At 35.0% G+C, this 60,948-nt stretch overlaps 1 protein-coding gene and 1 long non-coding RNA gene across 3 annotated transcripts; one reads left to right on the top strand and one right to left on the bottom strand.

Moving 5' to 3' along the window:
• The first annotated feature begins 1,849 nt into the window (after positions 1 to 1,849).
• Positions 1,850 to 56,244, top strand: LOC135074378 (guanine nucleotide-binding protein subunit gamma-e). 2 transcript variants are annotated; one of them, XM_063968647.1, is made up of 4 exons: positions 1,850 to 1,941; positions 4,162 to 4,215; positions 9,512 to 9,634; positions 53,383 to 56,244. In XM_063968647.1, exons 3-4 carry the CDS (start codon positions 9,522 to 9,524, stop codon positions 53,486 to 53,488), a joined length of 219 nt encoding a protein of 72 aa, XP_063824717.1. In that variant the 5' UTR covers positions 1,850 to 1,941; positions 4,162 to 4,215; positions 9,512 to 9,521; the 3' UTR covers positions 53,489 to 56,244. The 2 variants fall into 2 exon arrangements, with proteins under 2 accessions (XP_063824717.1, XP_063824716.1); XM_063968646.1 differs by lacking the exon at positions 1,850 to 1,941 and adding an exon at positions 2,181 to 2,278.
• On the bottom strand, positions 16,709 to 19,820 carry LOC135074897 (uncharacterized). The gene is made up of 2 exons (XR_010257903.1): positions 19,047 to 19,820; positions 16,709 to 16,911 (listed from the first exon to the last, which is right to left on the bottom strand). It is a non-coding gene; the product is annotated as an uncharacterized LOC135074897 (long non-coding RNA).
• Positions 56,245 to 60,948: the final 4,704 nt, after the last annotated feature.

Below are 60,948 nucleotides of genomic sequence, written 5' to 3'. Positions count from 1 at the left end.
TTTACTTCAAACAATTCCGTAGTAATAACACATATTATTCACATCATAGTTCTTTAACCCGATGTTGTCCCGAAGTGTTGGTAGGGCAAGCTATATTTGGGACGTGTATAAATGCCCTGGAAAGGGCATATGTACTGAATAAACTATTTGAATTTGATTAATTTAAAAAGAATGAAAACTTTATTGCAGAAAATATGTCAATTTCGCAATGACAAAAAATTTAAATGCAATAAAAAAAGAAGTTCCACAACTTGGACCACACACCCGTGCGCCTGATAGTAGCCGATAGCTATAACTGTGTCATGCATAAGTATGAAAACATCGTTTTGCACCTGTGAACTACATACTCAATTCTGTGCCGTGCCGTTGTGCATGGTGCGTGTTTCCATTGTAGTGTTATTTCTTTTAAAAGATTTATTACCTTCATTGAAATTATTTCCTCATTAGATAATGAAATGGAATAAAGAATGCTACGGTTTGAGCTTGCGCTAAAAAAAATTGATACCACTTGCGTGTTCTGAAACAAACCTAAAAACGAGTTCGATGGACTATTATCGCCTGTAGATTACTTTTTACCACAATGAGGAAGTCCTTGGTCTATATCTCACCAGATGGAAATATTTTATAACATTAAGGCTGAGTGTGTTATTGAGACACATTTGTTAAAGCTAAAGTAAGATGGTGCAACCCAGCCTAAAAGCAGTTTGGTCTTGTGTGTGGTATAGAATCGGACCTAACACTCTCATTCTTCCCGTGGATGTTGTAAGAGGCGGTTTAGAGAGAAATAATATTGTCTGAAACTCACACCTTCCCAATCCGTATACCTAGCGTGGTGAGTGAAAACAAAATCCTCGCATTTGCCTCGGGTAAATTAGAGCAGGTCTACTATGACCTGATGATTATGACGAGTTTTCTTTGAGCGCGGTTTGAGAAAAAAATCGTGGTACAGTGAAGATGCGCACGCTCACCTAACTCATAACATTAAACGGTCAATATGCATCCGCGGGCGAGTGTGCGCGACTGCACAGTGTGCACACGCCTTTATGTCGTCGCTCTGAGCACAGAACGGTGTACTTGACACTTTTGCTTTTTCTATTTTGCTTTTCGTATCATGAAAGGGTGAAGCGACCCTTATAGGGGCGTTTGGTTCGTTTTTCTGACCATAATATGTTTTCCTCAAGAATGTTCTATAATATAATTTGTGCTTACTGTGATCAATAAATTCTATTTTTCTTCTATTCTATTCTACCTATGTCACAACAACAATATCTCAAGAACTGAATCGAACATCTAAAACTATAACTTCGAGTTGTAAAAATTTTATGACGATAAAATTTGTCGATCTAGAGGAGAGTGCGCATTTTCACTGTAACCCTTATTAAATACCATCAACAGCAAAATCATCAAATTATTAAAGGATTAACTTCATCGACAAATTATTTTGTATTTCCCACTAGTACACAATTAATCGTAACGGTATAATAAATACATTTATGGAAATTATCGATTGTTTGTTTTCTGTAGAGATGCATTCTTAATTCAATGCTAAAAATAATATTATACTAATACTTAGCATAAAATAATAAGTAACGCATTTCGATATAAAATTACAATATCAAAATAATTATGATGATAGGCAATGCATGTTAATGGTAATTAATGTATTCATTAGAAGTAAGTTTACGATTACAATCGATATGCAAACGAATCGCCGCGAAGATTTCTAAATGCCATTCTAAACTCACGCTAAACGACCAAAAGGTATTTTTTTGTAAATTTTAGCGGCCATTAATTATCATTATCACCGTTGCATGATACATTCTTACTCAATTGGAGCGTAGACGAGCAGCGAGGCCGTACTAGGTCTCTATTATAGTGGAACTGGCACTCAAGACAGGCGGCTGCTTTTCCATTGGCCCAGGAATCCACATTATTAAAAAAGTAAGGCCAAAGTGCTCCCGTCCGATCGACGAAAAAGTTTACGCGCGCTCTTTTTCTTTTTTTTTCGGCCGTAGACAAGTTTGAGAGAAAAGTTTTTAAAAATGGCGCGCGTTTTTTGTTCGTGTGCTTAGCTCGTGTAGTGAGGGCAGCAGGGGCTTATGCAGTAATCGAATTAGCCGTAATTAAATTAGTTTAGCGGCGGGCTCTGTGGCATGTTACCGTTTTACAAATAGGTTAATATTTGTCGACATTATAATATTGTGCTTCTGTTTTCTGCCTCGTAATTTGCGGGCTTGTGTACGTGTGAGTGTTTTTGTTTATGTCGGCGTAAAAACCTGTAAGTGATGTGATAATTTACCTACTAATTTCCTAAAATTAACTCAAAGACCTCAGGTAGATAAAAGAATTACATATCGTAGAGATTTAGTAAGTAATTATAACTTTTTATTAGGTTCACTTGAAATGATAAGTTAAGTTGTAATTGAAAGCCTTTCTGAAGTTAATATTAAATTATAAAGATTGTTTTAATATTAATCATACATGAGTAATCCACCATCAGTAGCTAATTAATTTGACATTGGCTGTTACTTAATAAGTATGATATTTCTGCGGTCAATCAAAGAGTCCTTCTTAGACCGTATCCAGTATCATTTGCTTTCATTTTTAAGTCGGTCATATTCTTAGACGTTCAAAAGTTTAATGTTTGGTTTTTGATTAGAGATTACATCGAGTCTTCATGTCCAACCGTGGGATCATTTATTCATTTATTTACGTTGCTGTGTGGTTGTGATGAATGTTATATTTATCACTGCCCGAAAAAGGACAATGATTCCCACACTAATTGAAGACAATTAAATGGCAGTTTGAGTTTACTCAATTTGTTGCTATATCATATTCACTATTATAAACATAAACTGCCTCTTCCTTAATGAAATTGTCACTAGTTATTAATTATATAAAGTAATATATTTTAAGGTTTTAATTATCAGTAGACTTAAAGATCTATTGACGTTATTTTAAAAGGGTCTTCTTGACAAATCCGATATACAAACAACGTGCCAATTTAGGTACCACCTAAAATATTTTTAATTTAAATTCGCCTGTTGACTTTTTGCCACCCTGCATATTTTAAAGTATATAATTTTATCGCCCATAAAATTTTCCATAATAACATAGATTCTATTAAAAAGGAGTAAGGTAGTCAATAACCTAGAATCCTAGATAATGAAGCTAAATAATGCCCAATCGATGCTCAGGGTGACTTCATCATGTATTCTCAAGGGTGGGACAAACTACTAACTTAATTATTAACTGTACGGCTAATAATTAGTAGATCAATGCTTCCAGATATAAAATCCATAATATACGCTAATTGGGACAATGTATTTAAAAGAAATGAAATAATAGGTGGTACGAGAAAAAATAACTTACGTGTGCCGCTAGTTGAGTGTTATCTGAAAATAATGAAACTTTTTAATTATTATTATTTTTAATGAAAATGAAAACGAGTACATTGAGATTGTCAAATTGAGAACCTCCTCCCTCTTGAAAGCCATATAACTTATAAATAAACGTGTTTTTGTTTAAGTCTTTCACTGGCCTAATAAATGAAAGGGGCCATGCTACTGCAGGGGTGTCTAAACGAACTGATAATGATGATTTTAACCTGACCAGCAACTCAGCCTTAGTTTTTAAACTGAACGTAAAAACTAAGGCTGAGTTGCACCACCTAACTTTGACCGTAACTTTAACGACAAACGGTGTTTTTGTATGGAGTTTGACAGATTTTTTACTTTTGTCAAAGTTAGATGTAGATGGTAAATGGTGGTAGATGTAAAGTAAGATGGTGCAACCCAGCCTATATGTTTATATCTCGTTAATGAGGGCTATTATTTTAGCGCTCACCAGTTAGCGCCACTGTAGAGTAAGGTCCTGTCACTTGCTAGTAGCGAAGACAGTGGCACCAACTGGTGAGCGCGAAAGTGGTAGGAGGACTATCGCAATTGCACTCATCAAGATGGCGCCACTGTAGAGTAAGGTCCTGTCAATCGCCAGGGGTGCCAACTATTAAGTATAAAAACGATAGCCCTCATTCATTGTTTTTCTGTTCAAGAAATGGAAAATTTATTCTACTATCGAATAATAGAATATATTTTTGTGTTATCTAAAAATTAACTCAAAATGTTATATACATTTTCAAAATAATCTCTTTTTTTTCAGGCCCACCTAGCTTAAAAGCTAAACAACATTCGAGTCTACAAGAAAGCAATTAAGGTAAGCGTACTTATCTACTTACATTTGAGTCTGACAGGTGAGGTTTTGTCCGGAAGGCTTAAGCCTTTTTGCCCTGTTCGGTTTTAATGGAAATTGTTTGGGAATTCCGAATTATTTTGGAGTTTAGGTAATTTATTGTCGTTAATAGGTACTTTAATGTACAAATAAATAACAGGCACGTGCCGTACCTTTTGAAAATGTTATACAGGCCGTCATATTTCTAAATGTGTTTTTATAAAAAAAAAAACTACTGAGCTAATGGTGTATAACAATGTCATAAAGATTTATTTTACTTCTAACTGTCAATTTAAAAGGTCGCTAGTTTCAATCCACTTTGACCACTGGGCTATACCTAAATACGAGAAATAATACTGATCGTTTAGGTGAAATATGAGAAAAATTACTGATCATAGATCATGGTTTGCATCCAAGACCAACAGATTGACCAAATCAAACTACCTACTGAGGAAAATAATTTAACAATTACACACAGTATTATTACTCACCCTTCAGACATAAACCAAAAACTCCCAGCAACAAAAAAAAACCTGTTTGATCAACTCAGATAACCGACAAAATAATCTAGAATTAAGCTAATCCTAAACACAAGCGTAGTTAATCAAAAGTCGCACGGTAGCGCGGAGCCAAGAAGCGGCAAAAGCAATTTGTCTGCTGCATATTAAGCCAATTAAAACTTTTCTCTGACCTCTCTTTAATTGAGGACCAACTTTTGCCGCTGATAATTACTGCATATCAACAAGTCACGGTGATTTTATGAGGTTTGATATACAGGATTTTAATAATTATTTTTCTCACTAGAAAAACCTTTTTGCTTCAACTCTAATGCCATCTGCGCTCACTGCTGGACAGAAACAAAAAAAATATTCTCTCCACTTCTTTGGCAAAACAGAATCAATCAATCAATAAAATATTATCAATTTTAATAATGATCCTATTTCATATTTTATGATAATCATATTTCATACTTCATAGGACTTGCGTGCTAGCCCTTTAAGTACCAGCGAATCGAGACACAATGTTACCGCGGTCTCATGCGACCGCTTAGGGTTCCACGACTCCACGAGCCAGTCTGTGTTTCCAGCCTGTATATCTACTATATAAAAATAAGTCGGGTTTTCCTCCCTGACGCTATAACTCCAGAACGCACGAACCGATTTCCACGGTTTTGCATTCGTTGGAAAGGTCTAGGGCTCCGTGAGGTTTATAGCAAAGAAAATTCGGGAAAAGGGGGTAAAACGGGATCCACGCGTACGAAGTCGCGGGCGGCCGCTAGTTATGTATATTAAGTCTGATATTAGTTCCACGATCTCACGATTATCTTCTTCAAAAGACCCAAAGTGCCGTTATCACCTAACAGAACTCTAAAACCAACAAAGGGGCCTTGAGAAAATAATTAATTAAAAAGTACAATGAGCCCAGAACACTGATTCCCAAGAACAATGGAACTATTTAGCGATAACAAAAGCGTGAAAAGCTTACCTTCGGATCCGGGTTTAGATTTAAATGATTGGATTAATATCGGTGGGAAATTACAATTTAATATGGTAATAAGATATTTGTAGGCAATAGGATCACTGAAAACCAGCGTCGTGGCCTTCCCCACCGTTGGCCACGGCATATGCTGAGTGGAGTCCCATTGCGATGGGCATCGCTGTTGCGACAGGTTGGCACTGCTCAGTTCACTTTTTATTTCCTTGCAATACTTATGTGCTATTTCTGTTTTTCCGTATACATTCTCTTTCCTTAACTAAGTGATGTTCATCGTAATAAATGTTACTTTCTTTCTAAAAGTTCGACCAAACCAACGCGTGCAGACCGCGTGCGCGATGGCGATGGCGATCCTACTGATTTACTGATCGCGTCGCGGTTGCGATTTATTTATTTATTTTTTTATTAATGCAAAACACTTGTAAGCTTACAGAGCAGGTCCAAAGCGCTTACAAGCTTAAAAATAAAATAAACATATCATACACTTAGGTCACAAATAAAATACATGCAGTTTATAAATTAAATGGCCCATAGTGTTCTAATTTTAAGAACATAATGGATGCAATAAAATATTGAGTATTGAACATTAAATAATTTAAAGAAACACTGAACAAGAGAAGAGAATTGCATTTCACGCGTTGGTTTCATCGAACCTTTACAGGCAACTGATATAAGTTTGTCGTAATCTTTTAAATTCGATTTGTAAATTGATACTCAAATAAAATAGCCTACACATATACCAAAACTAAACTAAATCTAAAAATAAAATCATCAAAACGTCCAAATGAATGCCTTCAAAATTTTGTCGTTAGCTTTTGGTGTAACCGCATTTTTGGATGTTTCGTTTAGCTATTTGTGTATAAAATCTTAAAAGTTATTGCAAAAAAAAATCAGGAGCGAACTGTACCAGTAAATTTTCTAGTTTGTGACCTTAAAATGTCCGAAACTTTCTTTTATTTTTCCCTCCAGACCTAAACGAAGGGAACTTTCTACATTTCCTGGCCTTTCGGGATTCGGAGCTCAATTGCATTATTTAAGATAGAAACTAGAACTTGGAACAGAATGTGTATTTCTACCGTAAACTAAAAAGTTTTTACAGATATTTCTAGAAACAGTTGGTAATTAATTGGTTTGGGATCGAGAAAAGAGCACATTATGAGTACTTCATCATCATTTATTCAACTAAAGTCGCTGACATAGCCCGACAGATTAGCAAGCTGAAGTTGCAATGGGCAGGGCACATAGTACGAATACTTAGGTACCTATGTATAATGTTTATAAATGCCCGCGACTTAGTAAGCATGATTATTGCTTATGTTGCTTATGTTTAAAAATAGCATTCTAAAATATTTTTAGCGTTTAGTTCAGAATATCAACAAAAGTTAACAGTTGTTATTTTTTTATTTACATACAAACCAATATTTTTTTTCTTATTTTTTTATTCACGTAGATTCTATTGCTTATGTTGTCAAAAAGTTATTTGAAAGTCATTATTTGAACAATAGAAACAAAACATTGTACACGCTAGTCTAAAAATAGAAACAATTTCAAGGCAATAGCTTCCAAAATACACTCGCAAAGTTATGACTGTTGGAATCTAATCAAAATTCGTTTAGTGCTTTTTAAGTGGTTTAGCTAGAGCAATGGTTCTTAACCGGTGGTCCGCGGACCAATGCAGGTGGCATTCCAAGTGGTCCACGAAGATATCGTAATAAACAAGTGACGTGACGTGATGAGTCAAAAAATCTGTCCATAACCACTTTCTCCAAATGATATCATCTTAATGAATGGTTTCTGTTTAACTTATCGTCATCTATCATTATATCTATCATCTAAGTATGTATTTATTAATTATATATTTTATATAATTATTTATGTATGTGTATATGTAGCATATTTATTTTGCCGTTGCTTTATTTTATTTAATTTTTTTTTGTTATACCTACCGCCAAACTAATTTTTCTGCATAACCCGAAGGTAAACTGGATGAGAATGCCTTATGGCATTAAGTTCGCCTAATGTTAATATTTTTGGCATTGAAGTATAAATAATTAAATAAATAAACGGCGCACAGTGGGCGAGAAATCGACCTCCCCTTTCATAGGATTTTGAAAAAAAAAGTGGTCCTTGACAAGACAAAAATTTGGTAAAATGGTCCCTCGTTACTTAAAGGTTAAGAACCACTGAGCTAAGTGTACTTTGTAATCCACTCCTAAGAAAAAGTGATGACTTTTATTCATGTTTTTGTTTTTATGCTTACCACATTACACGTTCGTATATTTTAACCATGACAAACTCAGAATTTACTGGTTTTGCACTGTCTAGTCTAGAAGAAATATGAGTCTCCATAGGTTTTGTGAATAATCCACATAAAAAGGAAATTTATTCTATTATTTGACCTAGGGTCATGAATACTTTAACTGCTGTAATGGGTTTTTTTATTCAGTCATCATCATCACTAATATTTTAAAGAGGAAAAATTTGATTGTTTCTTTGTATTGAATAAGCTCTGAAACTACTGGACAGTCATAAATCTTTCACCATTAAAATCCTACATTATTTCTGATGAATATATGCGGTACGAAGTTCGCCAGGTCAGCTAGTTCAGTCATACATAACAAATAACCTTTTATCTTCAGTTAACTCTTTTTAATTAAGGATCGCTTGTAACCAGCCAGCTCAAAAAGAAAAGCAGGATTAATTATAATTTTACTTAGCGGTCAAAGTGCAACAAGTGTCATTAAATCAAATTTAGAATTTAAGGACCCATTCACCATCCCCCTCCCTACCCAAATGGCTAACGAAAAGATAAAGGCAAGAAAATTCACCTGACAAACCAGGGGCCGCATTCACAGATCTGTCAAGCGCAGTCTAATTGACACGACAAGCGTTAATTTTTTGACAGGCCTTAATTTACGTCATAAATTCAAACGCCGAACACCGCCCTCTATACGAAGAAGCGGGAAAACAAAGAATAATGTAATGCAAAGCGACGAGAACTACCGGCCATTACGCCTTAATTCATTAATTTTATGCGATATCGGAAAACCAATACGCATCCTTAACAAATTAGTAATAAAGCTCAAAATTGTAAAACGTCAGTTTAACCAACTTTGCGCAAGCTAGCTTGTGTGTTCCTAAAGGGGTTGTCATAGAAACTGTAAAATACTGCGCGCGCATCACGCACACTTATGCAAATCTAACACACACGCTGGAGCAGTCTCCCCTTGGTGTGGGAGGGAGACGGGAATATAGTGGACAGTCGGGAAGAAAAGCGTTGTTTAAAAGTGAATTTTCTTGAAGAAAAAATATGATTTTCTTTATTTTTAATTCACTGTAATAATTTTATTTAGTTAGAACAGTGTGAGATTGATGATAATGGAAAACTCATTAACATAATTGTGAAGAAAAACATGGACTCTAATTTAGGTTTCACGTATGTAATTTCTTAATGTGACGTTAAAAATTAAGCTGCAATTTTCTGATACAATCAAAATGTAAAAACATCAATCATATTTTTTGTGGAAACTTTTATTGGTATTTAAAAAAAGTAAAAATAACAAAATCCTGAATCTGAATGTCAAATCAATCTCAAAACGACTTATCCTTAAAAATCTTCGACGTAAATTCCCATAATATTCATTCCCTTTCCTTACAACGCTTTCCCCCAATCCCAAACCGCGCGTTCCTTTTTCCTCCCAACTGTACTCCGCTCAGCGACCCACACCGACTCACCCGCCACACTATCCATACACGACTAACCATGTGTGCGTGTTTTATACCACAGATTCTGCGCGATGGACCCCAGTATTCTCGCAGCCATGGACAAAGAGGCATTGAAAAAGCAGATCGAAAACATGAAGTACCAGGCTTCCATGGAGCGCTGGCCACTATCTAAGAGCATCGCGGCGTGAGTACCTTTAATTTTAAAAAGAAAACGCGGGTGACGTCATCGTGAAGTGTGTCTAGTGGAGTTTCAATTATGGTGCTTTTTATTGGAGCCCGTATATTGCGTGAAGGGAACGACACGGGCGTATCACGGATAATGTGGTTTTCAGTTTCAATGCGAATGGAGGCGCAAGTCTAGTTTTTATTTCATATTTAGTCGGTATTCGAGGTGTTACACCCATTTTGTGTTATACTTTCCCCCCATGGACGTAAATTTTCATTTCCATTTGTCAAGTCTCAAAGTCAGTCTCTCTTTCGATCAATACGTGCAGTTTTGTTCCCTTATTTGCTGTGCTTTGTTTTTTTTATTTCTAATTTCATTTTAACATCATTTTTATTACATTTATGTCATTGTAATTATGTTTGTCAATCCCATATCTTAAGTTACTGTTATTTGGATTAATTAACCTTTTTGTTGTCATTATTGCATTAATATCGTTTAATTTACACAATTGTTTGAACACAGTGCATGTAATGTAATAATAATCGTCGCGTTATTATTAGTTTTATCGGTTGAATGGGCTTAATTTATTATTAATAGTTCACGGATGAGCGCCATTATCAACTAACCAATATTATTTCCACTTTTGGGTGTATTTAACCTATTTACGTTAACTTTATTAATGACACTGACCTGTCACACAAAAAATAATGTGACAATGTTAACAATCATGGCGATTCGGTTGTTCCTGTAACCATAACCAATAGAAATTATCCATTTTAAGAATTCTTTGCCAAAATCAATCGGTCTAAATGTATTCGAAAGGACTTCCACATAATTTGAGGGCTCTTAATGATTGTATTGATGACTCTCATGCAAAGTATTAAGTAGTTAGGTACGTTAAAATCATATGAATTCATATTATTATGTTCTGAAGATATCTTTCATTTGCATTGAAAAATAAAATATCTGAGCAAAGATAAAGTACGTAACAAACAACATGAAAAGCTTAAATTCAAGCTCTTAATTCATTTTTATACAAAAGCAGATTTGAGCTCCTGCTATTAAAATTTTTTATATTTCTAATAATATACATACAAGTAATTTTTCCAAACTACTACATCCAATAACTAACTTTGACCTAAACAAACTTGTACATGTACACAGACAAAACACATCAACTTACTACCAATTGGTCAATTTCCTCAATGTATTTTGAACTTTTTATCTTTCATGATAAGGTTCAATTGAATCGACGAAGCATCATTTTGTGCTTATCTGTTATGAAAAGGTTCCAATCAATCGAGGAAACTCCATTCTATGTTATATTGATGTGCTATCGACTGTACCTACTAGATAACGACACAAACATTTTAATTCACTAACATTCGTGATTATCAGTATAAATGGTATAAATGTGCATCTCATTATCACTTGCCCCCATTGGGAACCAAAGCCGCGACAACAGCTGGTGTAGCCCGGCACGCGAACAACTAGACCGGGATCTCATTGATGAGTTAATTAATAACAAACTTCTTTAAAATTTCGTAATTATTCGTTTCAAAACTTACGTTTTAACCTAGGCGCAGACCATCGATTTTTCGTCGGCCGATAGTTTAGTCGGGCAGTTGATCAGTATGGGCATGTATGGAAGTGCACACATTACACCGATACGATTTGGCCGATTCTTCATACAATTTAAAATCGGGCACAACCGCACAACTATCGGTCAACTAAAAATCGGTGGTCTGCGCCCAGTCTTAGAATTATTGTTTTCGTAAAATAAGTTAAAAACACAAGTTTTTAAATACAGTTATCTTGAAAAAAAAAAAGCTTTAAAGCTATTAAGGCAGGCTTTTTTGCAACTTTTTAAAGATTTATTTAAAACATCGATTCATTTGAAACAAAAAATATTTTCCTGTTTCGTCCTGAAAATAATAAAATTATTACAATGTTTCACAATGAAAGTTTATTCTTTGATTCGTTATCAATATCTACGGAATCCATCTTTAAAACCCAGCTCACCCTTGACCAGTGTAATCATCTGTTATCCCAGAGGCAGATTTAATAGGTATTTACGCCAAGTGACGACATGAACTGAACATCTGCCCTTACAAGCAGTTCAGTATAAAAATAACATGCTTCGAGTTCACGAAAATGAAACTAATGACCTGCTATTAGGATTTTAATTTGCTTAGCTTTTGGAGTTAGGTATAGTTATTAAAACTGTTGAGGATATAGAGTGACGCCCGTACTCACAAACATTACTATAAGGTCTCACAGTGCGCGTGGACGCACAGGGTGACACAAGAACCAATCACAGAGCTCTATTGAACACTATGTGTTCGATTTGCTGCTTCACTTAAGCAAGCATTGTTTATGAATAGGTAAATGGGCTTTGGTAATGTGACTGCGTTGTAAAATTTCCACCTTAAAGTCACCAGATACTATCAGTGACAATGTCATAAATAGTACTGTAATTCCTTCCATAAAAATATTATTGATGCACCATAACCGTTTATTTTACTCCATCTGAGGTGGAATTGTGTAAAGCAATCGTTATCATTTAATTTTGACAGTTCATAACGTACGATTATTCTGTCAAACGCTTTGTTTAACCCTTACACGCTTATAACTAATCCAAACCATAAAATTATTTTTTCTTTAGTTATATCTATTTATTTTAGTCTAATTTAACATAAAAGTAGTACAGAAAATATAAGTGCTATGTATTTCAGTGTTTTTCAGTAGGGGACACATATGTCCCTATATGCGTTAAGGTATACATTGCCTCATATATTGGAAATAAAATTCTTCGACGCTTTTGTTGCAAAATAAATACAAATCACACTAAAAATACAAATGAAATTTAATCAATAAGCAATATATTAATATTTATAATAAGAAATTTAAAATAGATAGCGTCTTATCTTACGTATTTTTATGTTTGATCCCTATCTCATCATAGATCTGTTTCTTGAAGTTAGACCTACCTAACTTGACTGTTTGTTCCAAGAACAACTTTGAGTGTACGGTCTCCAATCTTCAAAGGAGTGAGGACACGGATATTTGACATAATTTTTTCGTCTTGTCCATATTCATTTTGAATCCCATTTATTGAGAACCTCTACTGTGGCCATAGAGCATTGATTCTAGGTCTTCCAAGGTCTCAGCCGTGACTACAATCGTTGAATCTTACTCGGGGGGACAACATCCGAGAAGCTTCGCGACATCTTCTTATCAAAAATACCGCAGTGTATCAAGACCTTTGATAGAAAGTCTTGGACCAATGTGTGTTGGCAGTGATGGCGTACGGAACGGAGACGTGTTCCTTCACTATGGGCCTCATGAGAAGGCTCAAACTCACCCAAAGTAGATGAGATGATGAGAGATGAGGAGATCCACAGGAGAGCCAAAGCAACAGACATAGCCCGCAGAATTGTCAAACTTTCGCGGCAGTGGGTAGGGCACATAGCTCGCAGAAGTGAGGGCAGAAAATTTCTCAAGTGGCGCCCACTGATAGGAACTTATAGGATGACGCAGTGTGGCTGGCCACATGTTCCTGTGCTTCTCGTATACATTCATGTATACGAGCAGCACAGAAACCATCGTTGTGGAAGTCCTCAGGGGAGGCCTCTGTCCAGCAGTAGACGCCCTTTTATCCAGGAGGAAACCATCCTCATTGACACTATCAGCAGTCATCATGACTTCATGACTTCCAAAATTTCGTCTTTCCTGAGCGAATTTTTTTATGTCGATTTGAAGACATATGACTTACAAAAAAATGTATGAATATTATAATAAAACATCGATATAAACATACAAATTATAACGACGCAAACAATATCCTTAGTAAGAACCAAGTTTCCCTTGACGCATATAGGGACACCCGTGTCCCAATTAGATTTTTACATAATATTCCTAACTCGTACGAAAATAAACGAAAATATGCAATGAAACGATAATTATACTTACCATTGAATGTAAAATTGGAAGAAACACATTGGCAGAAAGCCGATAAGTAATAAAAAAATAATTTTCAATTTTGACGTCTAACGAATTTTTTTTTCACATGTTGTGCCAGTATTTTTTTACACATGTAATCGAGTTTTTTATTATTTCTAGCGCATAATCATAAAAGGTAATAATAAAATTTAAGAATATTAAACTACAAATGGTTTAACTTAACCAGTATTACTGTAAATCGTGAAAACTATGTGGGGACAAATGTGTCCCATATGCGTGAAAGGGCTGACTATATCGTACGTTATGAACTATCAAATGATTACGATTGCTTTACACAATTCCACCTCTGATCCCTTTTAGAATGAAGAGGGCTGACCCCAAATGAAATGGGAAAAGGCACAGAAGAAGACATAAATTGATCTATTCAATCATGATAATTGATGAATGGTCTAAATATGTATACCTAATAATGATACACGTGGTAGTCCTTAAAATAAGCATAATACAAAATCTAAATACCTATCTAATGAAGAGTTTTTTCACTTGTCAACCATAACAGCGTCCTGTTCTGGGTCTACCTCAGAGCAGGACACAATGCTGAGCGGATGCCATTTTGGTCCACAAATGTGCAAGTATTGTAAACTGTATACTGTAATAATTTAATATGTTGGGCCAAATAAAATATTTTCTTTCTTTCTTTCTTTCTTTCATAATGCCACAAACTATGCGTTATTTTCCTCTATCATACTACGACACGATTTATGCTTATCATGGAAATTTAACGATATTAGGCGGAAATTGTATGCTCTAAAATCACGACATTAGAATAGTACCTATTTGTCTTGCAAGAGAACCAACGTGCTCAAAGTGGCAAGGAACTGATATAAATCTACACTAATATTATCTACACTAATATTATAAAGAGGAAAACTTTGTTTGTTTGTTTGGTTGTAATGAATAGGCTCAAAAACTACTGGACCGTTTTTAAAAATTCTTTCATCATTCGAAAGCTACATTATCCACGAGTAACATAGGCTACATTTTATTTTGGAAAAAAATATGTAGTCCACGCGGGCGAAGCCGCGGGCGAAAAGCTAGTAAACAATATAAACGTTGTTGTAGTTCCTGTGATGATTTTTTGTAAACGTTGTTGTTTGTTCCGGCGTTTCTTCTCAGCACTTGCCATATGTTTGTCTCGAAGCGCTGGTAGGGCCCAAAAGATAAGGAGACATGTAAAGTGCCCCATAAGGGCTACCTTTTATTTTTTTATTTTTTTGACGTTCATAAGTGCCACTTGTGGTCTAAACTGAATAAATGATTTTGATTTTGATTTTGAATTAGATTTTTTGATTTTGATTCTTATCAAAAAGTTTATCATCTTATCTTGTAGCTATGTTTATATTTAAGATATACCGTCAGCTTTAGTCGTGCGGATATAAAACGCAATATCGCGGGATCCTTTGAGCAATATTTCACGAGGCTTGTTATTATGTAGATATTAAACCTCCTGTTGTTAAGCCTCGTATACACTTTACGTCCACAGTCACCGCAGGAGTGAATTTTGCCGTATCCTTGTTTGAAATATGGATCTATTACATCCTTAGCCAGTAACCGCCTCTGTGGTCTAGTGTTAAGACCACCTGTTTCAGACGCAGAGGTTCCGGGTTCGATTCCCAGTGGGGGCAGATTTTTCTGTTCGGTTTGGTTGGCGGTAGGGCTTGTTCTAAGTCCGCCTGGCTAGCTACCACCATCTTACCTAAGTCTGTCGCCATAACAACAATATTAACAGCAGTGTTGTGTTCCGGCAGTTAGAGGTAAGATAGCCAGTTCCTCCGTGGTTGAGGATTCCGGGTGAAGCTCGCTTCCACCTTCGGCCTGATCGTCACTTACCATCAGGTGAGTGAGATACAGGCCAAGAGCTTCCTCGTTGTGGATAAAAAAAGGATCTATTACATCCTTAGCTGGTAACTAGCTTAACTTAACTAAGTACCTACCTACTACCGTCATAATCATTTTCATCAATGATTACATTTTAAAGATTTAAATACACTCTAGGCCGGTGTAACTACGGAAGACTACCTGTAGACAATGTGGCATTCGATTTCGTATCGATATCATAATCACTTTGCTACGTACGTTCTCAAGTTTTATAAAAAACTGTACTAGTTGCAACTTTGTCGAATAAAAATCGAGGTATTTATTTATGTAGTATTGCATTGTTTGAAAACAATATTTTTGTTAGTGGATATCTAACTGATTAAGACTATTTTCAATTTCGATACTAAAATTCCATGTTCCATGAAATAACAGATAAGGCCAGTCAAGAAATCCTCAATAATTAACGTTAATTTTACAATTTGCAACCAAAAATACAATTTAAATTGCAATTTCACGACCAAATCAATATTTCAAACCATTCCAGCATTTTACGTACGCAAGTATTAAAGTATATTTAGAGTCCCGCTTATAGAACAATACTTCATACTATTATTAAACTGAAACACTCAAGAGTTATTTTAGGAAACTATTTTATTGTTTGAACGGAGTTCATCTTGATAGCGCTATAAAACACGGAATGGAAGTGGACACTTGAAATAGTCAAGCTTTTAAAATAAATAAAGCATTTTATTGCATATTTATTTATAATCGCTGTTTTAAATCGTAGACGTCTTTTATGCTTCAATTTATGGTTTATTGGAGAATATGCTAGGCATTTGCCTATTTTCGTTAGACTGTTATTTACCTTTGCGGTACATATAAAATTAGATGATAAATGACACCGAACTCCAAATTAAAACACTTATGCCCGTTTTCACCATCAATCCCTAATTTTTAAGTGACCCCTATGGTAACACTTAATAAGAATTTTGTTTTCATAGGGGTCACTTAAGAGCCATTTCACAAAAATATTCCGCGCGAATTTAGGTAAAAGCTGTCAACGCAACGTCAAAAGAGTAAAAATTACGCTGAAATGGACAAAAAAATCTTGAGCCGTGACCGTATTAAGACTTGATTTAAGTTATTAATTTTAAGGTACAATGAGGTATTCAAACTTGATAAATTAATTTAAAATTTTAATAGAGTTTAATATGTCTTTTATATTTCGATTCATAATGAAACATAAATAGGTATAATATGTAAAATATATATTAAGTACAAAATAAAGACAGTCACATAGTGAAAAAAAATCTGCCCCTTTACAGCTCCATCATCGGACCCTGGATACGAAATATTCGTCAAGGCGAATCACACAAGCCCAAACTCCATAGGGTTCTATTTTTTTGTTACGGAGGTGGCCATTGCATTTCCTCCAGATCCATTATCAGACAGAGCTAAGAAATAAATAAATAAATATTATTATAAGTAAACAAATAACTAAAATAATTCATCTTACTTCTTACTAGTCTTACTAATATTATAAATACGAAAGTTTGTGTGGATGTCTGGATGTTTGTTACACTTTCACGCAAAAACTACTGAACAGATTTTGATGAAACTTTACAGTACAGTACAGCAGTACTAGGCAGTATGTGTTCAACTATCACTCGGGTCGGAAGTTCCTATCGCAAGACCTTTGGTTCACTCAGTTCCGATACGACTCTAGTGCTGTGTGTAATTATTTTCGTGAATACACTGAGTTTATTAATTTCTACGAGTGGATTTCATTTTGTCTGAGACCTACGCCATGAACCCTAAACCAGAAGACCCTGTCGCCAGCGACAGCGACGCTCATCCATCCCTGGCGTCGACCAGAATAACAATGTATAGGCTATAATTTATGACGATCTGTGACAAACTAAATTTCAAGCGGGTGAAGCCGCGGGCAATACTACATATTTCATACTAGCTTTTTGCCCGCGACTTCTTCTGCGATGAAGTGGAAAATGGTTCTAATAGAATTAAAATATTCTAAGAAAATTAATTTTGTTAAAATAAATGATTATATTTTTTAATATAAAATCTACAAATTATTATGTTTAAATATTTGAATACTTACAAAATTATGAGATCTTTCTAAAACAAAATTAAAACACTACACCTGCCGCAGATTTCTTTGTAAACAATGTTTTTTTGTTTTTCCTTCAGGTGCTAAAATCACCAGGCTATTGTGTGCGCATACTCTGGAGTATTCCACATACAACTGGTCGTCGGAGAAGCATATATTTCCATTAAGTCTACTCCCGCTACCATATGGAACTCCGCTAAAACTCGTGAGGGCGCCAACACTTGCTTTTTATCGAAAATTAGTATGAGCAGCTGCGCACGCGGTTGCCCGTTGCAGGCTCTATGAAACGACACTATTTTAAACCGTGGTCCCTAAGCATGAGATGGGAAACTGCACTCTCTTGAATTCTCTTAAATTTGATGGTGTTAGGGGAATCCTAGGAATGAATACAGACTTTCCAATGGAATCTCCTCATCAATATTGCGAAATTGCGAGTTGCAATGCAATGTTACGTTTTCACTTGTTATTTTATTGTAATCTGACCTTGATTTTTCAAACACGTGTCAAAATAAAAAAAATAATTTAAATCAAAAGTACTAAGGAATATTTCATTGATATCAACTTAGAAATAAGCACAGATCACAGAAACTAAAGGGAAATGTGACAAGGGACAAATTGGAACATATTGCTTGTGAAAGCAATGATGACAGTAGCGACGTCATTATGTAAACAGTTTATATTGCTTGCATAGTACTAAAGATTATTCGAACTTGAATACTGATACCGCAGTGGATAATGAGCACATAATTTGATTTCTTTGTGTGTGTGAATTTCTAATACGACACTGAGTTTCGAACTCAGCGCATTACTTAGCATCTCTCTATATTTCTATGGAACCAAGTTATCTCCTAAATAACATTCCACACCTTTTTAACATAGTCAGGTAATAATTTTAATAAAATACGAAGCACGTCATCTATCAATAGGATATATGTATATTTTAGAAATTATGCATAAAATATAAACACTAGAAGTTTAGTTAAATCGTAGAATTTCTGAAAAACAAGTACTAAAATCGTACTGAAAAAAAAGTATTAATATGTTATCTAATTTATTTATTAAACGTCGAATTTTATCAAAGATTTTGTACTAAAGTTTTTGAAAATATTTTATAGCCTACATAGAAAAATATTAGGATTCTAAATCGTGAAAGAATTTTTTTTCGGAGCCTATTGCTAACAATAATTGTATTAAACAAACAAACAAACAATTAAATCTTTCCTCTTTTATTAGTATAGATTTAACAACAAAGCTTCCCTCTCGAAACAAAACGCTTCTTTTTCTTCTTCACGAAACAAAACTCAAAGCGGATAAATAAATAAACAAATCTTTGAACAATTGACAACATCACAGCGCCATCTAGTTCAAAAGTAGGCAAGCAATATGCTTGTGTTAAGGGTGCTAGAATAATGGATATACTTTTTTATAATTTATTTATTAAATTAAATACATGGTACCTACATATTATACATGGTTACACCCAGATCCGTCAAAGAAATTAAAATTCACCATTTCAATTTCTGCTCGGCCGGCCGACTCGAAACAGCCTCTCGGCATAGTATCAAATGTATTTGGTCGCCGTACAAATCACCGCTTTACGACACGAATGCACGTAAACGTCACGGCGGGAAAAATGACACAGGTCCTGCCTTGACGGGCGCTCGCGCCATACTAATCGATGTCGGCTTGCGCATTGTAATTTATACTGATATTCACATCAATATTTTGACAAAGTGGTTACTAATATTTAAACAATAACTATAGAAATCAATTCTACAATGAATATTCTTTATTTTGGGATACTTTTATTGCAGTTATTGCTGTGTTTTTAAACCAAAAACCACGATCAAAATGTGACGTTATTCTTCAAATTTGCCAAATTATTTTTAGATTTTACTCAATAATGGTAATGAAATTCGAGAATTTATTTCATTAATGGACTACAAGAATATATGTCCGATGATTACTATATATTTTTAAGCTTATTATATGAGCATAAATAATAGATACAGGACTTTGAAAATGAGTCTGCGGCAATTTTTCCGTAAAATGGTTGTGGGAGATGGGGCACTGTGAATTAAGCAAAAGAGTTTTAGTAAATCCGTTTCATTAATGGTCAACACCAAGGATTGACCTATCTTTCGCAGTTATTAAATAATCTCTGGGTGTTGCTTAAGATAGTAATTCATGCTTCCAAAATCTTAGAAATTCGCACGAAAATGTAAAATGGCTCTTAAAGATTAGGGATTGATGGTGAAAACGGGCATTAGGTACCTACTTATCTTTTTGGTAGGTAGCAAGCTTTATTTAGGACGTGTACCAAGTGCCCTGGAAAGGGTCTAAGTACTGAATAAATATTTAGATTTTTGATTTTATAAAATTTAATCATTTTACATAATTTTACTCTATCTTAAGTATATTTCAATTAAGGCACGATATTACAATTCACAATCATCATCACAAGATATGAAACAAAACAGACACGTCACTTCCATTCCTAAGGCTTTCAGTTTAGACGTCAAAATGTCAGACTGCCTAACAACCGTGGTATAATTACAAAGAGCCCTCAGACAGGCTTGTAATCTGAAAAGGCTGACAAGTTCCACTTTCCACTCGTTAAACGTCAAGTTACAGTGTCACACGTGACGTCTAAAAACGTTGAGTGTATGGCGACAAAGATGTCTTGATAGTTTTCGAAATAACTTTCATCGATTTTTCAGTAAGGAAAGGATGATGGGCAACAATGTATGGAAAGTGGTACCCGCTCCAATAGCCATAACCAATATATATTTCAAAAGGCCTTTAGATGTAGGAAAATGTCTGCTATGGGGCCAGTTCTAATTCACGTTTTGGAAGCAGTAATTCCACTAAGTATTATAAATGAAAATATAACACATCATCCATGTATACGAGTATGTATTATGACTACAATCTATTAATGTAACTAAAAAAAGCATTTAAAAGGAAAGGATAATACCTACGATGAACTACCCAAGCCATTAGCCCTTTATTCGCTTTCATCATCATCATCATGATCATTTTAGCCATAGAACGTCCAGTTGAACATAGGCCTCCCCCAATGATTTCCACAATGGCCGGTTGGTGGCGGCCTGCATCCAGCGCCTTCCCGCTACCTTTATGAGGTCGTCGGTCCATCTTGTGGGTGGACTTATTGGGTCTTGTGGATTTATTTGCTTTAACAACCCATAATAAAACCCTTAAGCAGTAATAAAACTCCAACCCCTTTATTAATAAAAAATACACCCTAGTTGAACTCTGGCTTAAATTGTCATTTGGTATGGAAATGTCATTTTAATCCAAGGTTCATCTTAGGTATAACTTTTTTTTGATAAGGGGGTAGTAGTTCTTTAAATAAAAACATTTATTTCACAAGTATCCCTATCAATAATTATAGAGTTAAGGAAGGATGCTGGAGCAGTAAACCCTTCATGCCTCGCATAACCTAAGTACCATACGATGGACACGTATTGATACTTCGGTTACACAAAAAGTATGTATATCTTCGAACGCAACCAGATCTGAGGCTGGTGGCCATAGTAAATGTTGTTCGTCTTGGTAAGACCTTTCAAATGACACTACAAACATAACTATTGGAGCCGGGTACCATTTTGCAAAAAAGTATGTTTATCTTCGAACACAACCAGATCTGAGGCTGGTGGCCATAGTAAAAGTTGTTCGTCTTGGTAAGACCTTTCAAATGACACTAGAAGCATATCTATTGGAGACGGGTACCATTTTGCCCATTGTCCTTTTATCGTTCTCTTTTTTATTAAATATCCTCGTAGATACATATTGGTTATCCGTTAATAAACAATGCATATGTAAGTATAGTTGCAGCACAGGTAAAACAGTTCAGCACTATTTAGCTGAATTTATCGCATAAAGCAAACTACTTTTAAAACAATTTTAACAGAACACAGTCTTTATTGTCTTCAATAATGAGTTTAACAAATGGTGTAAAATTCAGAGTATTCAGACTAATTATTTCAACAACATATTTTTTGTATTAAGTACAAAACTGATGGTGCGTTTCACGCATCGAGTTAATTTGAAGGATCGCTCAATCGATTGTGCCATTTAGCCACTGAATCGATTTATAATCGTGTTTAAGCTTACAAAGTAAAAACTGTGTATGTTAGTGATTGCAAGTTGCGATGATGCTCCATTGTTTGACAGCGTTAACCGTTGACTGGCGTTTAATTTACTAGTCTGATAGTTAAATTGAGTTTCGAGAGGCAAATGAAAAGATTATTAGATTTAGAAATAGATTTGGGGTCAGCGACTTTTTGGTGCATCGAACATCCAATTGAAGCAGTTAACTTCATTAAGTCGATTAATGGTCGTTTATAATTCGAAACACCAATTCGTTGATCGGCAATGAGACAAAGTATCAAATTCGTAAAGTAGCGTAGATACACACGATTTTGGTCTTAAACCTTACGACAAATACTTCAAAAATTTAATTTCATTTTGAAGTATCGTGTAATTGCGACTGAAACGCTTTAATTTAAAAACTTTAAGGAAGGAAGGTAGGTAGGTATTTTATTCTGATCTTAGCAGTTCAGTGTTTCTAAAGTAGCGATACCTACAGTTTGAGTCAAGAAGATGTCATTTTAATACAAATAATAGTGTTGACAATAATTTATCGCTACTTACCTTCGCATAGTAAATCTAGGTACTAACAGCACTTCATCAATTTGTACCTAAACCCCGGGATTAGTAGGTCTTAACCGTGAAATAATGGTTATTAGATCGTATAGTATGTGCAATTATCATAATAAAGTACAATTGAGTACGTAATTGTGTTATTAATTTGGAAGCATACACTTAATTGAAAAGATGAGCCTTGGATTATTAGATAACTAGCTTTGGCGTGAAATTTAGTTTGTCACAGATCGTTATAAATTAGCCTATATGTTATTCTGGGTTATAAACAATAGTACTGTGAAGTTTCTTCAAAATCCGTTCAGTAGTTTTTGCGTGAAAGAGTAACAAACATCCAGACATCCACACAAACTTTCGCATTTATAATATTTGTAGGATTATTACTTACATAATATTTAAAGCCACCACAAATTAAATAACTAACCCTAAAATGCTTGCTTAATAAAATTTACTCATCTCAGTACTAAATATTACACTACCGCTATACAAATAACATTGAATACCTACGTTACCATGTTAATCCAGAACAAAGTTTATCTAATTAATAAGTAAATCTAATTACCGCAGGTAGCAAGGTAACCCCGCTTTACACGTCAAATACAAGTTACACAAAGCGTGACTGACTCATCAAAAATTTGCAACTTTCATACAAACTTTGTAATACAACTTTGGATTAATGCAACTAAGCAAATTAGTAAACTTGTTAATCACATCACTGAAAGTTGAAAGTTTGTAGTACAGCCAGCTCCCATATAATTTTTACTAGCGGCTTCACTCGCGTTTTAACACAGATAGAAAAACCGGCTCACGCACAAAGGGTTCCGTACCATTGATTTATGAAATTAAAATTATTATTTTTTATTTAAGCTAATAGTATGAAAGATTACGCGGTAATAAGCGGTTTACGACTTACGAGGTATTAAAAAAAACTACTTACTAGATCTCGTTCAAAACAATTTTCGTTGGTAGTTTTTATAGTAATGTACGAGTACATCATTCATGTTTTTTTTTTAGATTTTTCATTTTCTTATTTTAGAAGTTAGGGGGGGGGGGGGGGACCAACTTTTTTCCACTTTGGAAGCGTCTGTCACGCAAACTATTCGGTTTAGAAAAAAAGTATTTTAGAAACCTCGATATAATTTTTGAAGACCTATCCATAGATACTCCACACGTATGTGTTTGACGAAAAAAAAATTTTTGAGTTTCAATTCTAAGTATGGGGAGCCCCCCATATATTTGTTATTTTTGCATCAAAATCTTAATGCGGTTCACAGAATACATCTATTTACCAAGTTTAAACAGTATAGCTCTTATAGTTTCGGAAAAAAATGGCTGTGACCTGTATGAATCTGTAGGACCCCACGTCGTGCCAGTAAAACGCAGAGGGTGCACCGCAGGTTTTTAGTGGGTATACTTGTCGGGTGACAGCCGCTATTGCTGCCACCCGACAAGGAGTCCCACATAACCCGTCGCTTCCCCCGAGGCGGCGGGTATACGCAAAGTATTTTCCTGCGCAAAAGAAAAAAAAAAAAAAAAGGTAAACAGGGTGGAAACGATAAGTGATCTCATTCGATTATTTCTAAACTATACAAGATATCGATAAACTGGTTACTGATCCTGAAAGTGCTTCACGAGATCTATCTAACGGTACCAATAAATTAACGGGATCTATTCGAAAATTAAATGTTTTCAGCCTCCATACTAAATGTATGCCAGCCAAACAATATTAGAAGTATTAAGTTTTTTTATTAAATACTAAACACTTAAAATTAACTCGTAAACTGCATTCTTACTTAAAATTATTCTAGAAAAACATTGGTTTTAGGCTTTACTTGCTATAATATTATCAAGACATGAGTGCCATGACTGTGGCTGTACTAAATGTATGGAAGCTGGAAACATTGAATTTTCGGATGGATCCAGTTTATTTTGTAACCTATTATTGGTACCGTTGGATAGAGTTCATGAAGCACTTTCAGGATCAGTTACCAGTTTTTGGATATCTTGTTTAGTTTTTAATATTATGTGGTTTTACTAAATGTATGGAAGGTGGAAACATTGAATTTTCGGATAGATCCAGTTTATTCTGTAACCCATTATTGGTACCGTTTGAAAGAGCTTGTGAAGCACTTTCAGAATCAGTAATCAGTTTTTCGATATCTTGTATAGCTTAGAAATAATCGAGTGAGATCACTTAACGTTTCCACCCTGTCTACCCTAGACTGCATCTCATTTAACATCAGATGCGACTGCGGTCAAATACCTGCCTTGTTCTAATGAAAAAAGTCTTATGTGTCTCTTGATTTAAAATACTTTTTTTATAACTTAACCTGACTTGCCAGCAGGTTTCGGTAATCACAATCTCTTTTATTCTCCTTCGATCTTAATACACTTTGGAGGAAGCCTAACCTGAGTCTTACTTCAAAAACTCTACCTACAAATATTTTTTACTAAATCTAAAACAAACCATTTTTTACTTAACTTCTTTTTTTTGCGCTGGGAAATGCTTTGCGCATAACCAGTGGCTGATGGGGACAGTCAGTCAGTGGGTTATGTGGGGCTCTCCCCGCCGGCAGGGCGGGGCCTACCTACTAAAACTCGCCCAGTCGAACATAATTTTGTAAGCCTTACGTTACTTAATTGAAGTAAACTCCACATACCATACTAATTCTATTAGTACCAGTGTTAGTACTAAAACCACACGTACATTATTAGGAGTTGCTAAGTGGCTTCTCAAATAAAAGCTAGACTCTTTCAATGGGGCATTGTTGGGATTTCTAAAAGTACTTCCGGTTTTAGTGTAAGTTTCTGTTGGCCAGCTTTAGAGAGCTTTGAAAGAATTAGTTCGAATGTAGTTTTAGTTTTAGAACTAAAAACTTTAGTTGTAGAAGTTCTGAGACTGAATGATCCTAATTTTCTATGTGTCTCTGGACACATTTTTTAAAAATATTATTAGCAATTTGTATTGCACAAATTACTAATAGTCCAGTTAGCCCCTCGTGTTAAGCTAAATAAGCTTGTGTTACGAGTGGGCTCACCACAATAGTCAAGCGGCGGTGGGATTCGAACCCGCGTTCCTCGGATCTCGAGTCGGCCACTCCGACCACTTCACCGTTGGGCTATGAAGCTACATTATGTGTTAATATCATCTATAATCTCAAAAAATTATCTCATTGCATCGTAATGACGTCATAATTTTTTTTGTCTTAAGACTTAACTTTTTTTTCGCTTCACATTATTTTCAACTGACCTCAAAAAATTTTGAATAAAGATTTTTTTTACAAACTTAATATTAGCAAAACCAAGTATAATTAGGACAAAATTTTCTATTGACCACCAGAGTTTTATTTTCAACCGACTTTAAAAAAGGAGGAGGTTCTCAATTCGACCCGTATGTTTTTTTTTTCTATGTTTGTTACGCGATAACTCCGCCAATTATGAACCGATTTGAACAAATCTTTTTTCGGCGTATAGGTAATACCTCAAGGGTGGTCCCATTTAAATTTAATAATAGAAAAAACAACCCCCAAGGGTGGAAAATTGGGGATGAACTTTTTTATACGCAATATCTCAGCCGATTATAAATCAATTTGAACGATTATTTTTTTGTTGAATAGGTATTATCAAAAGGGTGGTTTCATGCGAATTTGAAGAAAATATTTCACCCCCAAGGGTGGAAAATTGGGGATGAACTTTTTTATACGCAATATTTTTAATTTTTAGTTTTTTTTTTGTGTTCACGCATTTGAAGTCGGTTTTCTTTTTTTTAAAAGTTAATTGTTGCTTTACGTTCGAGTTTTGATTTTGCTACTACTCGTATTTACGAATAATATTTATTTCTCTTTCAATATATTAAAGGGCTCACTGCCATACTTAAATGAGTTCGGATATTATCAATAATCTTGAATGAAAGTCAAAGCTTTCATCATTCAAATACCATTACCATTGGATCGATGAGAAGCATTCGATTGCCACTACAACGACTCGAGTCTGAAACGCTCTTGGCTCCGTTGAAATACAATCATACTCTGTTACAAAAGTTTTGATACTTAAAGTTGTTGGGAGACTTCAATCTTAATCATTGATGGCTTGGTTTAGTGATATGCACTATGGAATTAACGCCAGGCAGTTATGAGTTCAAATCCTGTAAGAGGCGAATGGTAGGCACTACAATGAAGCTCTCTAGCCCAGAATTGGCTTTTTAAATAAATCCAAATGGTTTTATTCTGAATTTTAATCAAGTATCAATCATGCTCCGGTTAACACAAAACAAAAAAAAACTAACATACTTTATAAGCATTCACGTATTTTCCAAGTTTTAAATCCTATAAAGGACCGGTTGTTATGGAAATCCTTGGGAGAGGCTTTTGTCCAGCTTTTTTTTTTTTTTTTTGCGCTCATCTGCAATCAGTCCCAAACTATAAGCAGATTTGTTCCATGCAGTTTTAACATGTTGAAGGAGCTCCCCAGCAGGATACTCCTCATTCACCATCTGTCACCAAGTATATCGTGGCGCTTCAGTCGTTTAGTGTAGCTGATGGTTGCCAACGCAGTAGCCAACTGATTTGGGTGATTTTCCAGTCGCGTTTTATATTTATTCCCTGTCAGCTTTAGCTCCTCCCTAACAGTTCTCATGCTCAGAGCTTCGTGGATTTCATTGTTGGTAATGAACCATGGTGCATTTGAGATGGTTCTTAGGATGCCATTCTGCAGTCTCTGTACTATGTTTATGTTAGAGTCACTAGCACTTCCCCACAGCTGTGCGCCGTACATCCATATTGGTTTCAGGGTACATCCATATTGGTTTCAGGGACAGCTGTGGACGTCTTTTGACTGAATCTAACGATATTGATTCTCTACATAATTTGTTTTAATTCAAATTCAAATTCAAATTCAAATTCAAATTCAAATTCAAATTCAAATTCAAATTCAAATTCAAATTCAAATTCAAATTCAAATTCAAATTCAAATTCAAATTCAAATTCAAATTCAAATTCAAATTCAAATTCAAATTCAAATTCAAATTCAAATTCAAATTCAAATTCAAATTCAAATTCAAATTCAAATTCAAATTCAAATTCAAATTCAAATTCAAATTCAAATTCAAATTCAAATTCAAATTCAAATTCAAATTCAAATTCAAATTCAAATTCAAATTCAAATTCAAATTCAAATTCAAATTCAAATTCAAATTCAAATTCAAATTCAAATTCAAATTCAAATTCAAATTCAAATTCAAATTCAAATTCAAATTCAAATTCAAATTCAAATTCAAATTCAAATTCAAATTCAAATTCAAATTCAAATTCAAATTCAAATTCAAATTCAAATTCAAATTCAAATTCAAATTCAAATTCAAATTCAAATTCAAATTCAAATTCAAATTCAAATTCAAATTCAAATTCAAATTCAAATTCAAATTCAAATTCAAATTCAAATTCAAATTCAAATTCAAATTCAAATTCAAATTCAAATTCAAATTCAAATTCAAATTCAAATTCAAATTCAAATTCAAATTCAAATTCAAATTCAAATTCAAATTCAAATTCAAATTCAAATTCAAATTCAAATTCAAATTCAAATTCAAATTCAAATTCAAATTCAAATTCAAATTCAAATTCAAATTCAAATTCAAATTCAAATTCAAATTCAAATTCAAATTCAAATTCAAATTCAAATTCAAATTCAAATTCAAATTCAAATTCAAATTCAAATTCAAATTGTTTATTTGCCTACTAAGTGTACATTATAGGTCTTATCACTAATACATGTGTGCTTATTACTTAGTTACCTAGTTAAGGCATTGCAAAGGTTTTATGGGAGGGCTACATTATTTATTTACAGTGGTAACAAAATAGGCCTTTACAACTTTTCTGGGACCGTCAAGTACTTTTCCAAATCCTCCAAAAAGTAGTTACCGTTTTGACAAAATAGGTTTCCTTCAAAAGCATCAGTAAAGTTTCTCAGTCGTTCGTTAGACGCCACTATAGCAATTGTCCGCCATTTCCAGTCCCGGGGGTGCACTTGAGCATCGAGAGACTTTTGTTTTTACCGCAGTCGATTTGGGAGAACGTTTTATAGTGAACTGTGGTTTAGCTATATTGATTGTGTTATCGAGCTTTTGATTGCTTTTGTAAGTAAAAAACCGAGTGTAAAAATTACTATTACATAATGTGCAAGCTCAACATTCAGAACCGCTCGCTTAGTTTCCTACTCCATCCTTCAAAGAAATTACCGCATTGATAAAATAAATTTCCAGCACATAATTTCTCGAGTAGGTACCTATTTTTCACGTGCTAAATTATACAAATAGTTATATTTCATGCCAATTTGATGTTTCCATTAAAAAGCATCAGTGATCTTTTTCAAATGGTCGTTCGTTAGACGCCACTATCAGCAATCGTCCGCCATCTCAGTCCCGGGGGTGCACTCGAGCATCGAGAGACTTTTGTTTTTACCGCAGTCGATTTGGGAGAACGTTTTTACAACGAACTGGGGTTTAGTTCAATATTGCTTGTGGTTTTATCGAACGCTTTTTATTGTCTTACAAACGGTGCCCACGATTTTGCACTCGTGATAATAGTTTGAATAATACTTCCCGTTTTGGCAACATTTTTCTTTACTGCCCCACCCCTATTACGTAGTTGTAGGGTGATTTTATAAGAAATTAATCCTTCCTCGATAAATGGACTACTCAAAACAAAACATTACAACGGGCGAGTAGTTTCTGAGATTAGCGCTTAACCTATAGAAGTAACCACAGATAGCATAATTAAAAATGGTCTCTTCCTTTAATTTTCTCTATTATCACAAACCACTCCAAATACCTACCTAACCCCACAAAAGAACCGATAACCGCGCCCATAGCCATGGTTAATTAAAACCCATCAATTATCCGAAGTGAAGTGCCAACGGTTCCAGGATACCTCCCTAGAGAGACCCTAACGACTGTCGCTCGCCACAATGTGGAAACTTCAATAATTTCGACTGGCTGTCGTTCACAAAAGACGCTAAGTCACGAACTTGGAAAGAACAATCGTCATTGTCAATAAAACCCACCTTCTGTTTGGAATTTCATTATCAGGGGGCGTAGTGTGAGTTTATGTCAAACGCATTCGATGTCAACGGATTTTACAGCGCCCCTAGCTGAAATTTTCAAGAACTTAAACTTTATTATTTTTTAACGCACTCGCTAGTGACAACGTTTGATGTAAACTCAAACTATGCCCAGGAGATGTCTTAGACTGGTTTTAGTGTCACGCGGACCGTCCGGAGGAACCGCTCCGCTCCCTAGCAGTTCATACAGATCGGCTGTGCGGAGCGATCCGCACTGACAGTCCGCATGACACTAAAACCAGCCTTACAAAGGACCAAAAGCTGTATTATTGGACGAATTCTAGGAATCTAGATGTGTATGAAATAACCCTAAAACAAGATCAACCCAAATCCTTACTCTTTAGTAAGAAACGATGTAAAATTGATACATTTTATAAAATGTTAAACCACAATTATGAAGGTAACATTATTACAAATATGTTAATACAACACAAGTTATTATTACTTCCTCCTTTAATCGCCTAACAAAAACAGGATAAAGTTTATACTTTGACATAAATATTAACTAGAAACATAAACAAACGTCTGTACATCAAGCCACACATTTTATTTGCAAAATTAGACCTAATTACTACTTCATAAGATCCTACAGGTTACAGCTACAAGACTTCCAGTGACTTGACCCACTTTTAACTTGGTCCTTGGACTGAATTTTTAAGTATTTTTCCTTCCAGTAACTGGGCCCTTTAATGTTTTTATTAATAAATGAAACGCCAAGTTAACAAAAATCTACTCTAGAATCTTAGAGTAGGCCCAGTTGCTGGAAAAAAATATATTTAAAAATTCAATCCAGCTACTTGGCCCGTGGACCAAGCTAAAAGTGGTCCAAGTCACTGGAAGACTCGCTACAAGCTTAGCAAGCATGATATAACGATCCATTAAAACACCATTCTAAAAATCATTTTGTTTGCCTAGAATTACTGAAATTAAGAAGGATCTTTGCATTCTTTTGTCATAAAATTCTTGCCAAATTATTTTATTTGCAACCTATCAACGGTAATTTTGGCCGTAACTGAAACATACCATCATGTTTCTATTTTTGTTCATACATTTTTACCATACTTATCCGTGTATGGAGCAATATTTCCTTGTGACGAATTTCTGTATCATTCGCTTTTGAAATTTTTAACGGTTTTGCATTGTTTCATATTCAAGAACTGTAGGATTTTTTTCATAAAATTAAATATTAGTGATCGGATAGAGGCAAGATGGGGTGTTTGAAAAAATCTAATGTCCTAAATTCGTGCATTTATGGTTTGCACGTCAAAGATATGAAAAATACTAATGATAAATAATAGATTTTAATGAAACTCTACAATGATTTTTTTATTAAAATCAAAATAAATCTTTATTATAGACTAATTCAATTAGTTTTTACATAATATCGTCAAATGTTTTAAAGGAGCTTTTACACGTCTCATACTTTAACATTAGAATAGCGCGTGTCTGTTTGTTTTTTTCATTCAAAATATTAAGTAAGATATTCAGGCACCTTTGCACTGACTCAAACTCAATGTCCAATTGAATCAGCGCGGAATGCCATGACGTTAATGAGTTAATGCGCTGATGTTATAACCGGGGTAATGACTCTAATGATTCATGGGTAACTCGATCATCAACCGCGCCACTCTTCGCGTTATTCGCACGTGTGTTGCAACTTGTTGGTGAGGAATGTGTTAAATAAGTCGTAAATTTCTTAATTTCTTTCTACATGTATTAAGAAGTCGGCCGTTTGGTGTAGTGGTTCAGAACGGACTACTATGCCGAGAGGTCCCTGGTTCGATTCCCGGCCGGGCAGAAATTGAAATGATGGATTTTAATTTCTGTGACGGGTCTGGGTGTTACTATGTAATATGTATATTGTGTGTATTTAAAAAAAAAGTATATAAGTAGTATATCCGTTAAGCTAGCACCCATAACACAAGCATATTAATTGCTTACTTTGGGGCTAGATGGCGCTGTGTGAGATTGTCCAAAGATAATTAAGATATTTAACTTCATCATTTTAAGAATTATTTAATCTTTTATTAATTTAAACTAAGCAACTGCGTGGATATCTGTTATTGGTTTTCCATAGTGTTAAGTGTTTGTGTGTGTGTATGTGTGTAAATTTTACATTGAAATCTGTAAGCTGTTGATATCCTTAATAAATAAATAAATAAATAATATACTTCGTAAGGTTCAAGATTTTGTTGTCAGTCACTGGAATAGACTGCCTCAATCCCCTCAAGTCCTGGATTTAAATGCCAGATGAGACACACAAAAAAATTATTATCCAAAATCCCAATTAGATTAGGTTATTAGAAATCAATCGAACAAAACAAGAAGTGATTCATCAGAGGGTGCATCAAGTGTAGCTGTTATTGACTGATTTCAAACACCTTTAGAACCTCATAGACTTTTTCTTACACCATATAGATTGATCAACCTTTTGAATCAATATGTTGAAAATCAAAATTTGGAGTGACTCTACAGCTCACCAAGAACACCTATTACAATATTTAGCTCAATATACTTATATTTAGTACCATTGTCCGTACCTAAAAAATGCAATACTACCGCCAAATATAAAACAAAGTGTGCAAATCCCATACTGAGGCCACACAACACTAGGCCGAGGTGTTAATAGATCCAATATAAATCGATCGAAGGCCGCCCGATCGATCATAGATATTTAAAGATATCGAAATATTTAGACGATAAGATACGATGAAAGTTATTGCAACACTCCAGCTTTATCTAAATATAAATGACTGCCTAAATTATACAGGGTGAAATTATTAGTTCTGGAAGTTACGGAACCTACTAAAAGTTACTATCTTACGGCAGTTATTATGAAATTATACTGAAAACTCGCTATAAAGTATCTACTACTCAGTCTATGGTCGAATATCAGTTGTTTCAGCTAAATTATGTCCACAGCTGGACAAAGGCCTTCCCCAACCATCCCCAACCATCCTCCTGCGATGTTCATTCACCTGATCGTCGGATTAAAAGAATGTACGAACTATGTATTAAATTACAAATCTGGTGTATTTTCATAGACAACACAATCTAAACTTATTCTGAACATTTAGATTAGAGATGAATATCCGGTAACTATCCGGTAGGCCAGATATCCGGCCTAAATTTACTATCCGGCCGGATACCGGATATTAACTCACTATCCGGCCGGATACCGGATATTAAAAAACTACGACAATTTCCTTTAATAAAATGAAATACATTTAATCTTTGAGGTAAAATATCAATAAAAAGGCTTACAATAGTTAAAGTCCAAAAAGTTGCAAAAAAAGCCATATTAATTAAGGCCTTTCATAAAACTAATTTCTTTTTCTGGGCTATTCACTCTAATGACGAATACTAAATAAATAAATATCTGTTAACCTTTAACCGACGACGTGATTTTTTTGTCACGCCGTCTGCGACGTGCGGTCTGTGGGACCGCTATACTGTTTACTCAAAAAGTAATATTTTTTTGTATAAAAGTATATAGGTTTCATATTTTTTGAGAACATTATAGTATTACAAATAAACATAATATCAATGTATATTTTTTATTTAAATATGGCTAAAACTTTTTTGACCCTTAATTTCATTGAAATTACACTAGAGCTCAATAATACCTATATAACTTGTAAATTTTAATCAAAGCAAGAAAAACTATACTCCTTCCTAAATATAGTGAACATAATGAATAAAATAAATATAAATGACACGTAAATTACATGCACAAAAAAAATTGACGTAGGGTAAACATCAGGCAAAATCAGGACATTTTTTTTACCGCATGCCAAGCATTTTCGGAATGCATAGGTAACACCTGTAAGATAATTTCGTTTTCAATTTAGGTGGACAAAAATGTACGTCTTTTTTACAGCTGGTGCAATGACATCAGGCTGATTTGGCATGTCAGAGCCTAGAATACATGTCACTGTTTGCTTTACCACCCGTTTCGCGGTATTTTTTTACAGACTACCATCTTTTACATAATATTATGTTCAAATATCAATATATCATTAGGAAATGCCTTTTCCTAGGTTGTGGTGGCCCAGGATCCATCATTTTTACGAAAAATTAGTCGTCTAAAACAAAAACGCCAGTTTCAGTATGGTACAAAAATGTCACGTAGTCTGCGACGTGCGGTCCCACAGACCGCTGTTGAACTTTAAATCGAATTATCTTATTAAAACTGCCCTCGTCGATGTAACTACTACCTGTAATGGCGTTTGGGCAACTAAACTCGAAGGTACTGAGACGCTCGGGACACGGGAGTAAGTAGAACATTGCAATCCAGAAATTTCAAAAACCGGAGCGGTCTGTGAGACCGCACCTCGTCGGTTAAAGGTTAATGTCGAATTAAAGCCAATTAAATAGGCGATCTTTTTTCACTGATGGTCTGATGAAATGATGCAGTTCAGTCAGATAACACAGCAAGTAAACTCAGTAAAACTCATTTATTTCTGTAAGAAGGCTTTAAAAAAGCACTTTTACAATTGACACTGAAATTGAATTGAATTGAAACTGATTTAATTTTCCCTATTCAACTACACACTCACGATTGCAACCGAAATCGCCCGAATCGATCTGCCCCCTAGACAAGTGGCAAAATCTGACATTCTATTCGGACGGATTCGATTTTCGAAAAGTGTGACTTGTTTGGTCTACTAGACCCACTGATCGCGTTCGAAGCACTCGTCACGACATAAAACGAGACAATGGGCCAACTATCCGGCCGCCGGATATCCGGCCTAGCAGCTCGCCGGATATCCGGTATCCGGTATCCGGCCAAACCACTATCCGTTTCATCTCTAATTTAGATACATATGCCTGTAGTAATTGTTGAAGTTAAAAAAAAGCCAATACATTTTTTACACCCTGCATGCTTTACCAGTTATTAATATTTTGAAGTGTTAGTTAACGAATCGTTGATTGATAAGTATCATTTGATTAAATAAATATTTGCTCTCTGAAGTCGTAACCTAGCAATAAATAAACTTTAATAATTTTCATTAATAAAATACTTTGAAGGCAGTAATAATAATTCTTGTATTCATAATGTTATTATAACAGCTTGTTGATGTGTTGTTTCGCGCATATTTTATTCTATACAATATCAACTCATATTTCATACATTGTTGAACAGCCACAGCCGAAGATGTCAAAATCTTCTGAATACTGATGAATGAATATGTTAAAAGAATCAGCATAATAATATTTTAATATTTTAAATTCAATAATTCCCAGTTTCTTTGTTGGGTTCGACTCTACATTATGTAATAGCAAAGGTCAGCTGTTTTATCTATAATATTTTTTTAAATATTTACATGAATTCTTTTCAAAATATATTATGATCACACATAAAGCTGGCAAGTAAAGTAGCTAGTAGTTTACTCGATAAATTAAAAAATTACATTAAACAAAATAAAATAAAAATACCAACCTAAAACCTCCTCCTTTTGATGAAGGCTGTTAAAAATAAACGTAGGACTTTGGACATCGTTTTTTGTCACAGAAAACTATGGCTCTAGCGTTTAACTCAGTCACTGCTTAAGGAATGGGAGCGGGAAGGTGTTTTTGTAAAGGTGCGTACGCGTATTCAGTTTACGCGTATCCGGAACGCCTAGTCCATACATACATGGACTGGTCCATACATACATGGACTAGGCGTTCCGGATACGCGTAAACTGAGTACGCGTACCAGGGTACGCGCAATCCGTACGCACCTTAATGTCAAACGTCAGCAAGATTTCAGATCTCCTTCAGAATTATATGCTTTATCACGTCACAATATGTCAATATCGCCCCACCCATGCTTCTCCCATACCTCAAGTGATTGAGTTAAGCGCCAGACCTTATAGACAACATTTTTCCAGGCAAACAAATAACAACTCTGAATTGATTCTAACAAACTCCAAACTCAAAAAACTCCTTTCCTTACTCATTAAGTGACCTCTACATTAGTTTTACCTGTCCCTAAACTACGAAAAACATCCAAAAAGGGGGGTATCAGCAAATTCAATAAACCTCTCCAGCTATCCAGCTACCTGCGTAGATCTGTTTGCTGATCAGCCAACTTGTAATCAAATTCACTTAGTCTTAGATAACGTCAATCGAGAGTTCAGTAACGAGATTTGGTCTCCGATGAGGAACTCTAAAATGTAGGGCAAAGTCCCGCGACCGTTTTAAGACGATTGGGTAGAGACTAGTGACATCGATGGTGATTTTCTTAAGCTTGAAGTTCTTAACTGAAATTCAGCCTCCATCTTAATTCAGGTTAAAAGGGTTGTTGTTGAAAATGAACTGTGAGAATAACAAAAGCTTAAAATAACTGACCTATAGTTAGATTGTTACATTAATAAGGTCTGTTTCTTCCAAATCCTGGCTTGAAGCCGGACTTACTCGTATCTACCGTTGATCTAAAAAATAATGGAAACGTATCTAATTTCCCATTCATAGAAATGAATTCTCTTTCTACGAGTACCTACTTGTACTCTATAAAAAGCATAACCATTTCATTGCAGGATGAACGATAATTTCGCTCCGTTTACAAACGAGCAGTTTGTGTCTAAACGTAGATCAGAATACAATGGTCGACCCGAATTTGAAAACGGGACAAAAATAGTCATACTGTCACAACTCAACGAGAACAGTCTAATAATAATTATTACTAGCGTTTTTGGATTACTTAACATTGCAAAATAAGTTTCAAATTCAGTCAAATTTTTTGAGATGGTTCAGAATCTAAAAACCATTATGACTGCTTTCTCTTGAACCAAAATCACATTGGAAATATTCAGTCCATCCATTTACAGTTTTTTTAGAACTTAACTCGCTCGCTTGGTTATGCTGAGCCTCATCCTTTTGCCTCGTATGTCTTTTAATATTTTGTTTATATTTCTAGGTTTGTAAAGCATGTAAAAACGAGGCGATAAAGTATTATCTTATCTTATCTAACTATTAAACACATTTTTAAGACATGAAAATAAAAGTTTTCTGCTAAGAGTACTCTTTTTAGTTTGTTCTTTGTGAGGAAGCCAGTTTTCGCGGGCTGTGCCACAATCAACCCGCGTTATTGTTCGAAGTATGTCACAAATGACGTCATTGTGACGTCACAATGTCTCAGCTGACAATGCCGTAAAGTTAAGGTTGCACCTAACCATATTACATAATGCGCATAGGCGTCCTAACAGACAATGGGCTGCCAGGTTGAAGAACCTCCTTCAAAATTAAAAAAAAAACATATTGTCAACCGAATGATTTTTCTCGTAAAATATAAAACTAAATGATAATAATAATTTTCCAAGTCGTTAAATCCTAGTACTGCATCTGAAACCACAACAAAAGTCACTCTAAGCTTTTATTTACTGCAAAATAACTCGATATTTTAAGATAACGGCGACAGAAACGCCACAATTTATAAAAATAAACAAAACAACCGTATTTTACATAAATTCTACACAAATCTGGCGCTCTAAACACGCCCAGTGTGCGCTAGCCCTAAGAAACTTGGCACTTGGCATAAAGCCGTGCACGTTCGGATGTGTTTCCGTTACGGTTATGACTGCGAACGGGTTAAAAGAACATGTTTACGGGCCTTTTGTTTATTCCATACGTAACTCGTAGGGTAAGTGCTGAGAAGGTGCCAAGGACTGCACTGAATGGTTGCGAAAACCAAATAAAAGTTGGGAAACTTCTTTGATTCATTTGTTTTTAATTCTTTAATCCATTAAAAGTTATCTGTGTTGTGAGAATGCTTTATTAATCCTTCAAGATCCGCGAATCTAGACACAATAGATAATCAATTGTTATGACATTAATTAATGCCGTCTGGGACTCAATCGGTTAAACAGCTTTGAAAAAGAAAATAATAATACGTCACAATCTCTATAATTTCTTTTAAGTCTTCACATAAGTTTTCTACTGAAAATTCGGCTCTTACCGAGAGGGAAAATTGGGTATTTGGATCGAAAATGGGACCACCTTAATATTTCGTAGAATATTCTTATTGCTTCAACTCAGCGTTACATTTATTTTTATTTATTTATTTATTTATTTTAATTACACAGGTTTATACCTTATTACGTAATTAAATAGTTAGGTAACAACAAACATAATGACAACATCTTAAAGACTAAAGAGAACACTGCTCACAAAAGGATTGGCAAGTTGACAATATTTTATGCCAAGGGTCCGCAAATATGTCACGATGAGGGTAGTCATCCAGGAGTGCATTGACATAACTAATTAAATTGATATCAGTCATATTGTTTTTGCGTATTACTGTGTTTCCATTGTAGAAAATTAAACAATACGATACGAAACATGAAGGACTGAAGGAGGTGTAATTTAGCAGCCAGTCCAATATACCAGACTATCGCTATGTATTTTGAAATGAAAAGTGATATAGCATTCAAGCTTCAACGATGTCACAAGTGGTGTGTGTATGATAGAGAAAGAGGATTCGATATCCGGTTTCCTCAAAGCACAGTCTGCATTTGAACACGATGCATTTTCTTGATATTTTTTTCGTTCCTAGCTGACATTATTACTCCCTTGTGAACGTACGTGACAGCCCTGCGCGTATAGGTTAATTAATCGTTGTACCTAATTGAGTTGTTTCTCTGTACGTTTACTACTCTGTGGTACATTAGCTAATGATAGAACTATCAAGTAAGTTATTATTGTTTTGGTAATCCATCAATATCATCATTATTTTTGCGTAGATAGATTTTCATATATTCCAATTTCTTTTGAATTCCAATTTAAGTACGTACTATGATGATAGTGTGGTTTTACTATGAGGTGGTCATAATATCGATTCTTATTATTTTAAGAACTGTAACAACTCCGAAATTGGCAGTCCGACGCCGTAATCCTCGTATAAGAAGAGACATTTTTTGAAGTATATTTTCATATTGTCCCAACAGTATTACAACGGATATTACATGCCAAAAATCCGACATACGTCGTCCATTTCCCTAAAAGCACGCGAATCTCGCCAAAAATAATATAGGCGCCATCTTGAAAAAACACTCCAGCACGCACAGCGGAATAAGAATAAAATTTGATCAACATATTGGGCTACTTTCGGGACGAGTGACCCAAAAACAAAGCGACTACCCGCAGACCCATCCCCCTACCCACCCCCTAGGGTTGACGCGCCAAAATGTGACGAAATCTGGGCCAATTATATTATCCGAATAAAAAGTTGATACTTATACCAGTTGTAACGGGAATGCAAATTCTGAGGACTAAAAGTTCTGTAGTACCAAATAAGTACTTTTTAATTGCTCAGTAAAAAGCCGCGATTGTAGAGTAAAGATTTGTAATTTAATTTCTTCATAGGGATTGGGCACAATTCGTTAAAAATCTTGAAAATTACTATAATTTAACATGTAATATATTTTTTACATTATCGTTTGAAAAGTTGGCTCATGTCATCAGAATTAATTAATTTCAAATCAATATGTATTGACCAGTTGAATTCGAAATAGAGCCTAAGTAATGCTAAAATCTCAAAGGAAAAATAGGGCTTTGGTAACATTAAGGCTGGCTTGCACCATCTTACTTTAACGTTTGTCAAAACGTTAAAAATCTGTCAAACTCCATACAAAATGCACCGGTTATTGTTATTGTCACGGTTAAAATAAGGTGGTGCAACTCAGCCTAAGAAGTTAGTAGGTACTGTTAATTATGAAAAATCTATAACGTTAAAATAACGGTATCGTTGTGGCCAATGAGATGCTGTCATAGAATCAAACGTCAGAATAGAGGGACGCGCGGAGACGACTCCGCGCGCTTTTGTGCTAAGTAAGGCAATATACTGTGAAAGTTAAGTATCCAGTGTTTTATTTATGAGAATGGATCTACCGGCCTCTAATAGTACTTACATAATTGACTGAAGCGTTGTCAGACTTTGCGTACAATCTTCTTCATGTCAGTAAGTTTAATATCAATAGTCACTTACTTGCTGACAAAGACAATAAATAAAGTTCTTTGTTTATCTATCATAAGTTACAAAGATACTATGAAACAAGTAAATCTACCTACATAATATGGTATTGATTAAGTAAAACTTCGTAGTCGTCGCTCATTTCGGATACCTTGGCAATATACACGTACGAACTTAGCAACCAAGGTCAGACTGACATCAAAATAACAAAAGCACTAGCTATTTTACTTTAACGAGCCTATACCATATGACCTTGACTCCACTAAAGCGTCCTTGTTATATTTTCGCCATAAGCTCCAGTTGATACTAGCCTGCGCTATCACCATATGTACGTACAGTCAGCGTCAAATTGGTGTGTTAAAATTCACTCAAAGTAGGTACCTAGCCAAAACAATTGGAAAACAAGTTACAATTGGAATAATGTTAATTATTATTACTGACGGAATGGTTACCATGTACCTTAAATTACTGCGAAAGAGGTAGCGCGATAATATGTCTGCCCATAACATCTCACCCGCAAGTTTCCTCAGTTACTCCGTGACTATGGCGCTTGCAACAGTGCCGAAATATCGGAAACTCAAAATTAAGGTACATGGTAGCAATCCCGTCAGTAATAATAATAATGTTAGTGACCATGAAAGTTTAAAACAATATAATTGGAATAAGGTTGCGTTAGCAAGTTTTTGGCCACTTTGGGGGTCACGAACTATTTGACGCTGAATGTACAGACAATCAGAATATATTCGTTGCAACAAGGCACTTAACACAATTACAATAAGATTTAAGATTCCACATTGTTACTAAGCAATTTGCTAAGTATTTCCCATTCTCAGTAGTTTCCTGTTTTTCTCATGTTATGGAATTATTTCTTAACATACTCGTAGATGTAGATGACTCAATGTTTCAATAGCTAGCTCCTATGAAAAACCAAAACATTGTTCATCCAGTTTAAATCTGATTTGATTTTTTTGTACCTCTACATTCATCATCATCATCATCATCTCAGCCATAGGACGTCCACTGCTGAACATACGCCTCCCCCAATGCTTTCCATGTTGCCCGGTGGGTAGCGGCCTGTATCCAGCGCCTTCCTGCTACCTTTATGATGTCGTCGGTCCACCTTGTAGGACCATCTCTACATTATCCGTGTTGAACATAGGCTACGGTATAGCGAAAGACATTCTATGACAGGCCAAGACTAACGCGGGCGAAGCCGTGGGGAAAAGTTATTAGGTCTTATAAATTGTATTCCTACATTGAACAACAGGCTAACGAATGGCTACTGAGTTTCTTCCGCCCCTTTATTCTCAGTTCTAGATTTTATGTTGTCCCGAAATGGTGGTAGAAAAATCTAAATTGAGGTTAAGTTTAAGCAGCTAAAAGGTTGCATAAGCATATTATTTCAGATGTTTCTGGATCAGTATCGTTATAGTGTGATTTTTTTATTTTCCAACACAAGAGAAACCAGGTCGTTAAAGTATGTTTTATTTGCATTGTATTATTAGTATTAAATTTCTACGTCTATTAGTTTCGACGTAATTGTTGAACAAAGATACCCCTTCCCGGCGTCTGTTTCTTGTGTCTGTTTTGTACTTCCACTAAATAAAATATCTATTTTATTGGCTATCGCATTTAATATAAAATATTCGCTTATTAGTGTTACCCACGCTTTCACTTGTTTTTGAAGGAAAAGGAGAAAACTAAAAATTAAAAACTTAAATCCTTGTACATCGACACTCACGTTGCGTAGATAATTAATAAATATTGTCAACGAATGGTATGGTCTGATATACCAGCTCACTAAACCCAGTCTCTATTTTCAATCTTTACCACAATTTCTTTTCAATCAAGTCTATCAAAACGATGTTTGTTAATGCCTTTCAAACTTCTAAAGATAACGTTCATCGATATAATCGATGAGTCAGTTGTCAATTGGGATATCCTTTGACCTTATTCGATTGAATGGTTAATTGACTATTCATCCAGAATAAGAGGGTGTTGCTCGGTTTTCAAGTTTATTTGAAGGAGTGACGTCGGTGGTTAGAATACATTTTTAATTCATTAAAATTTATACAGGGCTGTATGTAGGTAGGTATAACGATTTAGGCCCTGTTTTTGAAGTGAGATTTTTAGCTTGAGCGTGTTCATCTAATCAAGTATGTGGATTTTTAAATTAACTTTATCCTTGAGTAGAAGATGACCAAGCTATAATCTCAAATCAGAAACCAAGCTTTAGAGTAGGTAGGTACTAAAATATGATTTTACTTCCAATGATTGAATTAAGGACGAAACACGGAAACTTAAAATAAATTGGCCTTTAATTGATATACCTACTCGTAATCGAAAATGTTTCTTCGCATATTAACATGGCACCTCGAGAAAATTTTCTCATGTTTCTTTGGAATTACTAAAGAATTACTAAAAGTTCGAGGTCTATTTAAGGCCTTTACACACCTACTTGTTTTACAACGGACAATCGAATTACAGTGAAATCGGATACGTTGCGTATTTGAAACGCGTAACGTCTTTATGTAACTTGGTAGTGGTTCAGGGAGCCGATAATCCCTCTTTGTAAAAAGATTAGTACTTAACACTTCAAATGCGGAACATAATTTCAGTTCTTGTTCATTTTAGTCAGTGAAATTAACGAGAGAGTTTTGTTTTTGTTACTTACAATTTACTATCTTTAGCTGGTAAATAATATAAATAATAATTAACTTTTTAAAAAAATAAAACCGACTTCAAATGCGTGAACACAAAAAAAACTAAAAATTAAAAATATTGCGTATAAAAAAGTACATCCCCAATTTTCCACCCTTGGGGGTGAAATATTTTCTTCAAATTCGCATGAAACTACCCTTTTGATAATACCTATTCAACAAAAAAATAATCGTTCAAATTGATTAATAATCGGCGGAGATATTGCGTATAAAAAAGTTCATCCCTAATTTTCCACCCTTGGGGGTTGTTTTTTCTATTATTAAATTTAAATGGGACCACCCTTGAGGTATTACCTATACGCCGAAAAAAGATTTGTTCAAATCGGTTCATAATTGGCGGAGTTATCGCGTAACAAACATAGAAAAAAAAAAAAACATACGGGTCGAACCTCCTCCTTTTTTGAAGTCGGTTGAAAAGTTAAAAATTAATAAGCACTTTAAATATCGTATAGTTTTAAATAATTCAATGGCCAAACAAAGTAGAGAGTATTTATTTATTTAATCTTTAATACCATATGAATTGGTACAAAATGCGAACTTAATGCCATTAGGCATTCTCTACCAGTTTACCTTTGGGTTAAGCTTATAATCAATAAATAATTGTTACGCGGTCTTAAGCGACTGCTTGAGGTTTGATGGGCTAGAGAGCTGTCCTAAAATACTAAAAAAGTCTCTAAATGTAAAATCAGTGTAGAGACTACTATTAAAACAGTTGGTTACCAAACCATAACGTGCTGAGTTAAAAAAGTAATACACACATCAGTACAGGGTTAACAACACTCACAGTTATGAGTACATGTTTTGACGAAGTAGACCACATCATCCAATCAACCGCTTAATGTACACATCGATTTTATTCAGCGTGGAAGATAGAGCGAAAGCAAGAAAATTCAAGAACAAATAAAAATAAAGACTGTTTAAGCCATTGCGAAGCGCGATATTGCACACTATATTCGTGTATTATTAAAAATATTTTTTTATCCACAACGAGGAAGCTCTTGGCCTGTATCTCACCTGATGGTAAGTGATGATCAGGCCGAAGGTGGAAGCGAGCTTCACCCGGAATCCTCAACCACGGAGGAACTGGCTATCTTACCTCTAACTGCCGAAACACAATAATGCTGTTAACATTGTTGTTATGGCGACAGACTTAGGTAAGATGGTGGTAGCTACCCAGGCGGACTTAGAACAAGCCCTACCACCAACCAAACCGAACAGAAAAATCTGCCCCCACTGGGAATCAAACCCGGGACCTCGGCGTCTGAAGCAGGTGGTCTTACCACTAGACCACAGAGGCGGTTAAACTATTGATTCGGATCAAAACTAAACGCCTGGTGGTAGCAGAAGCATTGATAATGGTCATAGCAGAATAAATTATCAACTCGGAAAAGGATCAAAACCGTTATCGCTTTTCGCGAGCTGTCGTCGCCTTTCGCCTGTCAACCGTGAGGTGAGGCGTTTACGTTACGGTGCGGATAAGTGTGCGTTGCAGTATGGAGTTTAATACAAAGAATACTGACCGCCTCGAGTTGATACGGTTACGATCCCTTTCTGGGTTAATAAGAGTGCGTCCTTTACAATTTGTCAACCCCGTAAGCATATTTTGAGGTGACTTTTAAGTTAGACTAGGCGCAGACCATCGATTTTTAGTTGGCCGATAGTTGTGCCCGATTTTAAATTCTATGAAGAATCGGCCAAATCAAATCGGTGTAATGTGCGCACTTCCATACATGCCCATACTGATCAACTGCCCGACTAAACTATCGGCCGATGAAAAATCGATGGTCTGCGCCTAGGTTTACTTGAAAATGTCATCCACCTGAGCCAGCCCGCTGTGTGTAAGCTATACCTACATAAATACTGCTTACATAAAATGCTTTGTTTATAATACAAACTCATCTTATCATTCTCGAATACAAACAACCTTTGTTTTATTAAAATTCACTGTGTATTTGGAAATTTCCCGAAGCAAATAAACAAACTGTGTTCTGAGTTTACAAATTATTTTCACAAAATATAGCAGTTCACATTTGTGTTGGGAAACTAGATATTCTCGTAACAAACTGAAAGCTTTAAACTTATAAATCTCACATTTCAACCTGTTATTTTGCAACGCAGAGCTTAATTATTCTCTCTTCTGTGAAAACAGAATATTGTTAAAAGCTTCAGGTACCGCGTACTTCATGATTACTACGTAATATTAAAGTTAAATATTTTTATATTGAAATATTTTTAATGTATTTTCAAGTGAACACTCACTTTATATTTCTCTTTAGTAAATAATTTATATTATAGGTTTTCTTTCAGCTCTCCAATATAAAATGCTCAGCTTATGAATAATAAATGTATAAAATATTCCTTATATTTCTCCTACTAGCTTTCCGCCCGCGGCTTCGGGCGCGTGGACTACATTATCTACATATTTTACGAAACCCTATTTTTTTTTCCAAAATACAATTTAGCCTATATTACTCGTGGATAATATAGCTTTCGAATGGTGAAAGAATTTTTAAAAATGGTCCAGTAGTTTTTGAGCCTATTCATTACAACCAAACAAACAAACAAACAAAGTTTACCTCTTTATAATATTAGTGTGTAGATAAATTAAAATTATCTACCTTAACTAGGACTAGATAACTGATAAAGGAGATAGATAGTACACCTTGGTTTTAAAATCTCGTACATGTATAATAATATGCCTCCGGCAGCATTGGGACATGCAACCTCATTTGGATCTAAAATCTTACTAAAATCTATCCTGTTACGCTAATCACCGACCAAGATAAAGAAGGATACCAACCAGTAATAAAATAGGATTTAATCTATACTTAATATTATAAAGCTGAAGAGTTTGTTTGTTTGATTGAACGCGGTAATCTCAGGAACTACTGCAACTGGTCCGATTTGAAAATTGCTGGATAACCCATTTATCAAGGATATAAAACATCACCCTACAGCCAATAGGGGCGGAGCAGTAAAGAAAAATGTTGCAAGAACGGGAAATACACTGGTCATCGCAAAAATCGGTTTTACAGGAAAACTCGTTTCTACTGACACAATCATGGTGCCCCAACAATATTGGTGTTATTTGAAAGCCCAATAAATATCCTTAAAGAAAAACACATTTAATTTCTTAATAAACGATTAGCTTAAACAATAAATGTGACTTGAAAAAAGACCCCACTTTGGGCTCACCTCTAGGATCAATGTGACCAATTTTTATGGATAAAAAACCAAATAATGATCTCACCTGTCCTCTTTAACAGATGGATAGCGATTAATCCCAACTTAACAGTTTTATAGCCATAAAAGTTGGCTCAAGCGTGACTACCTATTTTTTGAATAAGTGACTCTGGATTCTTCTCCAGACACATTTTTGGAGTAAAAACCTTTCCTTTAATTAAATGAAGTTTAGAACTAGGCTTTTAAATGGTGCCAATATTGGTGGGAAGTGGGGATGCATACGTTTGAAAGTGCTTGTCACGGGGTGGTCGATTTTTGTGATGACCAATGTACGAGTATACTATATTATTATTTTTACGCGTACGAAGTCGCGAGCACAGCTATGTAGTTTGTTTTAAAAAACTGTACATTAACATTTTTCCAAGCACAAAATTACCTCACAACAACAACCAAAGTAAGTAACAAAGGCCAAGCCTAGAGTCCTATTTAGTTACAAAGAACATCAAACAGTTAGTTTAGAACATAACCTTAGGCCTTGAATAAGCACCTCTTGTTATCTCTGTTCTAAAATTGTTACATAAGTTCGTACAAACACTACTACCCTAAAATTACTCCTCAACGCCAATCAAAGTTAGATTCAACAATAGGTGAGCTCTTAGTTATGCCATAGTAAAACAGAACAGTTAGTAAATCTTCATAATATTTAAGTGCTTTCACTCGAACGAGTAGAGATACGGCCACTGAAACGTTCGAGTACGATTGTTATTGAGTATTATTAACCAACTAGCGGCCGCCCGCGACTTCGTAACCCCTTAGGGGTGAAGTTTCGTAAAATCCGTTCTTAGTGAGCACCCACGTTCTTAACGGAACCCCCATGGAAAATTTGAGATTCTTAGCACTTGTAGTTTCTGAGATTTCGTGATGAGTGAGTGCGTCAGTCAATCAGTGACCTTTCCTAAAAAAAGCTCTGAATACACTAAATTTTTCAAAATGTTTATGCAAAATCAAAAAATGATTCCCTTTGTAAAATCTATTATTTAATCACTATTTTACTGCAACAATATTTACAATGTAGAGCAGTCGATCTGCTAATAATGGCGTACGTAGCCCAAAATTTACACGTTTCGCTGTTTAGCTACTCACCCTATTACTTAGAAACAAGATAAAATCAGAACAATGTTTTCAAGTTTTCTCTCTCTCTCGCACACCTGTAACTGTTATTTGTACCTGTTCCCCCGATTCATGTAATCCAGCCACGATAAACTGTACCCCGTATTATACAGGACCCACCCAATCACAGTTTAATTCGACAATATCCCCTCATACTATCTGCAGCCATTTGCGGTTTCACCTGGAGATTGGATTTTAGAATTGTATCAGTTGGCACGGAATTTGTTGGCATTCGATTTGCGACCTTATTACGTTTAGCATAAGCGTTAGGTATTTTATGTGAACGATGTAGACAGGTTTTGCAGAATAGTGTTGTTAGAGAGAATAAGTTTATTGCCCCATTTCATATGGCAACTAAATATTGTAGGCCACTTTTAATAATACGCTCGAACTGTTTTTGAAGGTAGGTACGTATATTTTTAACAACTCTAATCTAAATAACATAATATTTTGATACTAGTGAAAAGCTTGTTACCATCTTCTTTTTTATAATTTTTTTACCAAAGGATTTTATACTTTTTGAAAGAACATTCTTAGCGACCTCATTTAAATATTTGCAACTTCAACTTTTGCATTAATATTGAATAGTATTATTCAATTTTATAGCCACAAAAATAAATTCTGGTGCCAATATAAAGTAACTGTGCCGATTTTAGCCATCATTTCTCTCAATTCAAGAAATAGCGGGGAAAATTAAAAAATGGAATGGCCGTATTTCAAAGTTGGAGGCAAGTCTTGAAGAAGTGGGCGAATGTTACTGAAAGTTGGTTCTTTATGTCCCATTTTTGGATGAACTGGTAGGAAGTTGGAATTTACGGATGTATGAAAACAATTCGTAGAGTCGTATGGTGAAACTTCAGGTTTAGAGTATCTTAATAGTTTCACCTATTACAAGGTGCTGTTTATGACTGCACATTCAAGTAGAGATAAAAATATTGTATAGAGTTATTAATTAAATATTTATACAGTTTTATTCGGCGTCCTTTGTTGTACTTATTTTGTTCCGTAACCCAAAAAATAACGTTTAAAAACATGGTTTCAAAACTCTTTTGTCTTAATTCTAGCTATTTAGTTTTTTAAAGGATACACCTGGATTTTAAAGAACTGAGGTTTCAGTTTTTGCGGATATGACATTCGTAAGTTCCTATTGGGCCATAATCATAAGGTTGTTAAAGTTCTCATAATGTTTGAAAACGGGGCTCCGATATCAGTTGCTACAATCCAGATAAAAGGAATTGTAGTTCCTTTTCATGTACATAAGGGAATAGATTAATGGTTTTTACGTCTTTTGTAGCCTTTTTTAGTACAGGATTTTCCATGTGAACGAAAAAATCCCGAGCCTCGGCAGAATTAATGTAGTCAATTTAGCCGATCAACATGTATGGAGGCCCTTCTTTTGTTATTTTCGCAGACAAAAAGGTTTTTATTAGGAGCTGTTAATTAAGTTTCTGTAAAAAAATGTTGTTCAATATAGTGAATATTGCGTGAAGCGATATTGGTGCGAAACGATATTGGTTACATTGACGTTACTGAATATTGTACATTATTAATATTGATAACGACATCTAGCGAATTGTATTTTTACCAGTTAATGGTGTTTTTTTTTCTTGTATACGCCGTCCTTTTCCAACTGATCCCAAAAAATATTATAATTATACCAAAGCATTATTAGGCCGAAGGCTCGGATTTTTAAAAGTAGGTACTCTCATGTTCTGAAACTTTTTTCTATATTCGATTTTAGAACGTAATAAATTATTAATGAGTCGATTTAGGGTCATCCCCTCCAGTGGCGAAGTACTGAAAAGGCTTGTTCAGAAAGTCGAGAGAAAAAAACTTTTCCATTATGTTCGAACTTCTGTTGTTTTGGAACAATTTACGTATAATATTCCCTCTGAAGTATTAGCTATTTTTACCGCAAAGATTATGTAGTCAAATTGGACGAGAACTTTTTTGTTCTTTACATTTTGTTCGCATAAATTAAATTTTGGACTAAACTCACCGTTTAATTTTATTAACATTATTTATCCAACATGTTTTATGTTATTTGATGGTTATTTAACAATTATCGACTCACCATTAGTGTAGGTATTTATTGCGAAATGGCTCATCTATAAGATAATTTATCGTAGTAACATTTAGCTATTAACCATTCAAGTTCTGCTTAGTTACATTAGATAGCGAAACTATATTAAACATGATATTAACAAAGTAATTAAAAGATTAATCTACAAATACTGTCCGATGATCTTACACACATTTTAACGATGATCTAGATCAGAATAAGTCAGCAGACCCTTCTCAAAATAATCTACTTGATCAGCTAGTTCAGTACCAAACTTTGCCAAGGGCAAAACGGTCATTTGATATTAAAATCGAATATTATAATATACCTTTCTGCTCACTAATTGCTAAATCCATCAACATTTGAAAACAAAGAGAAGGTATTAAACCTACTTTAATATTTAGTAGCACCTGGATTACTAATATTACTATTACTATACGATGCCGTATTAACTTTCATAGTTCTTGTTACTGTCAAGTTTTATATGGTACTAGCGACTCGCCCCGGCTTTGCACGGGTGCTAGCTAAATATACCTATAAAACTTTCTCTTGAATCTCTCTATCTATTAAAAAAACCGCATCAAAATCCGTTGTGTAGTTTAAAAGATCTAAGCATACATAGGGACAGACAGCGGAAAGCGACTTTGTTTTGTAATTTGTAGTGATGCAATATTGAATAATTTGCCTATCTACGCTATATTGAACAATCATGACGTTCACAAATCCATATTGAGACTGAGATTAATCATTATTTAATGTCACATCATTAAAAGTTCACATAATTCATTAGACCGCTTATTTCATCTTCTATTTATACAGTAAAAATCCTTCAGAGAAAACTCTTATAACAGAGCTGTCTTTTCTGAGATTTATTTTTTACAGCCTCTGAATTATTGATGCCTCTTATGAGGACTGAGGCCTATTGAATTTATATCTGTCGGTTGGCTGCCCTGTTACTGATATTGAAGAAACCTTTGGTTATTCGCCTTTGATACTTGTTGACTGAACGCTTAAGATATTGAATTCGTAATTCGTGAAGGTCGAGAATATAGTGCGTTTATGAATATAGCTTGCAATATTGTTTTCTGTTTGAGATAATAACAATGTGCTATGTAAACTCGACTTTATGGGTTTGTCTATAGCATACAACTATTTTTTTAAATTACTAAAATTCAATAAAATTCTTGGGAAATTAAGAGCGAGCTTTTGACCTGCAATACCTAAGTACTCCTAAAGTTCTCGAGTGGCGACCACGGGCTGGAAGACGTTGCGTGGGCAGGCCTCCTACTAGGTGGACCGACGATCTGGTAAAGGTCGCGGAAAGAGCCTGTATGCGGGCAGCGCAGGACCGTTCTTTGTGGAAAACCTTGGGGGAGGCCTTTGTCCAGCAGTGGACGTCATTTGACTGAAACGAACGAACAAACCTTCATTATTATTCCGTGAACGAAAAAACATAAACTTACGAACTATATCTTTTGTCAACGATTGACAACTAGGCGTTTTGCTAAAGGAATAGCTTCCGATAAAATATTCAACAAACTGCCCGGACACCTTGCCCGGAAGATATTATACGACCCGGGTCCAAAAATATTGTTTTTCACACATAAAATTTGTGTATTTTATGCTGATTTCCCTTTGCCGTGACTGTTTTATTCAATAGAGCCTCAGCTCGTTGGAATAGGTTGCACTTTTAGCATATTTTTTGGTCCTTTTTCTCCGCTTTGATCTAAAATCTAGTTTGGGACGAAAGCATTTTAGTGGACAGCAATAAAGAACCGATGAGCTTTTCGCTTTTGAAATGCTTTAAACTGCATAGGTAATAGCGCTTGCCAGTCAAGAATTCACTTTAAAAATGGCTTTAAATTATGATAATTATTATGATTAGGTATTAGTAATTTTTAAGGCACTAGAGACAGGATAAAGCGGGCACCAGCTTAATGTGAGCATCCAATCTTTACAGCTATCAAACCACAGTAATTTTATTGATTAGCTTAAAAAGTAATGATTGAAAAAATGATTTAAAAGAAGTAAGAATCAATTATATTTTAGTAAGAATCAATCTACTCATTATTTTCACACACAAACTCCTAACGATACAATTGTTTCAATAATAATATCTCCTGGTCTTAAAATAAATAAAATAAGCACTTCTAATGGTATTTCGTTAGACGCAAAAGTCAAAACACCGTAAAACATCCTCAAAGAAAAATAACCACTCTCCATACGATATAAGCATAATTTACTAGCTCTTTTGACATTATTTTCATTATGCCCGGTAATTGTATATTGCTATTCATTTATGCAGTCGTAACCGTCTCGCATAAAGTATTTTCCTTCTTATCTAACTGGCGACGTCGCCAGAAACCTTTTTAGGGGTTTTACCTATCATTGAATAGGGTCAAATAGGCTGTTATCATGCAAAAAGTTGTACAATCTACATAGACAAACAGACGAAGGATTGTTAAAATCTATTATAACAATCACGAAAATGATATTAATACATAATTTAATTTATGGTTGTCTGTAAAAAGTAACCGACTTGTAACTTCTGAAATTAGAGTTAATTAATCAAGGCAAAAATTGGTTGGTAACATCAGAACCAACCCATAGTTAAGAATAACCGACTTCAACAAAAGGATGAGGTTCTCAATTCGGTTGGATTTTTTTACATTTTTCTATTCTATCTTTTGGTAATAATCTTACCTCTTTAAACCTTTGATCATTATCGCTATGTATTTGAATATTTTTATTCCGACTTCTTTTATTTTTGGGTGCATACTATCTGCTCTCTCTTCGGTTTCCAAACTGTAAGATCACCTAAATTGTATTATTTCAACATGTTGATCTTTTTATGATAAAAAGACTACTTATTCCCATCTCTCGTTCCCACCGCTGCTCTGCAGGACCTACAGCTCGATCGCCAATAAAAAACCAAACCAGCGAAGGTCAAGTTTCTTGTGATTAGTGGAAATAACTACAGTAAAGTGCGCTTAATCTATTTATAACTATTATTTTACATAGTATTTTGCCTTATGAATGAGGTCGTCCAGATACCGGTCCAACCTTCGCCATGACAGATATAACAAACATAATACCCGGTCCGCGACGCTAAGTGGTTGTAAAAGAACCTTTATATTTTTATTGCTTTGGTTTTACAACAAATCTGCTAGTTTATGTTATGGCAAGGACACATTTTGATTAAGATCATAATTAAAGACAAACAACATTATCATTATAATATTCTTCAAGTAATAAATTGTAGTTGTAATATTATAAATGCAAAAGTATCTGCCTGTGTTCCACTTTCACTCCTAAACCAATGAACCAATTTTGATTAAACTTCGTACAGAGATAGTTTAAGTCTCGGGAAGGGATATAGGATAGTTTTTATCCCGGGTTTTAAAACAGGGATGCACGCGATAAAGCTTTTCTGTGACAGATAAAATTGCACGCGGGCAAAAGCTAGGGTATAATAATATAAAAGTATTATGGTCTGTTACATTTTTACGTTTGAACTGCTAAATAGATTTTAATGAAACTTGGTATAAACTTAGTGTAAGAGCCAGGAAGAACATGAGAAGTTTTACCGCTGTTTTTGAAAGGGGGATGAAACGGGACATGCTGTAAAGTTTTCTTTGAAAGAGCGGAATTCACAGACTTGATTAATTAAATAGTCTTAACTGTAACTCTACATTTTAAACCTTAACCATCTGGAAGTATAAGAAACTTTGCACAGCCCGGATAAAGTATAAATTGAATCCCCCACAAAGGCATGTGAATTGCCTAATAAAATACAATTTTCAGGCAAACTCAAATAAAACGCCGTTCCTTCGCGCAAAACTTCGAATATTACTCAAGAACAATAATATATTAACAGGTGCCAAGAAACTTGGGCCATTGATTGTAATTTAACTAACTTTTCATATTAGTCAAAGTCAAAGTCAAAATTTCTTTATTTGTTTAGACTAATAAATAGTTCTTACAAATCGTCATTTTGCTCTTAAGGAGCCTCTACATGTCTCATAATCTTTTTATCTTTTCTTTTTTTTTTTTCTTTTTTTTTTTCTTTCTTCTTTTTTTTTCCATTTCTTAAGTTGGGATGTTTAATTGAATTTTTTAAGAGAATATGGGGTAGCTGTTCATTTATTTTAACTGTTAAACAATCTCAGCTATAAGTTGAGACATCATGTAGGACATCATCATCATCATCATTTCAGCCATAGGACGTCCACTGCTGAACATAGGCCTCCCCTAATGCTTTCCACGTTGATCGATTGGTAGCGGCCTGCGTCCAGCGCTTTCCTGCTACCTTTATGATGTCGTCGGTCCACCTTGTAGGTGGACGTCCCACGCTGCGTTTTCCGGTACGCGGCCTCCATTCCAGAACCTAACATAATGTTTGTTCAACAATGAAGATTTTATAAGCAACGTGAACATTAAGGAAAATGGTTCGTAGTATATTTGGACATACAAACTGTTTTCCTTTTCAGGAATGAGGGCAAACGTGACTTATCATAGTTTACACAACACCATCGTTTATTATGGTTAAGGACTGTTATTCATAGTTTAGCTTACCATGAAATATAATTAGCCTCCACGTGAAAGGTTCTGAATTTACTGTATGTTTTAGTACATATTTAGTAGTTGTCTACTTAACCTTTCTTTAGAAAATTAGAAAATCAAATATTATGTAGGTAATGATATTTCCATCAAAAACATCACGGTTTCCGAGAAAAAAGCACCAATAATCGTAATACATAAAAAAATTTGGCTCCTAATAAAGAAACGTGATAAAATTATTTCCAACGTTTAGTCCGCGACCACTTCACGTGCGCACATTACCGCGAGCGAAGTGAATACTCCAACGAGTTTTTCCCTCACTAATGATCCCGTTCTTTGTTACAGGATGCGGGAGTATGTGGAAGAAAACGAGAAAAACGATCCACTCATACACGCCCCCGACAAGAAAAACAACCCTTGGGCCGAAAAAGGGAAATGCATCATCATGTAATATTATTAAAAGTATGTAAAAAAATATCACCAAATTCTAAAATGATTTCTTCAGGCGATAACGGGAAAGAACGGCATGTCTGGTCTATAATATCATCCACAAAATTGGTGTTGCTCAAGACAGACAAAGTTTGCAAGATATACAAGTTTTGGACAAGCTATAAAGAAACGAAACTGCCAGACAATATAAAGAACATAGAAATGTAGTTCAACATATTCCATCTGACATCATGGTAACGGTAGCGAAGCCAAAACTTAAGTCGCTTTAGTTGATTACGTTATTTAGTTTTTTTGTTCCCAAACAAATCTAGTCCTTTTGTTCAGTGACGTTGTAAAGAATGTACATTTTGACTGTGCGAGACGCAAGGATGTACTTATGAATGTTTTGTTGAAACGTTAAAAATGATTGTAAATACGTTAAATTTTGTATTTCTAGTAATAAAATGTTCGGACACGAATCTATCGGTAGTTGTAACCGAAAGTAAATATTGGAAGTAAAAATTGTAATGAAACAATGTAAAGTATTATAATTTGAACAACGTATGTTAAAATCAGATTTAAACATTTATATTTTAACGTTTGTTTTGATATTGTCTTGAGAATTGCCGGAAATTGGGTACATTTAGATTTTTGGATTGAAATAAAGTTACAAAATGTAACAAGAGAACCCAAGCAGTTCCATACAAAACAAAGCAACTTCCTTTTTCATTTTTGTATGGAGTTGATTTGGATTCTGTCCTGGACCAACCGAAACCTGCTCAATATGATTCTGCTGATTCAGTTGGTCCGGCGCAATAATAAAATTGTAGCTTTTATTTTCTTGGCACAGGGGAGAGTTTTGCCATCTGAAATTAGTTTAAAATTGTACATTGAATGTGAAGATTCTTAGAGCTCAAGGATCTACGCGTTTGACGATATTATAATTAAACTATAGGGTTAAATCGCAATCACAACTTAACATCTATTTGCTGAGTCACGGAATGATGAGGTTCGGATATTATTGGCAATAAAAGGAATGAGGGACGATAAGGTCGGTGGTGTTAAAGTAGTCGAAGAAAGTAAATTTAAGGTAAATTGAACGATAAAATTGTGAAATAACATAATCTTGTTCGAAACCAAAGTAATTGTTAAGGAGGTTTAGGATACTTTTTTATGAACACAGGTACATTCCGCAGTGCCATTATCTAGTAATGCTTCTATAAAATATCTCTTAGCGATCTTCTATACTCCAGTTTTATCATATTTATACTCCTCTGCCTCATCCCTTCTCTGTCTATTGTTTCCGCATTACCGCCTTCAACCACATCTTCTATGGTTTCATTAACCCCTCACCCGGCATTAAACATTATAAGTAATTAAAATCAACTATCAAGTTTAAATCTAGCACTTGATTAGCTTAATATAATTCAAAATTAAATTGAAAATTTTACCTAAGTCATTCAAAGTTTACTTATTAAAGCAAACTATCGTAGTTTCCAAATAAACTTCTTCTAAATTATATCTAAGAATTCTTGGATTGGAAGCTGAAACTTTTCTGCGTTGATGCGAATTCTCTGTTGGAGTATTAAAATTTCAACGGATTCACGTCGTCGCTGTAAAGTTTGAGACATCTGAGCCTGAGTAGCGCTATTAATCTAACATTCCATTAAAAGGATTGCCTTTAATCCTAATTTTGAATAAAATAGTAAAAAAATAAACTTACGCACTGTAGATAATTATAGATTAAAATAAAATCTAACTTTAAACTTAAACATTTCTAAAACTTAAAAAAAATACCTTCCCCTTACCATATCTAGACTTGAAGTATGGAAAATCATTCTGGCTGTGAATATACTTCCCCTTTGTTTAGAGAATTCTCCACGGTCGTAAGCGTCGCCAGTTTTCTATCTATATGGATGACATGCTATTACCGACAATAAATCATGCAGACCATTTTCATACGAGTTGGAGCTTGCGCTATAGTATCGTTTGCATCGCTCTTAACATAGGGAACTTATGTCAATTCCTTATACGTACTTTTCTACGTTACATCTTCTCACATGCCATTACCATCTTCCTCTTCTCTCCGCTCTATATCTGTTTCCATATCTCCACCACAATTCAGTTCCACATTAAACCTATCCTTTTTAGTAATAAATAGTTATAAATTAGGAAACATAGCGATTAATTCGTAGCGTTACTTAAAAATAAGAAACAAGAATCAAAGTTGTTTGTTAATCTATATGATAAAATTGCAATTCAGAGAATTAACCTTAGATGATAATAAATAAAATGGAGTAATTGTTTATTTAAAATGAAGTAGATGATAATTAGGGACCTCGGTCGAGGTTCGGTGGCAAAGCTCTCCCTTGAAAACTTTTCAATTTGAAAGTTTCCGGCGATTTCCGGGGCAATCCTTTATTATGTTAAGTTTTTCGTTTAAGTTATTGCGTTTTTATGTTAAGTTGTGTGAAACCAAAGATTGTGTATTTCCTTGACACGAATGTATTGTCTTGAAGTGTATCGAGCGGGGGTAAAACTGTTTTAACGTATAAAACCTAGCGTTTAGACAACACCACGTTTTACTCCACCCTCATATTTTACTATAAGATAAGAATTAACTTAAAACAGTAATTTTTAATGGATTAATCTGAAATTTAATAAATAGCTAAGGGTGATATTGGAAATGATTTTTTTAGAATCAACATAGGTTAAGGTATCGTATGTTATTATAATTATGTAATCAGTAATCACTGAAATAAATGAAAATCTGTAATATTTTGTTGTTTCAATAATCCGAATGACTTTGAAGAAATATCAGAAATACATATCTGAGGGCTTAGTGTGAGTGTACACTGTACATCAAACGTCGTCACTAGTGAGCGTATAAAAAAATACATTAAATGTATGAGGCGACCACCCGACCATATGACCAGAAAAGTGCTAGACATCCAAACTAAGCCCCGCGGACGAGGAAGACCCCGAATTACATGGATGTCCGTAATCAATAACGACCTCAAAGAAGCCCAAGTTAACAGTAAGACAACCCAGGACCGAGCCGCCTGGAGACGCATGACGCGGAGGGCCAACCCCAAATAAAATAGGAATGGGCCAGGCAAAGTAGTAGTAGTATGATGGATTGTACAGCGCCCCTAGCGGAAACTTTCAAGAACTAAAATTTTTATATACTTTTTAACGCGCTCACTAGTGAGGAGGTTTGATGTAAACTCACACTAAGCCCTCTGAACAATCTTATAAGATGAAAATATTGTAATTTAATGCAGTTTAAGGCAAAACTTACCTGCCCAGCTAATCAGTAAATGCCTGTTGACTCTTTCCTAAGTTAATAAGAATAAGATGGAAGGCATCTCTACTATGATTACCTGCTAACACAGAAGTAGATGGATCACAGTGCTGGCAGATTCCACCAAAGTTAGATACAAACCTAATTAGGTACCTAATGATAGGTAGCTGGTCCATAATACAATAATCGGAAATGAACAATCTGGCAAGAAGGTACTTGCTAGAGGCTAGAGTGGTAAAAAAATAGTAAGAGCTTTCTTTCTTTGTATGTGTTTTTTTTTTCGGGGGAGGCCTATACCACGTCCAGCAATGAACTGAAATTGGCCTCCGAAAACTCCGCCTATTTAAATAGTCTATACAAACAAAGAAAATAGATTTTGACTCTGATAGCAGCGACCCAAAGCGTGTTTTGGCCTCCGTTATTTGCTTCGGTGCGGTTTACATCGCCTGCCCAGCTTGCGAAGATCCGCGTCCACCACATCACACCAGGTAAGTAGGTAAGCACATGATGTAGGTAAAGTAGAGTGATAGTAGTCATTCGACTGGCAAGCAGTGAAAGGTCGCGGGTTCGATTCCCACATAGGAAATTTCCACAGTTGCACTGTCTAACTTTAACAAACGTCAAAACCGGTGTTTTTGTATAGAGTTTGATAGACCGTAATTATTACGGTTGAAGTAAAGTGGTACAACTGTGCCTTAATAAACTTAAAAGAATTAATATCTTACTGCCTGGAATTTAACATCAAAAGCCACGATAGCCGAACGGTGAAGGGGTTGGACTGGTCGACTCGAGATCCGAGGAACGCGGATTCGAATCCCACCGCCGCTCAACTATTGTCAAAAATACAAAGGTTTTGATGTTAAATTTCTATAAAACAAAGGTTTTATAGGCAACAATAGGGATTTCAGTAAGACTCACTAAATAGAGGTAAAAGCCTTTTATTCCTTGAATATTCCTCCAAAATTGACGCCAGCTTAACTTTGATCTTTTATTAACAAGGCAAAATGTCCATTAAATTTATTTGCATTGAGTTTAAAGTAGGTAAGCCTTCTGTAATCTGCTTTGATAGCCTTAACAGATTGTTAAAAGAATCTAGAAAATATTAACAGTACATTTCACACTTTTCTAGATCAATTAGCCAAAAACGAAGATTATGAGAACAAGTAATAACGGTAGACAAATATTAATAAATACATTGTATTAGTCTGTCAAACCCATTTAAGTTGTTCTACTAATATAGGTTTCTAAGATCATTGTTACTAACCCTGCCACGATAGCCGAACGGTGAAGGGGTCGGGCTGGCTGACTCGTGATCCGGGGAACGCGGGTTCGGTCCCTGCCGCCGCTCGACTATAAATTGTGGTGAGCTCACTTGTGATACAAGCGGCGAGTACGAGGCCCTGCTTTCCATTTCGGACGGTACAGACATGTACCGGGCCGGTTCTCCCCTATCCGTCCCCCGGACACGGCCTGAGCCGAGGTCCGAGCCTACCGTGGCGCCCTCAGGCCGCGTCCGTAGTCCCCTCGATCGGGCCCACTAGAGTGAGCCTGCCGTAGGCTGGACTTTGGTCCAACACCGCGGTGGGCAACCCTCTAGTTGGATCCGCCACTGATCGGGCGCCTTCTGCGCTCTAACTAAAATATGGCATTATCTGATACTTTACTTTTTATCATTTTATTATACGAATACGAATATTTTTACTATGAAATAAAAGAGTAAGAAAAGCACAGTTAAGTGGTTTTTAAGCGACAATAAGCCTGTCTTAATAAACTTTGTCTATTTGAAATATAAACTACTAAAAACATCTCTCCAACGCCATCCCAGTAATAAGGACATCTCGACGATCTCGTAAAGGATTGAAAAACCCGAAATGAGCAGTCATTTCTCCAGCCATCAATATGGATTTGCCCCAAAACGTTGTTTACCCGGCCCGGGATAAATGTATGGGAGTTATTGAATTAGCCCCGGATATTGGCACGATTTATTACTGTCGGTTAGTGTTGCCGATCGGTAGTCGACTATCGATTATTAATCGATAGTCTATCGATAGCCAAACTATCGCAAGACTATCGATTGGCCTATCGATAGTATCGATACTGTCGATACTATCGATACTCTCGATAGCTCAAAACGAGGCAATACTATTGAATATATGCAATACTATCGATACTATTCACGAGCAACAATGCTATCGATACTATCGATGGTATTGTTGCTCGTGAATAATAAACTATTGATAGTATCGATAGTATTGTTGCTAGTACTATCGATACTATCGATAGTATTGCACATATTCAATAGTATTGCCTCGTTTTGAGGCCTATCTACCTTTGAGGCTATCGATAGGCCAATCGATAGATAAGACTTTTTCAGATGAAAACTATCGATAGTTTTTCTGTCGATAGTTCGGCAACACTACTGTCGGTCTGGAACGTATCGTGAGATGGCGTTTTTGAAAACTTTCAGGCTGATGCTGGTTGGGTATGTTGAATCAATGGACGAGTTAGTTAATTAATCAGGGGGTTACTGAAAACCCTTTGAGAATAAGTGTGAAAGTATTATTATAAAAAACTAGCTTTTTCCCGCGGCTCACCCGCGTGAAATTTAGTTTGTCACATATCGTCATAAATTATAGCCAGATATGTTATTCTGGGTTATAAAGAATAACACTTTAAAGTTTCATGAAAATCCGTTCAGTAGTTTTTGCGTGAAAGAGTAACAAACATCCATCCAGACATCCAGACATCCAAACTTTCGCATTTATTCCAGACAATAAGTTACAAAATGTGACAGTTGTTTCTGAAATCGCTTCCGATGTTTTTTATAAGTATGCAGTTCCTTCGCTTCGTGAAGCGATTTCGAAATTACATTATTATACTAAAACGTTTATTTTTATTTGTATAGAGAACAATAGTGTCTAGACAAACCTCAAGAGGATTTAAGACACTATTTAAATCAAAGATGTAATGGCTAAAATTAAATAATGTAATAATAAATAAATAAATAATATTGTCACGTATTGTAATTTGTCTAAGGTCGAATTAAAAATCTAGATTCAATTTCTAAAACAAACATAGCGAATCACTTTGTGTATATTCCTAGTATAGATAATATCATAATGTTCCCAGATTAGCAAGGACTCTTTTGGTAAAAATGTATGTAAAAATGTACCCAACTTCCAAATTAAAGCAAAAAGCTTAACGAAATTGAACAAGTACATATTCATTTTAACCAAGACGCGAAATTTCATAACACAAGGAAATTAGTATAAACTCCATCGCAAAATAAGGCGCTCTCTAATTTCCTGACTACGAAATTCCTCTTGACTTTATAATGCCACGTAAATATGCCTTGAAACATATATGACTGAATTATAACTTGTTAAAGACGTGATGAACACGCCGACTTAAATATTAAATACGTTATAAGATACACAAGCCTTTGAAATGTTGAAGAAATTAATAAGAATCGAATAATGTACATTACAGTCAATGGCATAATCAAGCTGCGCGTCTTGTATAATGTTAATTAAGAATTTAGGTTCTATGCATTTTGCAAAAAGTGCATAAAATTGTTTGAAGTGCTATTAACCATATTTACCTATACGTATAAATAATAATACTTCTTCCCATGGCTTTGCTGACTAAATAATAGTGTTTTCACAATAAGTAGATACCTACTTAGAATGGAAATTGTAAATTAACAACATAAGTACTTTATTATTCAAGCAACAGTACCTAAGCCCTATAAAAACAGATTTAAAAAAAAACCCTCTTTCGGTAATCATCTTTGGTAGCTTACCTACGCTAAGTAGGTATCATTCACCACACGACTGATGCTTTTGTTATTAATATATTAGAGTTAAAGGTATTATTAATTGAGTTTGCTATGGATTACAGGTACAGGTAGGTCCTTGTACACAAGAAGTCTGATTTCTAGTTAGCTGAAACTAGAAGTAAACTAGAAGCTTTTCCTGCTAACAGCGTTGTAGTCCGGGTCATTTGCTAATCCTTAAATCCGGCCGAGTCCGCTCCAACACCAGTTCGCACCAGTTACAGCCGGTTATGCCCGTCTTTATCCGGTTTTACGATGCCCAGAACACCGCTTACGTCACGACATTGTGGTTTATTAGATCCAAGTTCTAGGTTTTAACTAATTTTATGAGCAGATTACCATG

Source organism: Ostrinia nubilalis, chromosome 9, assembly GCF_963855985.1.
Source record: "Ostrinia nubilalis chromosome 9, ilOstNubi1.1, whole genome shotgun sequence".
Classification (NCBI taxonomy): Eukaryota; Metazoa; Arthropoda; class Insecta; order Lepidoptera; family Crambidae; genus Ostrinia; species Ostrinia nubilalis.
Note: the sequence above shows the minus strand (reverse complement) of the source record. Positions and strands in the feature narration are given on the sequence as shown.

Bases quoted from the DNA above. Each gene is read 5' to 3' on its own strand.
- LOC135074378 (XM_063968647.1), top strand. From the start codon at position 9,522: ATGGACCCCAGTATTCTCGCAGCCATGGACAAAGAGGCATTGAAAAAG. The intron at 9,635-53,382 runs GTGAGTACCTTT...TCTTTGTTACAG, and splicing joins CTATCTAAGAGCATCGCGGC to GATGCGGGAGTATGTGGAAG.